We start from the raw sequence: 61,294 nt of genomic DNA on the forward strand, positions 1-61,294 counted from the left end.
GCCAACAACCCAGATTCAGACAGTCTTTGCAAGACAACCAACCCAGATCCAGAATGAAAAAATTTAATATTCCACCTCGAATTCACTAACTTCAGTTGTTTGGTCTCACGGGTTTGACAAATCAGAGAAAACTATGACAACAGTTTATATGAAATATAACACCAGAATTTGCATTAATGCTTGTTCAAAGCATCTTCTAGATACAACGCATCTCAATACACAGAGATTGGAGGGCTCTGCTCGTAAAAGTTAATTTACAGGGCATACCTTGGATATTTGGAGGTACTTGGCCTGGAAATCTCGCTATAGTATGTGCAGAAGTACGGTCTACTTGATTCTTCTCAGCTTCTTTAATGGTGAATTTAGAAAGATCATTGGAAACATCAGCTAAGCTCAGATTAGAATTGTCCGAGTACAAAACACATGGCCTGTATACAAACAGCTATTATTAGAGGTGGATACGAAGCAAATATAGAATATAGCAATTAAGTTACTTCCACAACTATACTCTGAGAAGATTTGTGAAGACCAGAACAAAATCACTTGTAAAGTTCATACCTGGGTAAAGACGATGAAAGTTGTCTTTCAGGTGGAGCAGCAGCTCCATTTCCGTAATGTTCCTCAAGATACGCAAATTGCCTCTTAAATTTGTCAACAGCACTGTTGAGGAACACGAGATGAAAGATTAGACAATCAGGAAAAATATAAAATACAATGACCCAGGATTCACACAAGAAGATTTGAGAAATTAGTGGAACTCCAAGAATCATAATATAACCAAAACATGCAAAGGAAAACCAAAAACTATGCAAAATAAATAAACCTAAAAAAAGAGAAAATTAAGATATAGGAGAGGCTGAGTTTTGGAGTTTGGGCACTCGTAATTTGAGGGGTTTATGTTGTTCCTATTCCCTTGAGTTTTTTTCCCCTTTTCGGGTAGTTTATTTCATGTTAGATTGTTCCTTTGTTAATTCAGAACTCTACTAACTTGGAGATAAGATTTGATCCTTTCCTTTGCAGGATGCTTCAGACTTATATACAAAGATTAATAGGTCAGGGTCCATCTCAACTCCCGCTACTTGTTTTTTTTCTCAAAAAAACTAGGAGAAGAACAACATGGGAAAGCTACTAATGAAATAGTGTTGATATTCTAGAAGTAAGAATGGCGGTGAGGACTACCTCGGGGACAAAAAACTACAATTTATGTGATCTTTTGACATATCCGCATATCCATTGAAGGAAATAAAAATAAGAAACCTTAGCGACTTGAGAAATCTATACTGTTACAGGAATTATTTAATTCCATTACAGGAGAAAGATTGCTAAAAAGAAGATTACAAAAGTAACAGAAATAAGGAAACTAATTTGCATCAACAGGTGTTTATCACCATTTAAATGATTTATTGACATGCCAAAAAGATGTGGAAAACTTCAGATCACATAAATTTGATGATATTGATAATCGTAATTCATAACCAATAACAGCAAACAACAGCTAAAAGTACAGAAGCAAAAAAAGCATATCTGAAACTAATTATCATACATTTCAGACACGATACCTTGGATACATGAAGCCAGTAGGTTCAGCTCCTTCTATGTATTCTTTCAACATCTTTGGGTGGTATTCCAGAATCTCTCTGTATATTAACTCTCTAACATCCTCTTTGGTAATTCTTCGCCTTTCAAATTCAAACTCCATTTTAGTAACTGGTTGAGCAGAAGGTTCTCTCTCAACTCTAGCCAAGTTCCGGAAGTATGGATCTGCTAGAGCCTGAAATATCACAACATTAACTTTTTACAAATTAGAATGAATAGAAATTTTAATGGATATAAACGGAAAGATTGGACCTCTTCTGCTGAAGGTCTATCCTTAGGATCAAAAGCGAGCATTCTTTCTAATAAACGAAGAGCAAGGGGGTCTGCATTTGGAAATTTGTGAATTAAAGGAATTGTCTTCTTCCTCCTCATGCTACTTAAGTATCTCCGAGCCTTTTCATTTCTTATCTGTCACGTGATATGGTTGAGTCTAATGGACAAACAGAGATGGAATATTGGAATCATGCTAGCAAAAAATAATGACAGAACACACCCTTGCAATGGTCTCGGAAGGTGGAGTTCCCAACAAATCAGTCATGAGGTCTAATTGATGGACCACATTTTTCCCAGGGAACAGAGGTTTTCCAGTCAAAAGTTCCGCAAAAATGCACCCAATACTCCAAAGGTCAATTGCAGGAGTATACTGTGAAATGTGACATGGAAAAATTAATCAAGAATCACATCCATTTTCATCATAAGAATTCAGTAAGATCAAATTTATCATAAATACTTGATACAAATTATATAGTGAAAGAGATATCTACCTTAGAGAAAAAAGATCCACACAATTCAGGTGCTCTATACCACCTTGTGGCAACATAATCCTATAAAACATCAAAAATAAAATTTTAAATTTATCTTTGTTCTTTAATGTTCACACCCAGCTTCACATTCATATAGAAGAAGATTGACACGGAAAAATCGAATAAAGGAGCATGTGGGGAAAAAGGAACAAAGATTGCATACTGTCCAAAATATTGCGGTAGGAGTATCATTGAAGGCCACTCTTGCAAGGCCAAAATCACAAATCTTAAGTTTGCAGTCTGCATTCGCCAAAATATTTTTCGGTTTCAAATCACGATGAAACACATTAGCTGCAAAAAAGAAAAAAAAAACACAGTGATTTATTAGACCATACAAATTCATATTGCCTTTCTCAAATTAGTTGCAAAAGAGAAATGGTATCCACGTTCTCCTGAGAGGACACATGGTGCAAATGATTAGAGATTAAAGTAATTATTTACCTGTATGTATATATTTCAAGCCTCGAAGGAGCTGATAGAGAAAGAATTGATAATGTTCCGGAGTCAAGTCATCATTGGCTTTAATAACCTGGTGGAGATCTGACTCCATCAGTTCAAAAACAACATATATGTCCTTGAATTCCCTTCTAGAAGGTGGAAGTAAAATATGCTTGATTTCCACAATATCTGGGTGACGAAGAAGCCTAAGAAGCTTAATCTCCCTAAGAATTCGCGTGGCATCAGAGACATGTTCAAAAATGTCATTTATCTTTTTGATCGCAACTTTTTCCCCAAGATGGGTGTCATACGCCGAGCAAACAACACCATAGCTACCTTTCCCAATAACTTCCTCGATTCTGTATCTGCTGCCTTCACCATATTCCGTGAAGAAATCTACATCTACAGATGTCTGCGAACAATGCAAGCTTTATTCACGCCTCAAAAGAAACAAGACCGAAAGGAAGTGGGAAAAACATAAGTCAGACGAAGAAAGATACTTGCCTCACCCACCATTTAAACAAATTTTAAACATCAATTCAGAGAGATTTTAGATGGGTGGGAAAAAATAAAATTAAATCGACCATTGGAAAACTCTGCTGCATCATTTGTCTGCTATGGTTTGTACTTAATACCATAAATTAATGTTTACATCCCAAATCAAAATTTTATATCCCTTCTTTTTTGTTTTGTTTTCCGCAAATTGCATAAATTTCGAACCTCGTGAGACAGATATCACATTTGACCAACAAGATTTCAAAAACAGACAAAACTTTATCTACCCAACCAGCGACCTCTCAATAGAAGCAAGGAAAACATTACTCTACTCAATTCTTCTCTGATAAACTTTTTCTTTAAAAGAAAACCAGACAACACAAAAAATATATATATTTAATCCCAATCAGACATCAAATTAATGAATATATATATATATATATATATATATAAGCATCCCTAGCTAGCAACCATTAATCTTACCTAAGCAAAAAAAGTAACATGCTATGACTGGAAATAGAAATCACACTCGCAGTAACTATTGTTTCCATGAATCTTACCTAAGCAAAGAAGTTAAAGAATCAAAATTAGACAACTAGAATCCAAGATACTAAGACAGCCCAATAAATCAGTAACTAAAACAAACAGAATAATCCACGCTGACTCCAGCTGTAGTTATTGAATCGCTTGCAAATTAAATTATATCCCAAATGTCAAGAAAATCCAAATCCAAATTTTATCACAAAAATGAAATCAAGATCGATAAATTTCCAGACATATGAGAAGCTAGGCTGAAAGAATTCCAACTCACATTCATAAATCAAGAACTTATTGAAATAAACCACCCACGCATAAACTCGTGGACCAGTTGAGTTACTTTGAGCAAGATGCTATCCAGCTGAAAGCCTAAAACCCAAAGATTATTACCTTTTTCCGATGATCAGGCTGCATCTTTTAGCCACAAAGCATCTAAGAAACAAATCAACACCAATCCTTCACAAAGACGCTATCTTTTTCAAATCGAAAAACAAAGAGACCTCGGATTGAAAGAAAAAACAAAGTAAAACCCAGATGATATTTCCAAGTTTAAACCTCAAACTCCACGAGAAAACAAGGATTGGCACAAGAAACTGCCAATAACTAAATTTTTTAAGTTAAAAATGGAATCTTTAGGTGGGTTCGCTGAGTTACCGACTTGTTTATTAATGGGGTAAAAGGATTTATGGAGCGGAAGTGTAAATGAGTATACGCAGCTGGATAACGGGAGTCTTCGCAATAGTTAGCAATGATCTGTACCGGAAAAAAATATAAATATTTTTGGAAAAAAATTGGGTGAGGAGAACATGGAAAGTTGGGAACTTGAGAGACAGAGAGAGAGGCCGAGAGATGTTGGCAAATTGGTGAGCATCGCTTCCTCTTTGGAAGAGACGGAACTCGGACAAATCATTAGCGATATAAAATAATACTAGTTACTATACACACGCAATGCGTCTACAAATTTTTATTATTATTATCGATAGACTAAAGTGTAATTTGAAAATTTATGGAATGACTAAATTGATATTTGAATTGTTGAAATAAAAAAATAAATATAAAGTGTGTGTTGAAATTAAAAAAAAAAACAAAATAACAAAAAGTAAAAGTGTAATATTAGTATCATATAAGGGATAAATTTGGAATAAAAAGTTGGTGTCCTCATAGGTAGTTACTATCATGTGCTTAACCTTAATATAATAGAATATATAATTAAAAATTTACATGACACCTGAAAAATAAATAATACTAATTCATGTTAGATTTAAACACAGTTTGAAATTAAATACATGATATTAATATATGAATAAATAATTTAATATAATAAAAAAATAGTTAAAATTGATAGTTAATATAGCAATAATAGTTTGGTTGATTTGATTGATAAAATTTGATATGAGATGATAAATTATCATTTTGTATTTTAATAATTCATAATATATTAATAATATTATTTATTAAGCGTAATATTGTAATTTAAATTCAATAATTTGATTGATATGATATAAATAATTAATAGATTGATAAATAACATGAGATATGATAAAATAAATTATGAAGAGATTAATTATGTTGCATAATTCTGAAAAAAAATTTAAAATTGACTTATTTTTTTTCAAAAAAAGTTGATAATTTCAATTTAGTTTGGTAAAAACTTTTAGATAATTAATAGACTAATCAAGTCAAAGAAAATTATTAAAAAAAATATTGATCGCATATTGTAGTAACTGTGATGATAGAAAACAAAAAGGATGATGGGAATATTAGGTAATTAGTCAATTTTTATTCAAATATTCATATAATGAAAAGATAACATAAATATGTTTTCAAAGAGTGAGTCTCTTGTGAGACGGTTTCACGAAATTATATATGTAATATGGGTCGACCTTATCCATGTATACGATGAAAATATTATTTTTGACATAAAAAATAATAATTTACATAAGTTGTATCAGGATAAAGATCCGACTCACAAATTTAGCCCGTGAGACCATTTCACAACATCTCTTGTAATTTTTTAAATTTGAATAAAAGAATAATCAAACTTTTTATGTTTTATGTCATGCCATAATAATTGTACTACTCAATGAGTACCTATTAGTTTGATAAAGATTTAGTGTTAGACAAATATAATGATTTAACAGTGTATTAAAATTTCAAGTGAAGTTCATGGTAAAAGAAATTAGATTTCATTTTAAAGTAAATACCTAAAGTCATGTCACAAATATGATTTATTGGTTTAAAATATACATCAGGAAACTATATTTGTATTATTAAGTACTAGTATTTAATCTGTGCGATGCACGGGATGATATTATTAAAATTTAATTATTATAAAAAATAAAAGATATTTAAATTGTAAAAAAATAATATAATTATAAAAAAATAAAAATAAGAAATTATTTTTTCGCTAATTTTGAAAAATTTCTTAAATATAAATGTATCTCGATTAATTGTATTACCCTAAGACAATAAAATGGTTCTTATCGTGTTTAAAATATTAATATCGACCACCAACCTAAATACATATTTAATTCTTTAATTTATGAGAATATATATATTATTATTTTTTAACATATGATAAATAAATATTTTTAAATCAAATTTAATAAAACTAATGAGAAATATTTTTTTCAAATCATATCATAAATTAAATTGATTGATATAATCAATGTAAAAGTTTTAATGTAGTTTATGTTTTTAATATAGTTTAATTTCATTTTGAATAAAAAATAATAAAAGATATATAATACATAAATTATATTTGAATTAATATAAAAATGAATTAAATTCAAATTTGAATTAAATGAATTGATATAATCAATGCAAACAATAAATGAAATTATCATTTATTGCAGTACACATATTTCAATATTCATGATATATCTTTCCTTTTTTAGAAATGACATTTTGGCGGGAAAACTACTATTTTTGGCAAAAACTCTGTTTATATATATATATATATATATATAAATTATTATAATTGCTTCATGAAAAAGTTTGATGCATGTAATTGTAAACAGTTGTCTCAATTTTTTAAATTACTAAATTGTTTTTTAGTAGTGTGGATTGAAGTGTAGGACAATATTATTAGAGTATATCTTTTGTGAGACGGTCTCACAAATCTTTATCTGTGAGACGGGTTAACTCTACCGGTATTCACAATAAAAAGTAATACTTTTAGCATAAAAAATAATATTTTTTAATGGATGACCCAAATAAGAGATATGTCTCATAAAATACGACCCGTGAGACCGTCTCACGTAAGTTTTTGACATATTATTATTGTTAAATATTTGTAACTTGTATTGTGGACAAGCAAATCACACTTTATCGGATAAGAAAAGAAGTAAACCATTAGTGATAACTACTATGTTTTGTCTCCAAATTGTTGATAAGAAGTTTTCCAATAAACTATATTTATATATTACTTTATAAATTATTTTTTATATTAGTATTTTTGTTCTTGAATGCTCAAATGCTATACTAGTTATACAAATAATAATTAATATATATGTCACTATAATTTATGTGTAGCCATTAGGGAAAAAAGGATAGATGAGATGGAAGTTATTAATATGTTAAGAGTAAATCTCTTGTGAGACGGTCTCACGAATATTTAACTGTGAGACGGGTTAACCCTATCGATATTTACAATAAAAAGTGATACTCTTAGCATAAAAAATAATAATTTTTAATTGATAACTAAATAAGATATCTGTCTCACAAAATACGACCCGTAAGACTGTCTCACACAAGTTTTTGTCATAGGTTAAATGCCATATTAATCCATCTTCACCACTTAATCTTGAAGTGCTCCTACGAATGATTCCATTTCATTATAATATGATATTCTATAATGAACTTCAAGTTTCAATTTTTTTTGAGGATGGATTTTATGTTACATCATTCATAGTAGCTAATTCTTATGCGGAATCGAGCGTTTATTGTTTTATCAAAAGTTACAGCTGGTGGTAACGGTGTAATTACAATCTAACATAAGTATAATATTCTAAAAAGTACAACAAAACAAGTATCACGTGTTAATCGCTTTCCAGCAAAGATAATTGTTGCTTCCTAACAATTTTGTTCATAATAATTACATTATTTGTAATTCATAGAAATCTAACACATGATCTTGATTCAATATCAGTTGAAAAATCAACTGATTGCGGCTGTCAATCTATCTCCACCGCTTAATCTTAAGATATTATATAACAAGCTTCAATTTGCAATTTTTTCAGGAATAGGTCTCTTGTGAGACGGTTTCACGAATCTTTGTCTATGAGACATGTCGACCTTACCGATATTCACAATAAAAAGTAATATTCTTAGCATAAAAAGTAATAATTTTTCATAGATAACACAAATAAGATATATGTCTCACAAAATACGACCCATGAAACCGTGTTATACACGTTTTTTCAGAATGTATCACACTATTCATAGCAATACAACATTTTCCTTTATAAGATTTTATGTGACAATTTGTTTATTGTTGGGGTCTAATAATTCTTCATTTCAGGAGATCGATCGATATGTGACACTTGAACTATTATATGAATCATAATCTATAATTTTTTATAAACGACAAGCTCTCAGTCTTACAATTGATATATGAATCAAGTTTATATATTTGATTCACGATGATTGCAAAGAGCAATCAAATATTTTTTGATAAAATGATAAATATTTAATCCTAGGTTTATAATAAGCTGCACAATAATACGTCAATATAAATGAAGTAGGTCCATATGCCTCGTGTACGTGTGTGCTGCTTAGTCCATGTGGTGTTCCTCAAAATGGCTGTCTCTTCTCCTTTGTCAATGGTTGATTGATCATCATTAATCTCGTGTTTCCTAACTATGTGCTAATTTGATTTACGCAGAATAATTTCATTATTATTTTTTAATAAAACTCACACTAATACATAATCTGTGATAGCTTTTAGATTGGATTTTATAAATAAATTTGAAGATTTCACCCACTAATTAAGTGATAAGAAAAAAATTTAATATTATCAAATTTTTGGATCACCTTTCAAACTAAAATTCTGCATCCCTTGTAATTAATTCATTAGTAATTCGGAAAAAAAACTTGTGTAAGACGGTCTCACGGTCGTATTTTGTGAGACGAATCTCTTATTTGGGTCATTCATGAAAAATTATTACTTTTTTATGCTAAGAGTATTAATTTTTATTGTGAATATCGGTAGGATTGACCTGTCTCACATATAAAGATTCGTGAGACCGTCTCACAAGAGACCTACTCAAGTAATGTCGGACATATTACTCTAATAAGAAATTTTTTACATATTACGTGAATATAAACTAAATATAATATTTTTTTTTTGTATTAAGTAATTTTGTATAGACAATTTTGAGATTATATTAAAATTTAGAATGTCAGATATGATTTTATAAGTTTTTTTAATAATTATTGAAGTAGGATTATTTAACTATTCTCAAAATTTATATATGGTGTTTTATGATAAGTTGTTAGATTTTGTGTGATGTGGTTACTTTATGATCATAACATAATACATCTAAAAAATTATAACATAATATAATACAAAATATATTAAAGTTTTATCTATCTATTGTTATATTATAAAACGGAAACCCTAAAAAAACAACATTGGTATGAACTCTCCAAAAATGAAACTGCAAACTTTATTTATTGTTAATTTAAAATTATTTATTTAAACGTATGCAGGAAAGAATAAGTTGTGAGGCTTATTATAATTATAATTCATTATGGGTAAATTGCTCATAAATCTCCAACCCCAAACTCAACTTTACCCAAACTTCCTACACATCAAAAACTTTCTTTGAACTCCCTAATACCTTAAAATGGACAAAAATATCCTTATTTCTATTTTAAGTTTAATTGATCCTCCGCGCTTTCAAAATGGTATGTATAGCAGGTATTTCTCCTCCTGCTGTGTTCATCTTTAGATCTACCACTTTGAGATTTACGAAAGATTTCGCAAGCTCTTGTAGATCCTCTAGACCAATCCTTTCTAAAGTTGTCATCAGATAAATTTCTTTTCTGAGACAGATTTAATTAGATTGATCATTTTCTCATGAACCACCAAGGGAAAGTGTGGGATCTCAGAATGTAAACATGAGAGAATCTCAATCTGATTTTCATACTGGTGGAAGATCACACCCTGCGGGAACTAGGACAAGGAGAAATCAAATTCCCTTGTACCAAACACCCTATGGGAAGATTGTTTTAGATCCGATACATCCTTACGGGGTTATGCTTAACCTTGATGTATTAGATTTCAAAAACAGGGAAGATCTCATAGATGACTGGACATCTGCTATGAGAATCGCAGCAGGAACACTTGATATCAACAAAGAAGGATTCATTAAACTTTTAGAAATGAGTCTAATGGGATCAGTAAAAATTGCTTGGGACATGACTTCATTAGAAATGAAAGAGTCAGTCCTGGCCGGAGAATCTCTAAGCGAGATAGCCGGAAAAATGGCTACCCTATTTAAAGCACAATTTATAGGGGTATATTATTTTAACAGTCAAGATACAGAGAAGAGGAAGAAATATACTCAAGCTCTGTATAGTCTTGAATTACACGATATATGTTTGGTAGATGAATATATTATGTTATTCACCAAATATCGATGGAATACAGGAGTCGAGGAAGATATAGCTATGCAGCTTTTCTTCGCAAAGAAGAGCCTCTTTCCTTAAAGGAAAATTGGCAGAATTGTGTCACATGGTAGCAGTTACAAAAGAATTACAAACGCTTAAGGGGTATAAACAAAAGAACTCCTTTGTGTTGTAAGGAAAATGATCTTCCAACAATTATTGGAAGTAAACCACAGAAGCATAAGAGGAAAAAGTTTTAGGACTCATCCTTATGCTAGAAGTGGAAGAAGTTCTTGGAAGCCAAGAACTGTATGGTCTAGACAGAAAGCCAGATCTTATAAATCTGGACAAAGAAGCGGACCATCAAGGAGTAGGATATCATCTCAAGCATCGAGTACATCTCGAAGCACAGGAAGAACACCTACAAAGAAAACTTTCAGAAGAGCTCATACTCGAACAAATGAAAGTTTTAAGGATTGTAATTGCTGGATCAAGATGTCATATTTCGACCAACTATCCAGAAAATGAAAAAAGAGGTATTAAACGCTTCGATCCTACCCCGGATATTGAAGAAGCAGTTTATTACCAAGATCTTATTCAAGTATACCGATTTGAGGACATTGCCTCAGATGAGAGTATATATGAAGAAGAAGAAGTTCTAAGTCAAGAAGGATCCGATGAAACTGAATCGGAATCTGACTGAGAACGAAGTGTTTCGACACGAAACACATGAAGATTTGTCTGGGTTTTTCAGTCAACAACAATCTCTCATAATATGGTTCAAATGATCATGAGAGAAAATCCTAGCCTACAGAGATATCAAGGATTCTCTGCAGGACAGGTAGAAAAGTTCTTAGGAAGTCTTGGCCTAAGAAACAGAAAGCATCATCTAATCTATAAAGTTTCTAGAAGGGAAATGGCAATCCCAATGGAACTTATAGGAAATAGAATGGAGATGCAGTTAATTCCTTCTGAAGAAATTAAAGAGGAATTACAAAAACTTAAGATAGAAGTAGCAAGTACTATGTCCTGGATTCATATTGGCGCAATCCAAATTATGATAAAGGCTACTTTCAAAGAAGGGATAGATTCACCTATTGATATTGCTATGTGCGATAAAAGAATGGGGAATCTACAAGATTCAGTACTGGGAACAATCTCAGGAAATCTCTGTGCAGGAAAGATTGTGGGAGTAATCTATCCAAGGATAGCCTATAACCTGGCAGTTCGAGATTTCAGCCGAGCCTTGACATTGCATCAGAATTTCAAGGAAAAAAGTTGATGAAAGAAGGTAATAGGCCATATTCTATTACCTATCAAATTTCATATGCTCTATCTAATACACATCATTCTGAATTGTTTATTAGAAATGAGTTTATTGAAATCCCTGAGATATTCGGAAAAGTTGCTCATGCAATTTATCCAGAAAGAGTCGAGTTTCCTTTAATACATGAAACATATATCCAGATCCAAGACAAACCGATTCTACAAAGGAATCAAAGTCTTAGATTGGAATCAAGAAGACTATCTTTTCAAGGAGATAGAATTACAAGTTACAGATGGGGAAAAACGCCTGTCATAGAAACCCAACAGGAGCCGAAAAGTTTTTCTACAATGGGAAAACTTAGATGCCCAGAAGGGTGGAAGGAAATAGAAATAGTATTTGATATTACAAAACAAAGGAATCATTTTCTTGTAATTCAATATGCTATTTGGAACAACCTGTGATAGGAACTTACCAAGGACTGATTAATATAGGAAAATTGGAAGTTCATATTCAAGGAATTCCAGGGAAAGAATCATATCGATTGATTCTTGGATTAGAGTTTCTCGAGGAACACAAACCTTGGAAACGACTAGAGTATGGAATGGATTTTATGGCAGATGATAAGATGTGGAAAATCCAATGACCACAAGTCCATTCTCCATATACATTCCAGTAGAATGTTGTATGAACAATATAAGGCAGAATACTTTGCTGCTTATATTGATTCAGGTGCTGGAATCTGTACAACAAAAAGAGGTATTTTTCCAAATAATTGGGAAGAAGAATTACCAAAGATTGCTGGAAGAGATTTTTCCAGAAGAATCTTAATCTTAAGTAAAGGGATTAAGATGACAGAAATCATGATTGGCGGTGCTGGACAAACACCTTGGTACAAGGTAAAGACACCACCAATTTATTTTCATGATACAGGAGCTGACATATTGTTGGGAAATAATTTCCTACAGATGTTCAAGTCCTATACTCAAGAAAATGAGACTAGAAGATTAGTGTTCACAACACCATGTGATCACAAAATCATAGTCCAGAGACTAAGAGAGGCAATTTACAGAAAATTGCCAATCCAGTTTCGCAGCAAGCGTGGTGATTCAGGACAACTTCTGAACCCAAAAATGAAGGATTCTAGATGGTTTGGAGAAACAATGCTCCAGTTAAGAGCAGATCAAGTACTCCAACCTAGAAGATATAGAATGCCTTAAGATAACTCTACAAACAAATGAAGTAGAGTTTGAATCTAAGGTATCATTGAAAGATGTCAAGAAAAGGATCAGAGAAAATTACAATGAAGATCCCTTGGCATGGTGGGACAGAAATCAACTTAAAGCTTGCCTTAAGATTAAGGAAGGCAAAGAATAGGAATTTGTCCGTTGTAAGCATATCCCAATGAATATCATTGATCAAAAGGATATGCAGATTATAATCAGGGAACATTTAGACCTTGGTTTAATCAAAGCAGGTATGTCACCATATAGTAGTCCAGGTTTCCTGGTAAGAAATCATGGTGAGATAAAAAGAGGTAAACCCAGATTAGTTATTAATTATCAAGAAATTAATAAAATTCTGGAGTTTGATGGATATTTTATACCAAGCAGAGAAAATCTAATTAGTTGCATACGCAATGCAAAGATATTCTCTAAATTTGATTGTAAGTCCGGATTTTATCAGATTCGGATGGAGGAAGGAAGCAAGAAATTCACAGCTTTCTCCACACCTCAAAGACACTATATTTGGGAAGTGTTACCAATGTGATTGGCTAATTCACACCAGATATTTCAAAGGAAAATGGATAATCTTTTTAAAGATTATTTTAAGTTTATGTTTGTTTACATTGACGATGTTTTAATAGCATCTAAAGATATGAATGAACATGTTAAGCATTTGGAGATTTTCTCTAATGTTTGCAAGAAAGAAGGACTGGTTTTATTTGAAAAGAAAGCAGTCATTGCTATAAGAAAGATTGAACTCCTCGGAATTGAAATCGATGAGTCAGGAATAATTCTGCAAGAACACATAGTGGAAAAGGTGCAGAATTTTCCAGAAAGTCTCAAAGACAAGAAACAACTTCAAAGTTTTTTAGGAGTTGTTAATTTTGCTGGGATGTTTATCAAAAACCTAGCAAAACACAGGAAGGTGTTCAGTCCATTATTGAAAAAAGATACAAGATTTATATGGACAAAAGAAGCACACAGAAGGACTTGTCCAGTTGAAGAAGATTTGTAAAGATCTTCCAAAAATGGCGATTCCTCAAGATGAAGATGATATGGTATTATACACAGATGCCAGTGATCATTGGTGGGCAGTAGTTCTTACTAAGCTCACACCAGATGGAGAACAACCATGCAGATATTGCAGTGGGTTATTCTCAGTGGGCTTTTGAAAAATAGCCATTATTTTTACTTGCAAAGAAATTTACTTTGAAAGTTGATAACACACAGGTAAAAGCTTTCTTAAGGAATATAATTGAGTTTAAACCCGAGAAGGCTAGATTATTAAGATGGCAAGCACTATGTCAGAATTATATTTTTGATATTGTGATAATAAAGTATCATGAAAATATTCTTGCAGATTTTTTAACAAGAGATGGACAGCATTGACATTGATGCTATTATCAAGATGCAGAGGCATTTGAGGGAACACCTTGAAATGCTTCAAACCGAGTTCAACAAGTTGGCCGTTAACGCAGAAGTTGCGGGAAGGCTACAACAAGCTGATAAGAGAATTGTCTCTGATCGAATTACAGGTTGTTTACAGGCATATACTCAGTTATGGTCTGTAATACAAAGGCCTATCCTCGAAGGCATTGAGAAACCATTGGTTTCCCAAATGGAGAGTTTTCGAGTACAGGACTCTATACCTGTAGCGGGGGATTCAAATACCCCTTGCACAAGTGTTAAGTCGGGATCATCACCAGATGAGTCGGCTGAAACAAAAATTGAGACTCCTGATCCTTATCTTGAGTCTTCAAGTCAACCCTTCACCTCGGGGATTGAAGAGGGAGAGATCAACCTTAGGCCTCGTATTGACAAAGGCAAATCTAAGGTTGGTACTAACGAAGCAACAATTTCTCCATTTCAGGTTTAACAGAATTGGGAGAAATTAAAGACAAGAATTGGCATTAATCCAGCTACCAACAGGGTTGATGTTTCAGGAAAATATCCCAGGGTATGGATGAAACCAAATTCATATCCAAAGGAGGTTAAAGCATGGTATGAATTCGGGGCTCTTGCCTCAGTTTATACTACATCACCTAACTTTCCGGAAATCTCAGGACTACCAAAGTGATCCAGGAAGCTGTTCACGAGACTTGGGCGAATAATGATTATTTGTCCAGAGGAGATGTTTTGGAGCTATACTTCTTCAGTGCAGCACCATAACCAGCAGGAAAAGGCTCCCATGAAGCCTTTCATTTCATTAAGTTAAGGAGGCCGGATACAAATATTCAAAAATTTATCAAGGACCCTCCGACAGAAGAAACACCCCTGGTTGCTTCAATTACTGAAGATGACATTTCTACCAGAAGAGCTTGGGGTCTATAGGTCTGTCTCACTGAGATTGACAAAGTCAAGTTCCCGTTCAAATTTTATAATCATTCGGTGAATGGATCATTCCTGTTAAACACTATGACAGGAAAAACCACAAGTTTTGCAGAAGATTTATTCGAGAAAAAGAGAAATCTTTTGTGGAACAGCAAGCTGCCGGCCAGTAAAGAAACTCGTCGAAAATTCTGTAACATGGCACATATAGGGAGATGGTCTGAAAACATCTGCCTTGAATGCCAAAACCAGAAAGAACCTGAATTCGATAAAGGATTCAAACCGAGATCTGATCGGAAACACTTTACCGACACAAGCACAAGTGGGGATGTACCACCTTCACGTTTTCCTCGAGGACAACGAAAACCAAAGATTCCTCGACAAAATTAAAGGTGCACATGTGATCAAGCCCACTAGCAAAAAGAAAACCCACCATGTGAGTGAAAGGACAAGGACCACAAATAATAAGTGAAAAATGAAAAGGATCATTGAATACCTAATTTAAAAAGGGAATCCAATGAATAAAAGCAAGATAACTGGTCCCGAAATTTTCATTTATAAATAATGATAGATTGGAACCAGTAAATCACACCAAGAAAACCTAAAGAAAATGTATTTTACATATCTGAAGGTTTTAAAAAGAAGACTCAAACATGAAAGGAAGGGGCTAAAAGCCCTCATATCATTAGCTCAAACGTTCCAAGAAGAAGGGAATGAAATTACAGCTGATCTTTTTCAAAGGCATTCCTACTGGCAGTGCGGTGAAATAAAAGAATGGGAAAAGTTGATGTCTAGATTAATAATCTAGAAAAAGACAGTTCAAGAAGGGACCACTCAACCACTACAGGGTCCCAAGGCAAGCTGTAAAGGCTTATGAAGATTTGAAGTTCGAATTTCAAATCCGAAGGAGCCGTTTATAAAGAAGGATGCAGAAGGAAGATGAAGGCATCGATCAACCTCTTCATTTTTCTTCAAATCATTTGTAATAATTTTCTTTCAAGTGTATGTGTGTAGTGAGTTCAGCTACTGTGAGTAGCTAAACAAGTTTATCCTCCTCTACAGGAGGTTACTATGTATTAATAAAATGTTGGTATTTGAATAAAGAGATCTTTGCTCTTAGCCCCTCTCATGTATTATTTTCAAAATTTTATCTTTTATTGTACACCCTAAGGTAGAAAACGAATTAGGGTTGTGCCAAGTGCTGCTGAAGGAATCTACGTCGGTAACCATCGGTTGCGATCGTGTGGTTGGGCTGTGAGGAGCAGTCTGTAAAATACGGTGGATATAACCCGGTGGTACTCCGGTCAAAGAGGTAAAAGATTTAATTTATTTTACGGAAGCATGATGGGCCATTATTTACAAAAGAAAAACCAATTATTCAAAATATAGATATAAGGGTAAATTTGGAAATTTAAAAGAAATGGGGAGTTGAAACAAAGTTTTAGTGGGGTAGGGAGTAAAGAGAAAGTTAAGAATGGATATAGGGATTTTTTGACAAATTCTCATTCATTATCAACCAATATTGATTTACTTTAAATCTACGGCGAAAAATAGTTTAAAATACTCAAAAATAAACCTCATAGTCTGAAAAAATTTCATCATGACTTTCTCGTAAATATGACATACCAATTTTTTTAAATTACATGTAAAAGAAAATTGACTCATTGACAACACTGCTATATTAATAAGCAATCACATACAAGTACCGACCAGATACAAATCAAAAATTCACAGGCAGTCATTCGAATAAACTCGGCAAGGCTCACAACAACATAAACTAAATCCAAAATCACCACAACAACTCCAACTAATCATACAAATACACAGGACATCTCTTCCGTAAATAGATTCTGACATAAAACTGACAAGACTCCAATATAATAAAAAATGGATTCACCGGGAAACTTCAACTCTGACAACCGAGTAATCATATCTCAATCACGCGCTCAACTGGTAGACCTTTCGTCTGATGCTGCAAACTACTCGTGTGACCTACCATGATACTCAATGACAACCACAATAGCCCTCAATATAAAATACTGAGGTTATGATTCGTTGATGAAACAATTAAACAACAATAACGATAATCATAAATCATACATAAATTTATAATAAAATAAAATATTCAATGCATAGACAAAGCTCAATAACAACAAAATAATATGAGCCAATAAATTGTATGATAATAATATGAATAATGCTCGAGCAACAATTTATAGTGGGAGCTACATCATTACATAGCTAAACCGTCATGCCAAGTATGCGAGGTATGTCGTGTTATGTCTAATAAACACCCACGACTTGGCTTCCATACAGTTGATAATAATACAACATGAAGACACAATAACGAACAACGTATGATATCAATATTTCAAGTGAATATCACACAAAAAAAGTATCAAGAAATAGACAATCATAATTTCGGTATCATGAATAACTCGACTTGAAAGGCGCCGGCTAATTCCGAAATAAATATGTGTGCCATGAATACAAAATAACATAACAACAATTAACAATAATGATAGCGCTCACGTGTATGTCATAATATCATGCCCAAAACTAAATGTCATAATATATCAAATAATTGAACATATAAATCAACAAGACATTTAATTCACATAATTCATATAACTCACATAAATCACATAAACAACTTAAATACGAGTAAAATATAATTTATAATTTACCTTCGTATTGTGACGATCATGAGCCATTAGGTTGAATCAACATGAGCCTTAACGCATACTCATGCACAACTAATGGTCATTGGTTGTTAGGATGGTCCAGCATGAGCCGTAGAGTAGCCCAACTGGTACCAACACTTAAAAAATCTAGGTACTTAAGCCTGGAGATCCTAAGTTCAAGTGTTAGGGAAGACGAAAGAAACCACTTTCCAATGGTGAAATATTATATGAGTGACGGTGCATGAGTTACGAATCATGCTGGACCATCCTAACGACCCATTACCAGTAGTGGTGCATGAGTATGAGCTCAGGCTGGATTCTTAAAGTGTTGGTACCACCGTACCAATTCCACAATTTTCCAACAAAAACTATAATAACCCATCTTTCAAATAATGCGATTTATTCAACTAATTATCGCTCAGATCAATTCCAACAACATCGAAAATCAACATACTAACATTAAAACCCAATATAATTGCACAACCCAATTTGATACCAATTTCTAACTCGTCGAATTATACCACGAATCTTTCCAACGATCGAACCTACAATATAAACGTAATATGTGTGTATCGGTCGCTAGTTAAAATAAATAATAGAGTTTGTGCTTGGGAGGGAGTCGTGGTGATTGTCTTTTCTCCAATAATTTTTTTAAAAAAATTTTCCTGTAATTTTGTAAACAAAAAATATGTAAGGACCGTGTATCGTATTATCGTAAATCCTGTGTGATTATCGATAATTTATGAAATTGTCATGTGATTATGTATTTGATGTATATCATGATAATGGAATTGAGAAAATGAATAGTGAATATGAATTGACGTTGTAAGAGCTCGAGTGGAGAAGCCGGACGCCAATATAGTACAAAAAATTTATATTTGTACAGAACGTGTGGCGCCCGGGCGGTAGAAAATGACCGCCCGAGCGCGAGAGCGGTGAGGATAAGAATAACTTTTTCCTCTTTTCTTCTTCATTTTCTAGCCGATAGTTTCGAGAGAAATACGAGAGAATTCGAATTCCTTCGTCCGAATCGACTTCGAAACGCTGTCCAAACGCGAAACCAATTATATATTCGGAATCGTCGCGTCGAGGGCTTCTGACTGAGGTAAATTCTTCTAGTTTCAGCAACTCTAAATATGAAAGTGCTGGAATAACATGTATTTGAAGTCGAGATTCCTATATGTGGTAGAATAACCGACAAGAAACTCATATTCGAAGTCGGAATTGAATTATGTTAGGATTTTGATTTGATATGAATTTTTGAAGTTTCAAAAGATATTTGAAACTCATATTATTGATTTTGGATCATGTTATTGATTGAAATGAATATGTTATTGATGTAGATAAATTATTATATTGATATCTTCAGGCTACATCAACTGGAAACGAAGAATTGAGGTATGTTGCGACCGAGTAACATACGACAGGTATCTGTATTATATGATATATGTTGGATTGGTTTGATTGATTGGAATGAGAATATATGTCTATATTCCTTATTTGTTGAGTTTATATGGCATACATGACATTGTGATTTGAATATCGATGTATAAAATAAATATTTTGTTAACACACATCGTTTGATGCATACATCGATACATGACATGCACGTTGAGCTATGATCCTTGGATACCCTGATATGATTTGATTGGATTCTGGGGTTTGTGAGCACAATGCTAAGTTTGATATTACATGACCCTTAAAATATAGACATTTGTGACCCCAACGATTGATTGAGATTTAGGATTTGATGGCGCTTTGTCGACCCTATCATACGAGTATCCCTTATTGAGGCCGGTGTGCCAGCTCGAGCATTGATTTGATAGCGATTCGTTTGATTCTGACATGTGCTCAGTGGATGGGCATTTGACCTGATACCTCCACGACATACATGCATTGCATACCATATATAATTGTTTAGATATCTGTGGTATATATGATGGTTGTTCCATACGGAGCTTTGCTCACCCCCAAGGGGGTGCTGTTGTTGTCTTTGTGTGTGGACAATGGCAGGTACTCCAGGATATCAGGAGACCGGAGAGGGTACTTCTGGAGGGAGCCACAGTTTGGGCTGAGGTTTTATGTTTTGTTCCCAGTATATATATATGTATCTATATACCGGGGCATGTCCCGAGGATTTGAGGTGTTTGTATATAATTGGTTTTGATTATGTGTGGGCGAGTTTTATGATATGAAATAAAATACTATTTTTAGTATTCAAATCATAGAAGAGATATTTTGGGCTCATTGTAAAGAAAATTTAAACTCGTTTTCCGCTGTAATTAATTAACCATAATCAGATTGTGTTGTAATAACGATTAAGAGCTAAGGGCCCCACAAAATATATATGGATTTGGACATTTGGTGAATTCCCAATGTGAAAACTTGGTATTTCATCAAAACTATTTGGCTCAATACTGAGAAACAATCCTAATTACATCGTTTCAAAGAACATGGTTCTTAACAATATAATGAGAAAAACAAACCCTTTAAACAATGTATTATGAAACTTATGGTAATTTTTTAGTAAGAAGAATGTTATATAATTAAGTCTCGAACTTAGACATCATCTCAAATTTAAAATATTGATATCTGATGAATTATAAGCCGTCGACTGATATTTATTTTAATATCAAAAAAATTAGGCAACAAAAACAATATATAAAATAAAGGTCCCGTACAAATTTTGAGTGGCCATAAAATCATATAATTGAAGGGCCACCGCAAAGTGACCAAAAGAGTGGACACGATTTGCCATTTGCATGTGCTTCTTGGACACACTTTTTAGCATCGAAGCTATTCGATATTTGTGGAAGTTGTGGAGTTCATAAAACTAGTTTATATTTCATTTTTAAAGTAAAAATAATTAAGTACCATTATCCTTCCGATGCGTAATTGACCAAGAGCAACTAAAATTATTATTCATTAAATATAACATATTTGTGTGTGTGTGTGTGTGTGGTGTTTTTACAAACATTTTAAGGATATACCAAATTTCAGAAAAATCATGGAATATTTCAGAGGCCTAGTCTTAATATGTATATATAGTTATATATTATAGGAATTTTAGTCATTCGGCTAAATTATTACACATGGATTTTTATGAGTTTTAAATAATCTAACATTTGAGTTTATTCTATATCTACGTGATTATCTTAATTTATATATTTACTCAATTAATTATACACTTTGTATGTATTTGTGTTGATATAACTATAAGTTATATTTACATAAATATTTTGAATGAACTAAAAATATATAAATATTAAATAATAAACAAATTAATCGATGTTTATTAGAGGAAAAATTGTATAGGTAGATTATTTGAATGAATAATATTGTCATATATATTTTTAATTTTTTGACTTAATATTCAGTGAATTTATTTAAAAAGATTGATAGTATTTATGATATTTATCATGTATCTTGATATGTTTAATAATGTTTTTTTCCCCAAATAAAAGTGCTACTTGTAACGTCCCGAAAATTCGAAGGTTCACGTGAACTACGTGCATGTAAGTTATCAAATTCATTATGTATTTTAATTAATTTATTTTAATTGCATGTATTGAATTTGGTAGGTATGTTTACATGTTTAAAATTTGATTTTCAACTAGAATGCATAAAACTGTATTTTAAAGATTATTCGAGATGCGATCGATGAACGGAGACAGAGGCCATATTAGGGAAAAATATTTTATTTAATAATTATTTTTTATTGTTTAATGTGTGGTGGGTGTATTTTAAATGAAATTTTTGAAAATGGGGTATTTTGAGATGATTTTATACGCCGAGTCGTATTTTTAAACAGTATTCGATTTTCGACAAAAATATGAACTTTTCGATAACTCGACTATTATTTCACCTCCTTTCCAAAACAAAATATTTTAATATCTTCTATTGGGCTTAATGAGCATAATATATCATGTTAATGGACTTAAGCTTGCACACTTGTTTTATATCAAACTTTAAAACCCTCAAATCCTACCCTCACACCCCAAAACTCACGCGCCCTCACCCTAAACACTACAAGGATTCTCTCATCAGCCTAGTTGCACACACCATACGTGAACATTGAGGAGGAAGCCTCGGTTTTTTAAGGAAATTCATCCTAGGCTTCCGTTCGTCGTCGTTCTTCGCATATCAACTTAATTGTCGTGTGTAAACTACGCAAAAGTCACGTCTTAACTTTCTTTTAAACATCTTTCACACTATATTATGTATATTTGATTAAATTTGCATGAAAAATATGTTGCACGAGTTTTATTTTCGTTTTTATGGGCATACATGCATATAACTCATGTTTTGATGATATAAAACTCTTCCTAATGATGCACAAAGGGGCTGCCGTGGTAGGGGAACTTTAAGGAATGTTTTTCAACATGTTTTAGGGGCCATAGATGAAGGTTTAAGGGTTGGACAATAGGGTGATGCATGTAGAACGAAAATTGTCACGCCCTAGGACGGGGGTTGGTTGACACCGGCGTTGCTCTCAAATTTACATTCGAAAACAACAAGCCTCAGAAGTACAAAATTCAGAAATCAGTCTTTTATTCATAATACTGAATATTCAATGTCTGATACAACTCAATTAATAATGTTTTACAGCGGAAATGTAAAACCAGAATTACAATATCTAAACAGATGCAGCGGAATTTAAAATATAAATCAGAACTGAGAACAACAATCTTCATCACCAGCCCCAAAATTGAATCTGCTCTTCTTCTTCTAACTTTTCTTTCTCGTTCTTATCTGAGATGGGTTTGGTGGGTGAGTGATATGATTGTCACTCAGTAAGCAGGGGCGGGAATAACTCCCAGTTTTTGAAATCATTTTCAACAGAAACAGTAATACAATAATATACAGAAACTCATCTTTTCATAACAGAAATTAGAATTCAGAAATCACCGGTTTCAGAATAGAAATCAGAATTAGTAAGCACTGAGCACGTTAGTGAATTTCATGGCTAAACTGATATCAGTCCCCTATATGTTCTCTCCTCTAAGGGGTGATGCCAGAATCAGAATCAAAATTCAGAAATGTTCAGAATATATATTCCTACCATTAGTTCACTTGGGAGTTTCAGCGCTTCAAAATCATATATCAGAAATACACATACAGAAATTGTACTTTAAAACAGAATTAACAAACTGATTTCAAGATATTTATATATAAGCCCACTTACCGTGATTTGCTATAAAGTTTCGGTTGAAGTCTACTTGAATTTGGCTGATCTCGCTACTGGATTTTACTGCTTGATAAAGGCACTATCTCTTAACTCGAAATTTAAGTGATAATCTCAAAGCTTGTGTAACCCATTTCAGAGACTTGAGGGTGTTATTTATAGGCCAAAATCTGACTGTTAGCCTCCCTATTAATGACCATAATCTGTCATTAACAGCCTTTATTCCATGTTAATGCTTCAGTTACAAGTCTAAGCTGAATCAGTAACTGTCTGCTGGAATTCGCTCTTCTGCTGCTGGATTCTGTCTGCTGGATTCTAATATGCTGGAAAGATGCCAGCTTCTGAAATAATAGCTTCTGCTGGAAATCCGTCTGCTGGAAAATATCATCTTCTGAATTATTGACTGTTGCTAGAATGGTTAGCTGCTGGGAATTCGGTTCTCACATCCCTCCCTCCTTATGAGAAGTTTCGTCCTCGAAACTTGGCTATACATGATCTTCAAAGAGATAAGGGTATTGTTCTCGCATCTTTTCTTCCAACTCCCAGGTAGCTTCTCTTTCGGTGTGGTTGGACCATTGTACTTTGACATATGGAATAGTTCGTTGCCTTAGTACTTGGTCTTTGAAATCCACAATTCGAATCGGAATTTCTTCATACTTCAGCTCTTCATTCAGATTGCTCTCAACCAGAAGTGGTCCAGCTTCCAGAATGTGACTCGGATCAGAAATATATCTCCTCAGCTGCGAGACGTGGAATACATTATGAATTCTTGACATGTCGGGTGGGAGTGCTAATCTATAAGCAAGTGTTCCCACTTTCTCAAGAATTTCAAATGGTCCGACGTATCTGGGATTCAGTTTCCCAGCCTTATTGAATCGGATTACACCCTTCATGGGTGACACTTTCACATATGTCTTCTCTCCAATTTCGAATTCCACGGGTCTTCTTTTCAAGTCAGCCCAACTTTTCTGTCGATCTTGTGCAGCTTTTAATCTTTCTTTGATCAAAGCAACTTTATCCACTGTTTCTTGGATCAGTTCGGGTCCCATGATGGCTTTTTCCCCGACTTCATCCCAATATAGTGGTGATCGACATTTTCGTCCATACAAAGCTTCTTATGGTGCCATTCCAATGCTGCTGTGGTAACTATTATTGTACGCGAACTCAATTAAGGGCAGATGTTCGCTCCAATTACCACTGAAATCTAGAGCACATGCTCTCAGCATATCTTCTAGAGTTTGAATTGTCCTCTCTGTTTGGCCATCGGTCTGAGGGTGATATGCCGTACTAAGAGTAACCTTAGTCCCCATAGCTTGTTGAAAGCTCTTCCAAAATCGAGATGTAAATCTAGGGTCTCTGTCTGATAGTATGCTAGCTGGTACTCCATGTAATCGCACGATCTCATTCATGTACAAGGTGGATAGCTTGTCCAAATTATAATTCATGCGGATAAGTAAGAAGTGCGCAGATTTTGTGAGTTTATCTACGATTACCCATATTCCGTCATGACCTTGTCTCGTCTTTGGTAAACCCACTACGAAATCCATAGAAATATGCTCCCATTTCCATTCTGGAATTTCCAGAGGTTGCAGAACTCCTCCAGGTCTTTGGTGCTCTGCTTGACTTGCTGGCACACGTGACACTTGGAAACAAATATTGCCACGTCTTTCTTCATTCCACTCAACCAAAAATTTTTCTTCAAATCTCTGTACATCTTGGTACTGCTAGGATGGACTGAAAATTTCGACTTATGTGCCTCTGACATTACTTCTTGTCGAAGGTTACCGATGTCTGGTAGGCACAATCGTCCTTTCATCCACAAGATTCCTTTGTTATCCGTCTCAAAATCTGGTGATTTCCTTTCTTTAACTTGCTCTTTTAGTTTCACCAACGCAGGATCTCTATCCTGACTTATCTTGATGGTCTCTCGAAGACATGGTTGTGCTGAAAGTGATGTCAGGATCACCTTACTCATATTCTTTCGACTTAAAGCATCTGCTACCTTGTTGGCTTTGCCTGGATGGTAGCTTATTGTCAAGTCGTAATCCTTCATGAGTTCGATCCATCGTCTTTGTCTCATATTTAGTTCTTTTTGTGTGAACAAATATTTGAGACTTTGGTGATCGGTGAAAATCTCACACTTGGCTCCATAAAGATAATGTCTCCAAATATTTAGTGCAAATACCACTGCAGCTAGTTCGAGGTCATGCGTTGGGTAATTTTGTTCATACGGCTTCAACTGTCTTGATGCGTATGCAATCACCCTTCCCTCTTGCATGAGTACACATCCTAAACCTTCTTTAGATGCATCACTGTAGATTGTGAAGTCTTTGCCTTCAGTTGGCAATACCAACACTGGCGTGGATGTAAGCTTCTTCTTCAAAGTCTCGAAGCTTTGCTCACATTTTTCACTCCATTGAAATTTAGAGTTCTTCTGTGTGAGCTTGGTGAGGAGTATGGCTATTGAAGATAATCCTTCAATAAATTTTCGGTAATAGCCTGCTAGTCCCAAAAAGCTTCGAATTTCTGTAACATTCTTTAGTCTAGGCCAATCTGAGATTGCCTCTACTTTCTTAGGGTCCACAGATACTCCTGCTGCTGATATTATGTGTCCCAAGAATGTGACGCTCTCTAGCCAAAATTCGCATTTCTTGAACTTGGCGTATAGCTCTTTTTCTCTCAGCGTCTGGAGGGTGAGACGAAGATGTTCCTTGTGGTCTTCTTCACTTGACGAATATACTAGAATATCGTCGATGAATACCACAACAAACTTGTCAAGAAATGGCTTGAACACTCTGTTCATGAGATCCATGAATACTGCCGGAGCGTTTGTTAACCCGAACAGCATCACAGTGAACTCATAGTGTCCATATCTTGTTCTGAAGGCTGTCTTCGGAATATCGTCTGATTTGACCTTGAGTTGGTGATAGCCTTACCTTACGTCGAGCTTGGAAAAGACCGTAGCTCCCTTGAGTTGGTCAAACAAGTCATCTATCCTTGGAAGCGGATACTTATTCTTGATTGTGATCTTATTCAGTTCTATGTAATCGATACACAATCTCATGCTTCCGTCCTTCTTCTATACGAACAGGTCAGGAGCTTCCAACGGAGATGCGTTTGGTCGAATTTGCTTCTTATCCAACAATTCTTGAAGTTGTTCTTTGAGTTCTTTCAACTCTGCTGGAGCCATACGGTATGGTGCTTTTGAGATTGGTGTAGCCCTAGGAATCAAGTTCAGGGATTGTGCCAGGGAGTTCTTCGGGAAAGACGTCCGGAAATTCCTGAATAACTGGAATATCCTCTATCTTTAGAGTAACATTTTTATTTACCTCGCTGATCGATCATTGCTAGTTAGACTTTCTAGGTCTGAGAAGTAGAAAGGAAGGATTTATGTTCCTTATCTTTACCACAAAGTACGATTTCTTCTTGGATTATGGTTTGGCATTCTTACTTCGACAATCTACCATTACATGATTCTTGTCCAACCAATTAATTCCCAAAGTATACTGTATAAGATCGACACTGAATATATGCGTATCCATACTTATTTTATTCTATCTTAAAATTAACACGATTACTAACTCAAATCTTGAAACCAATATAAAATCTTAGAATATAACTCCTTATCAGCCGATTGCTTCAAGTCCCAATAATTATAACTTATTTAAAATTTCTTTCAACCTTGAACGGAAGAAACTAAATCCTCAGACAATTCTTCTTTTACTAAATCTTTCCTTAATCAAGACTATGAGTCTAGCATGTTTTAACAAGTTTCATTGGAGGTCCTTTACTTAGCATCCCAAATTTAATGTACATATCATTAATTATTGACACAAAAATTTTTTTCTACATCTGAATTTCAAAGCTTATATAATCCTTATCTCATATTTTCATAAATAATATATTATCCACGAGTCAAACAATTCATCTTAAGTCAGAAGCTTATCTTCGATAGGTAAATTCCAAAAAATGTAAGTCAACTTATATCAGATAGGTACATTCCCAATATGATTCAACTTATCTTGGTACATTTCCAAAGAATGTTACACTTCTTTCTTTTCGTATGATAATACCAATCTAGTCTACCTTATCATCTCTCCATTATCACTGTTCTTTTTCCACTACATCTATAGGTACTTCTTCTTCTCTAAGCTCTTAATGTAGCTACTCTGATCAGTCATAATCTTCATATAAAACAGGAGAGTGAATGTTCAGAATTGATCTCAAGAGTACAGGTTGAGTTATAGACAATTACTGGAATGAACAAAATCAGTACTGTCTATGCATTCAATGAAAGAAAATAGCTCAAAATTTTTCTGTCTCAGAATTCCGTGAAAAATTTACCAAAAATTCTTCACATCAAGAACATGAATGGTACCAAGTTTGGTGTAAAAATGCTAAGCCGTTTGGAAATGAAAATTTCTCAAAGTTTCGAAAATTTGGAAAATTTTACGGAAATGATGATATCACTATCTTAACGAAGGATTTTGGGGTTCGTCGGCGGTGCTAAAACGAAAATTGTCACGCCCCGGGACAGGGGTTGGTTGACACCGGCGTTGCTCTCAAATTTACATTCGAAAACAACAAGCCTCAGAAATACAAAATTCAGAAACCAGTCTTTTATTCATAATACTGAATATTCAATGTCTGATATAACTCAATTAATAATGTTTTACAGCGGAAATGTAAAACCAGAATTACAATATCTAAACAGATGCAGCAGAATTTAAAATATAAATCAGAACTGAGAACAACAATCTTCATCACCAGCCCCAAAATTGAATCTGCTCTTCTTCTTCTAACTTTTCTTTCTCGTTCTTATCTGAGATGGGTTTGGTGGGTGAGTGATATGATTGTCACTCAGTAAGCAGGGGCGGGAATAACTCCCAGTTTTAGAAATCATTTTCAACAGAAACAATAATACAATAATATACAGAAACTCATCTTTTCAGAACAGAAATTAGAATTCAGAAATCACCGGTTTCAGAACAGAAATCAGAATTAGTAAGCACTGAGCACGTTAGTGACTTTCATGGCTAAACTGATATCAGTCCCCTATATGTTCTCTCCTCTAAGGGGTGAGGCCAGAATCAGAATCAGAATTCAGAAATGTTCAGAATATATATTCCTACCATTAGTTCACTTGGGAGTTTCAGCGCTTCAAAATCATATATCAGAAATACACATACAGAAATTGTACTTTAAAACAGAATTATCAAACTGATTTCAAGATATTTATATATAAGCCAACTTACCGTGATTTGCTATAAAGTTTCGGTTGAAGTCTACTGGAATTTGGCTGCTCTCGCTACTGGATTTTACTGCTTGATAAAGGCACTCTCTCTTAACTCGAAATTTAAGTGATAATCTCAAAGCTTGTGTAACCCATTTCACAGACTTGAGGGTGTTATTTATAGGCCAAAATCTGACTGTTAGCCTCCCTATTAATGACCATAATCTGCCATTAACAGCCTTTATTCCATGTTAATGTTTCAGTTATAAGTCTAAGCTGAATCAGTAACTGTATGCTGGAATTCGCTATTCTGCTGCTGGATTCTGTCTGCTGGATTCTAATATGCTGGAAAGATACCAGCTTATGAAATAATAGCTTCTGCTGGAAATCCGTCTGCTGGAAAATATCATCTTCTGAATTATTGACTGTTGCTAGAATGGTTAGCTGCTGGGAATTCGGTTCTCACAAAAATAGACTCCTTAAGGGCAAAGACTCTTTGACTAGAAGTCTTCGAGGGTCACAGCTACTAGCTTCGGTTAGGGAGGGTCCAGTATACTTAAGTGGGCTGCATTATGTTCCTAATATGGTGGCACTGAGGGTGGCTCGAAGAGCAAGGTCGATGTGCATGCACTTGGAGAGTTTGGGGTGGAAACAGGTGCATGCGTTTGAACGGGATAGAGGGGCTATGGGTTTAGGCTTCTCAAGCTCGGTCCAGTAGAGTCCATAGGGGTCTATTAGAGTCCTAGGGTGGTCAAGTTACTTTAGGGGCTGGTCGAGTTACTTTAGGCCTAGGAGCGAAGGGATGCATGGCAAGTTAGACTAGGGTTTTCGAAAATAAAGGGCAGAAATTCAGTAGGCTTGCAGGGCAATTCCAAGGGCGTTAGGTGGATTGATTTGGGTTGAATATGTTTTATTTAGGTGTTAATAATCTTTGGTTCAAGTTTGGTTAAGTTTCGAGTCAATACGAGTCAAAATCGGGATGTATGTCTAAGCTTTAAAAACGTTTTAGAAAATTAGTCGAGGTGTAACGTCCCAAAAATCTGAAGGTAAAAGTGAACCACATGCATGCTAGTTATTAAATTTTTTTGGTATTTTATTAAATTCCTTTAAAGCATTAAATGCATGTTTATTTCATTAATTTGTGTTTTAATTCATGATTTATTTAAAGTTTCATGCATTAGGATTTTAAGTTACATTTCGCGCTCAAACGAGAAACGATGACCGGGGATATTCAGGAAAAATATTTTTATTGAATAATTATTTTTAATTATTTAATATGAGGTGTTCTTAAGTATGATTTTTAAAAATGGGCTTTGGTTCGGTATTTTTACCCGACGGGTTATATTTTTAGCCGGTACACAAATTTTATCGATTCGCGATATTTTTTGAGGTTTAAGGCAATATTTAAAAAAACGTACCTAAGCGAAATATTTTTCGAGAATGTGTTTGTGCTTGATGTGCTTATTTTTTAGCTTAGTGTGCTCAAAACTCTTTCTAAACTTTTTAAATAATAATTAAGGCCTATTATCTTATTATTACCTACTTAATTATTTCCCTAAGCTTGCCTTAACCCTAAATCATTCAACCAGTCGACAACCCCCCCTCCACTCAGCATTTTCTCTTTGTTTCAGCAGCCACCTCCAAGCAATCCATCGGCCCAGCATCTTTCTTTCAAGAAAATTCCTCGGGTGCTTCCTCGACGCATGTTTCTCCGACGTTCTTGCGTAGAATTCTTCAAGGCACACCAGTATCTTTATTTTTGCATCATTTACGCTATTATACGATGTTACATGTGTGTTTGCATAAGAAAAAAGTTTAAATCTTTTGTTGTATCGGTTATACATTGTTTATCATGAAATATGCATGTTCTTGCTTGCAACTCACGATTTTCATGGCTGTTATGCAAGGGGCTGTCATGGCTGCGTGTTTTTAGGCTGGTAACGTTATGAACTAAGGTATAAAGGAGATGGAGTTGGCTAAGTGTCGAGCACATTGAGGGATGATCGATGTTTAGCGCATATTGGCTCGGGTGGGCGAGATCGAAGGTTGTGGGTTGCATGGTCGTGCATGTCTAGTTTCCAGCCAAGGAGCTGAACTCTTGGGTCCGTGACAAGGCTATAAGGGGGCCAATAATGGCTGGTCGTCTTCTAGGAGTCGGCCGAAGGGGGTTCGATCGAGGGAGGGTTCAAGCTTTTGCGGCGCGGCTCCTAGGTTTAGAGCACGGGGCTGATGTCTTGGGCAGTAGGTCAGCTAGGCTGGTTTTCTGAAAATATTTTCTACAGATGATTTGTAGCACTCTGTGTTATCTTCAATTCGATAGCAAATTCGTAATTTTATGATAAGAAACGAGGGAGATATGATATTTATCGTAAAACCGCGCAAGCTGTGAAATTTCTGTGTCACAAAATCCGTCACCCTCGATTATTTTGAATTCTGCAACTTATAGGTTGGTTTTCTGAAAATATATCCAATAGATTATTTGTATCACTCTGGGTTAACTTCGATTTGCTAACAAATTCGTAGTTTTTTGATAAGAAACGATGAATATATGATTTTTATCTAAAAACCGCGCAAGCTGTGAAATTTCTGTGTCACAAAACCCGTCACCCTCGGTTTTTTTGAATTCTTCAACTTATAGATTGGTTTTAAGGAAATGTGTTCAACGTATGATTTGTAGCACTCTGCGTTACCTTTGATTCAATAGTAAATTCGTTAATTTTCTGGTAAGAAATGAGAGATATATGATTTTTATCGTAACATCGCTCAAGCTGAAAAATTTGTGTGCTTACGCTGGAGATTTCCAGCAACCTTGGGCTTGTTTTGTGGGTAATAAGTGGTTTGGAATGGGTGATTTATAGGCTTGTCATATAGGTTTAAGTCACGGTTAAAGTTGGGAAAAATTAGGTTAAGTTTCGGGTTGATTCGGGTTAAAATCGAGACCCCGGTCCAAGTTTTAAAACGAATCGATTAAGTTTTGAAACGGGCTCGATTTTATGTCTAAGAAATATTTATAAATATTTTTTGGGATGTTTTAAGGAGTTTGGTAAGCTTCAGGTCGGAAGTTAAAGGTCCAGGGGTAAAACGGTCATTTTGGGTTTCCAGGGTCAAAATAGTCATTTTGCACCCGAAGTGAGATTTTAGTCCTGGCAGCGCCCCGAGCACAAATTCATCATGTTTTAAATATTTATGCATCATGATCACGATTTTTATGAATTTATGAAATGTACGTTGCATGCTTGGTTTTATGGAAAAATTTGCAATGTGCACGATTTTGATAAGTGATGAAAATGACGATGTTTTGAATTATAGGAATTATTTTTGGCTATCGAAGTATATGTAAATGCTTAAGACATATATGTAAATGATGATGATGAGGCTTATGTGCAGTGGATGGGTAATCCTGTCACTGATGTCCGACAGCTGCCGGGTATCACGGTTCTATGTATGATGGATCCATTGTAAATGATGATGATGTATGATAGTCACCTCTAATGAACTGAATTCTAAAGGAAATGATAAATGATGAATGATGAATGATGATGAGCTGTTTTGACATGTCACGATTTCATATGATACGTTTATATTACGCTTTTAAAGTTCATGAAATGTATGTTGAGTATGCTATTTTTCACTATTGTGATCTTCAAAAGTTTTGACATGTCACGATTTCATATGATACGTTTACATTCGAATAAGCATGATGAGAGAACTAACATTTTTCCAGAGGATTAAAAGTTAGACAGTTAGAGTATGAAATTTTCATAAACCAGATGAAATGCACTAAAGAGCTGTTGAAAATATTTTGGCATGGAAACATGCACTGCTACCTCAACTCCAATGAGTTCTTGATCTAAGCTCAATAAAAATGAAGGAATTTCAGTAGAGGTAACCATATATTGAGGTATAGTTGGGTTCTTTGTTGTATCCTACCGCTTGTAGACCAGACATAATGTTTGTAGTATGCATTTGTGCTAGATTTCAATTTGATCCCAAGCAATCTCATTATATAGCTGCTACGCGTAAATTGAAATATTTAAAGGGTACTCATAATTTTGATTTATGGTATCCAAAAGACTCTACATTTAATCTTATGGGTTATTCAGATGTAGATTATGCATGTTGCTGGTTGGATAGAAAAAGTACTGATGGATTCTATCATTTTCTTAGCGATAGGCTGATCTCCTGGTTTAGTAAAAAGTAGACTTCCATTGTCACTTCTATTGCAGAAGCCGAATACTTAGCTGCTGGAAGACGTTGTTATCAAATTCTTTGGATTCAGCAACAATTGAAAGATTATGGGATAAATGCTCCTGAGTCACCTATCTTCTATGATAATACGATTGAATAGTCATAACTTACAATCAAGTGCTGCACTCCAGAACCAAATATATTGAAATCAGACACCACTTCATCGGAGATCATGTGCAGAAGAAAGACATTCGTTTAGAATATGTATTTACTGATCAACAGAAGCAAACATGTTTACCAAACCATTACCCGATGCTAAGTTTTTTTTATATTCGTTATTTGTTTGGCCTCTTTGATTTATCTTAAGCATCAGTTCAGGGAGAATATTATTTAATATGATGAAGATTATATAAAATATCAGTATATCGAATTAAAAATTTAAATTGATAAGTCAGTGTCTCTACTGATTTAGCGTTGCTACTGGATTTGTTCCATCAGCTCTCTCTTTTTGTAGACTTTATCATGTATTATCTCAAATTCATGATCCCTTCTGTTTTACTTATAACGGTCGTTTGGACAGCCTATTATTTTTATATTCAAACAGATTATATATTATTAGTCGCTTGGACGGACTACCTTTTCAAAATTTTAAAAATCAACCGCAAACATGCTGACATGTATCTTCATGTTTCAAATCATGGTTGTACATATTTTTCTAAATTGTCGTTGCTTAAATATACATTGTTCAAGATACATATTTGGTAGCCATGTTCAGAACCTTGGAGACATATGGTCTTCGTACCTTTTTGGAATGACATGTAGTCATCTATAAGGCACCATTGTTAGACTTCTACGTGAATGCCTCTGTGACGGAGGATGTAACTTTTTATTGATAATGATCTGCTCAGATCCACTTTCTGTCTTCCTACTTCTGGTATTAGTGACTTATGTGCCATCTCCAAAGAAGATATGATTGCTGCTCTTAAGTTTTTTTCTACTTCAAGAGAATAATTATTTACATCTTGCTTCTAAAAACTTCTTAAGATGGAATTTCAAGTATTGGCTTACATGTCGCCAAATCTATTTTGGTAAAATCAGGGACCTTTGACAGACTGACCAAGGAAAAAGAACATGCGGTGTCTGCTATTACTTCTGGATCCAAATTAAATTGGGCATTTGTACTCTTTAAATAATTATCTGACATGGTCCAGAAGAATAATATTGGCTTTGCTGTGCAGATCAACAAAATCATTTTAAGGCTGATGTTTTTTGGTTTCACTTATGATAAAGATGGTACAACAACTATCATGATTGATGCTAATAACGTGGTTTTCCTTCGACCCAAACCCTCTGTCCCTGAATTTATTGAATGCCAAAAAGGAAAAAGGGACCGAGCAAGAGGATGCTCAAAAACAAACAAGGACCAAGAGAAAACAAATCACTGTGGTTAGCGTCTGACCAAACTATCTTTGAGGAATCCTCTGCTCCTACTCAACCTCCAACAAAGCCAACCCCAACAAATATGCGATCCAAACCATCTATCTGCATCACAAAATCTGCAGCCATATCCGATTTATCCTCCACTCCTACTGATGTTTTTGTAAATACTATATCTCAAGCTTCCAAAGCACCTCTACCCAAATCCACCCATACTATTGCTCTAGCACTAAGACAACCAATAGCTGGAAGCTTCAGCCGTGTTCTTATCACTCCAAGACCAGGAGTGGTAATTCGGGATTCGCTTCCAGAGTCCACTTACTCTGGACTTAAGCAATCAGTTTCAACAAACAAAGGCAAAGTCAAAGTAAAAATGCCTGTGGCTTCTGAAGAACCAGTTTCTGAAGGCCCCAAATCCTCCGTTCAGATAGCAATTGACCTTCACATGGAGGAAATTGAAAGAATTGTTGCAGAGGATATTAAATACTTTGATGACTGGGTCCGCATTGGCACAATTCAGCATCTATCAGCTTTCAAAACCAAGTATGTTAGAGCTCTAAAAAAATGAAAGAATGATATTTGTTTCTGCCAAAACAAATATGTCATTGAAGCAATAAACAGAAAAAATTATATCCTTCTGCAATTCAAAATTCAGAAGCTGCAAGAGACGCTGACCGTTCTAAGCTCCAATTATGATTATCAAGCTCTCACCGTATTTTATGATCATGCATTGATGAATCGGCTTTCTTCTGATCTAAAGAATTTAGAAATGTCAGTACCAGTAATTAAGAATAATTTAATAGAAGATGTTGTTGAAATTCCAGAACCCTTCAGGGTTAAGCCAGTAGAGGAAAAGACCAACATCCCTCCGAGGAATGAAGTCTCCAGTACTCCTTCACATTCTCCAGCTCAGGTCCAAGTTGCTACTATTCAACACTCTTCTTCACTGGTTTCTATCAAGGATTTATGAGCAATATAGGAAATGATTAATTATATTGTTCAAAAAGCTGCTACAAAAGTCACTCTTGTTGTTCCTTCATCAGCTGTCGATGATCTGATAGCTACCATTGCTCCACCTACTATCTCACTCACTACTACAATTGTTGATTCCAATGTTGATGCTGCTATTGCTCCCCTTTTTCTCTAGCCCGAATATCCGCACTTGCTGATCGTAAAATTTTCTCCTCTGAACATCAACAAGAAATGATGGAAGTACTGTCTACTGCTATTATTCTAGTAGCCACGAAACTAGGACCTATTATTGCTCCATCTGCTGCTCTGGTACTCATTTATGAAAATCAAGATGGCACATCAAGTGAACAAACTAACTGTGTTGCTCGTCTTATCGAACTTATAGAGCCTAAACAAAAAAATTCTCCTACATCTACTTATCAAATTGCGTTAGAAATTGAAATGAAAGAAGTTAATAACAGCTGCAACAAGATTATTGATGTGGTCAAACACATATCGGCTAGTGCTCAAACTGTCTTTAATTTCTTCAAAGAACTTCTGACTAAAGAAGTCTTATCTGTCCGCGAAAGGTGATCGAAATTTCCATTCAGATTTCTGGCCTTAAATCAAGTTTTGTCAAGACCCATGCATACGTCATTTTAGCTCAAACTGGAGTCATATCTTATGCATCTGCTAAAACTGATTCCGCTAAAGAACTGGACTCCAAGGTTGAAGCTTTAGATGCAAACTGAATGATCAATCCCAATCTCTTCAGACCTTGGATAAAAAAAGTTTGTGGCATCATTTGAATTCATTCACTGGTTTAAGGCATGTGCTGCCAAAAAAATGAAAGTAGATGGAAGAAGAAGAGAAAAAGCAGAACCAGAACATAATCTAGTTGCAGTGAAGACGAAATAATCAATGATGGAGTAGACTGCAAAATTATCATTCTCTCATTATTTTTTTAACCTTTGCGTTGATATTTTCTACAATTATTTCATTTATCAATTATACTATGTGATGTTCTCTTAATGCTTATTTATGCTCTCACCTTGTTGTCTAGCCCTCTGGGTTTTCGCGTCACCACAAAAGAGGAAATTGTTATGAATATTTTTAATTTTGATTATATGCTACGTAAGAAAAACAAGAAACAATATTCGTATTAAGGAAAATGGGAACCATAGTTTTTTGTCAGAACACACCTTAAGAAGGAATACTAGTAGACCGAACTGAGAATGAAGTAATACAAACCAGAAGCAGTAGTCAGAATGTTAGTCTCTTACGATAATCTGTCAGACTACACTAATGACATACGTTTTGTTTGTACTATCTATCAGATATCCCTATTTTTTATAGTCGTTCTGTACAATAATACTATTTATTTAAAGTCATTAAATGAACCATAGAGGTCATTAACTGTTCACTACAATTTTGGGTAAAAAAACAAATAACAAGTCTATTATTGGATTCAAATATTCTTAATGGAAAAAAGAGTCGTTCTCATTCGAACGTTGAAGATGATCTACAAGAAGGCTTCATGATGTGTTCACAAACTTACTTTCTATGAAATTGCGAAATCACTCGCATCTTCCAGCTTATCATATTGAAACTCTACAAAACCAGCATACATTATAAAGTTCTATCAGATTCAGAAGATCACATGCTTACACACTCTTTCATTGTATTTATCCACTGAAAAGTGTGAAGTGTTTGTAATATGTGAAAAACGTCTTTCTCATAATCAAAATTCATTAAGTTTGGAAGTTACAATACTAAGATTTACCGTAGGCAAGGTAAGAACCATTGGCTATAAATTAAATAAGCCCTTTGCATATTAGTAACATTCACTACTTTAGCATAATTTCCAAAACTTCATCCGAAGTAGCAAATCAATCATTCGCCACAACTAATGTAAGACAAAATAATCATAAGATACAAGATCAAGCCATGCAAAAGTATGGCGTAGGGAAAATATATGTACTCACTAATTTACCTTAATTTCCAACGACAAAAATACTATAAATGTTACCTATATTTGAGGATACAAGCAATAGAAATTAGAAACACATTAAATACTAAATATTACTCTATACACATGTATATATTCGTGTATTTTACTATCCGTACACGTATATAATCTGCTAAATCCGTTTATATATGTATATAAATTAAAAACAATACTTACAAAATTGGCTTTATTATTACCATTTCGCGGATTAAGTTCAATTAAGCATGAAGCACGAGGGAAAAGTTTCAATTGAAAAAAAAACTCGAAAAAAGCGGTCAACCATTTATTCATGAAAAAACGCAACAAAACGTAAATTTTTATGAAAAAATATCATTTATTTTTTAAAAAAATTAAATTTATTTTAAATAATAAAGATTTAATAATATAATAATTCAAAAAAATTCATCAAATTGTTTGATAATTTCTTTCTCAATTGATAAGATAATCAATTTATTCAATCTTTTCTTCTGATATGATTTATCGGGAAAAAAATTCGATCAGCTTTTGTTGGGGATCGATGTAGAGTTTAGGGGGGGTGAATAAACTATTCTCCTTTGATGATAGTTTATGCAAAGAGTGCTAAAATCCTGTTAGAGATTGTAGATGTTTTGTTCAATAGTACGTCCAGCAGATCACAATTGAAAGTGCGGAAACAATCTGATGGAGTAAGGTGAGAAACAGTAATAGCAGTAGGTAGTGACACAGTAGTTGTTTCTGGAAGTTCGAAGATAAACTCTTCTACGTCTCCCCTTCTTCTGTTTCTAGAAGGTATTATTAAAAGACTTTGGTTTTGTAGTACACACCCACTTCAGCATGACTTATCTATTGCCTACTGAAACTCTTAGCAACTCAATACAATAGTTCAATATAGCAATGTTCTGGAAAAGACTCTTTTCCAGTTTACAAACTCTTCAACAACAATATTATAAAGTTTTGCTTGAAGAGATGAAGAAACAGCAGTACAAAGTGATCTCCAAAGATCAGATGTAAAATATGATGCGTGTACTGCTTTTCTGCAAGTTTGAGCTTTTGAAGATAATGAAAATTTCACGGTAGCTCAATGTATTGTTGGATGGATAAGAATGATCAGTGTTGTTATCTAAATGGTTTTGATCCATATATATAGATGACTTGAGTCCAACGTCTATAATCATAGATTGTCTCATGTCCTCTGATAAAATCAGCTTTATTACTGAAATAGGTTCCTGCATAAGAGCTACAAAACAATCAGTTCTTTTTTATACTAAAATCGGTAAAGCGTATTAAATGACTTAGTATAGCATTTAATGGTGCAATAAATGCTTGGTATTAGATAAGATAACGGTAACAATTAAGATTGAAACAATCGAGTAGAAAGGCGTTAAGTGCTGATATAGTAGAACTAAGTTCTGCTAAGCCGTTGAGTATTAACTAAAATACTGCTTCTGATAAAGCAACTCAAAAACTACTGTTTTGCATAATCTTCTGGTTGATATTATTCCTACTGGTTTTATTACTTATCACCACAATAAAGTTAAGTCTAACAGCTTTAACTTTGAGAAACTTCATTTTGCAATTACAAATATAATCAGGATAATCAATAAGATTTTTAAAACAATGTGAACATTTGAGAAATATCTATTTATTTTTTTTAAGTAATTCAAATTGCGGATTTTGATTATCTTAGTAACAAAAACGTCAAGAATATCATCTCCGAAAATAATGGTCATCATTAATATAAGAAAACCTCTAGTCTCCAAATGAGAGCAGAATTGATGACTCTGACACAATTTATGATTTTGAGACTTTTGTGTATTATAATTGAAATTTTATGCATTTGTTTTTAAAATTTTCATGTCTACTTATTATTTAATCTATTAATAACTTAATATAATAAAAAAACATATGAAAAATTTGCAAAATAATATTAATCAATTATTTATTTTAAAAAATAATATCTTCAAATATGAAATAAATAGTTGATCAAGATTAAAAAATAAAAATTTTTATTTGTGTGAGATGGTCTCACAGATCGTATTTTGTGAGACGGATCTCTTATTTAGATCACCCATAAAAAAATATTGTTTTTTATGTTAAGAATATTACTATTATGAATATCGATAGAGTTGACATGTCTCATAGATAAAAATTCGTAAAACGTTCGAAAAGAGAAGTATCCCAAAAACTAATCATTTTTTTATTTTCATCCCTTTTCAAAGCCTTGATTCGTTGATCACCACTGATATCTTCTTCCATGGTGTTATAAATAATCTGTAGATTTTGGAATAATAATATTGGAATGAGAATCGATTTGGATTCACCGTCATCATCCTTGGATTTAATAAAAAAAAACCACCGCCATTCATCAAACGTCGCTCTCTGAACTTGAAACTTGGAACTTTATTGGCCATGCAGAAGGATACGAACAAAATTAAAAAATCCGGGACGAAATCTCGAGTTTTTTAACACAAAAAGGAGGCGGAAGGGGAAATTTATCGAGGGCAGTTGGGAACAATTCCCAAAACCTGTCACTTTAATTACGGGTTGTGTAGGGTTTCGTTTTTCTCCACTTCTCCGCACGAGAGGAAGGGATAGATAAGAATATTGCTTAATCACTTTTCTTTATCTGAAAGAAAAGATGGGTTCTTTGAGAAACGATGAAACGGGGAGGGAATGGCGCGAGCAGAAAGAAATCGAGGAAGAAGAAGAACCTATTTTGATGAAGCGGTCCCAAAGGTTCTGCATGTTCCCTGTTAAATATCCCCAGCTATGGGAGATGTACAAGAAAGCAGAGGCCAGTTTCTGGACTGGTAATCGATATTTAGTGCACACGTGGTTAAAAGATAGTTTACTTAAATGTGTGAAGTTATTAGTGCAACTCTCTCTCTGGCTATGTGGAATGGTGCCATTTTTCACTTACAAGGTTCTCTGGTCTTGAAAGTGTTTGCTTTATTGTTTATTTGGAGACCATGTTTGTTTCATGTTACTTTCGCTGTGTATTTTTCTGACCACGCGCTTATGAAATGACGTGAATGGTTATAACAGAGTGAGACAGATTCGCGTTTGTATTTTGTGTGCACAAGATATGGACTAATTGTTCAGTTCACGAATTTCATCTGATAATATGGTTCAAGTTTGGAGGTTTAGTCTTATTCTCCATATTTTTGAATTGCGTATCCAGTTTATGAAACGTCTTTGTTTATCTTGTTGAACTTTAGACTTTTAGTCTTATTCACAAATTTTCCCACTTATTGTCTATTAGGTATATTACGCCGTCCCTTGCGCGAAAACATACTGTCTTGTATGCAAAAGCAGATCTAGCGGGGACGAAGGAATCCCTTAAGCAAAGCATTTATAATTTTTCTCCCATGAAAATACTCATGCTTGTCGTGTTTCTTTCTATCTGTGTTAGTTTATAAACTATTTGGAAAAGTTATTGGAAAAGGAACTGGAGATGCTTATTGTGTCTGAAATTTTGACACTAAGGGGAGGTAGAAGGAGGCTACATTCTTGTATTTCAACCTGGAGGGAATTTGTGATCATCTCTCATGTCTTTATTTTTTGTTTGAAAAATGAAATTGGATGGATATTGTTTTTAGATTGCTGTTAGCTTTTTATTGGACATGCTTGTATTAGTGTTGGGTGATGGCGTATTACCTATTTACATGTTCTGTCTGTTGCTTACTGAGATGATCTGGCGGCCTTGCTATTTTTTTACTATGACAATAGCATATGTATTGGTCACTATACCTTGTGTTTCATTGCTCAAGATTTCGTTCCAACCAATGGACATAATTTAACTACTTTCTTTACTACATTTTACCGATCACATGCCTAATGTTCTGCCATTCACTTCTGGAATAAGACGTATATTTTATACCCTGCATTCTCACGCTGGAAAGTTGTGTTGACTTTTTTTAACCGCGGTTCAGCTGAGGAGGTTGACCTCTCACAGGATGTGCAACAATGGGAAACTTTGTCTGAATCTGAAAAACACTTCATTAGTCATGTGCTGGCATTCTTTGCCACTGCAGATGGGATTGTTTTGGAAAATTTAGCTGCCAGATTTATAACAGATGTTCAAATTCCTGAGGTGACATTTAAAATTTTACCTGCTTTTATCCATTTAGTATTGATACTCAGCTACTAAATCAGTATGGAACATGTTTTTTTTTTCTGCTCACGGAACTAACTTTAGAGCAAGCTGATGGATTCAAAATGTCGTTTTTCTCGATGTTTCTTTATTTCTATTGTACATGAACTTTTGTTCACTCGGCAAGAAACGATTCTTGATGTTTACAATGAACCTATACTCTATATGACAATTGATTATCTGACTTCTGAATCATGCTTAAGTTAATCCTTGTCATGTGTGGAATCTGTGGATTTACGGAACACCAGGAGACAAATAATATCTTAAGATTAGAATGACAAATAATATCTTAAGAGTTAAAAAGATTAGAATGCAAACGTTAACTCCTTTCAATTTTAAATGGCAACATCAACATCTTCCAAATGCTTATCAAACTAGAACTTCCGTGTCGTGTTGGCTAATTGCATTGTAATTTTGTTTAGCATTAACGACTTTGGTTGGTGATATGAGACATTGATGTTAATTCTTGAAAAACCTGCTCTTTTTAGAGAGAATCTTCTCATATTTAATTTTGTTTATGGTATTGAAGGCTTATTACCGAATAGTTTTTAGTGTCAGAGTGTTATTGATTGCTGGTATATCACTCGTTTTAACTTAATTTTGCTGAAAAGCATATGTTGAACCTTCTAATTTTTTTCTTCGTGTCCATAGGCTCGGGCATTTTATGGTTTTCAAACTGCTATGGAAAATATACATTCTGGTAGAGTTCTGCAAGTGATACTCATGACCATTATACCAGTTTTCCATTTTTGAGGTTCCTGATTGTCATTTTTTAAACATCTTGTATAGAGATGTACAGCTTGCTTCTCGAAACTTTCATCAAGGACTCGAAGGAAAAGAATAGATTATTTAATGCAATCGAAAACATTTCTTGTGTGACACAAAAGGCTCAGTGGGCTTTGAATTGGATTAAAAGGTAATGTGCTATATGATATACACTCAGTTTTTTCCGTTAGTGTAATTATTAATGGCAACTGCTGCCCAATGTATTAGTTTCTTGATAATTAATGGAACTTAATTGACATAACGAATTAGCCCTTGGGAACTTTAAATTTCCGTCTTAACTGGAATAAGTGTAGATCAGATGTAATATATGCTATAAATTCCATATGCAGTTCAAGGTCATTTGCTGAGAGACTTGTTGCTTTTGCTTGCGTAGAAGGGATTTTCTTCTCGGGGAGGTATACTTCTACAATATTCTGTACCCATCCTGATTTGCTTATATAAAGGTACCTCTTTTGATCTCAAAAAATTTAACATTTTTCTTTATTCTCAGCTTCTGTGCGATTTTTTGGCTTAAGAAGAGGGGATTGATGCCAGGTTTGACATTCTCAAATGAGCTTATTTCTAGAGATGAGGGTCTCCATTGCGACTTTGCTTGCCTCCTATACAGGTTATTTAAACTTTTTTGCTTCCAAAATTAATTTTTGGCATTGAAAATCAGGTTCTGTGGAAATATTCCAGATTTTGAAAACTCTTCCTTTCCTTGGCTGCCGCTCAAGTTATTTTGTTATTGCTTTCCTTGGCATTTTTTTAGGTGTGAGTGTGTTAAGTTCCCTTTGTTTCAATCTTACAGTTTGCTCCAGAAGCAATTGAATTGGCAAAAAGTTCATCTCATTGTCCATGAAGCTGTTGAAATTGAGATGCAATTTGTTTGTGAAGCCCTCCCGTGTGCATTAATTGGCATGAACTCAACGTTGATGAGCCAGTATATAAAGTTTGTCGCTGATAGACTTCTGGTATCTTTCCTTCTCCCACACACAAACAAATGCATGTTTTCACACTCCAGGCTCACTGGCCCACCCAAATGAGACAGGATTCACTTGCAATTACTTCACATTCTTTCTCGTTTTGCTAAAATAGCTAGATGCTGGATGAATCCATCATGTAGGTTTATAGCCAAGCCATTTTGAATTCCTCCACCCAAACCAATATGGACCTGGTTTCACATGTGTGCTAGTGCTCTGTCACCCGCAATGTTAAAAAAGACATTTGTCGTATTGTTTCTGTTCTTGGAAATGTATAAATGTTATTTTATTTCTCAGGTTTCTTTGGGGTACGAAAGGAAGTATAATGTGGAAAACCCCTTTGATTGGATGGAGTTCATATCCTTGCAGTAAGTACTAGAAATTTTAAATTATTCAAACAACGGGTAACACCATCAAGTATTTTTCCTAGCATGTAATACCATTGATTTCTAAACTTGAAGCCGATGCCCTTTATTATCAGGGTTTTTTCTGCATTATGTCTTTTACACCTTTTTTGGTGTTCAATGAAAACTGATGATATGCATTGCTAAACAATTGTTTCGGATTGCGCAGTTTCATTTATGTTTTATCGCCATGTTCGATATGACAAATCACGAAAGCTTGTGTATTGATATGACGTATCTTCGTACATCACAAGCTTGCTTTCTTTTCTCTTTGTTTTTTTATGTTTTCCCCAAGCATACTCTATCGAGAATGTGCATATTAAGATTAATCTATGTTAAATGCACCTCTCACCTCTCTTTCAAACCCACGAACTCATGTCTTGAACGGGATAGGCCAGGCAGTACCATCCATTGAGTGACATTGCTCAGTCCCTCATTTGTTTATGCCCTGACTATCGAAACAATTATGTTGCGTCACCTATTGATTGCTTTTTAAATTGCCTCTAGTGAGTTACTGGTCGGTCTTAATAAATGCAGAGGAAAAGCCAACTTCTTCGAGAGAAGGGTGGGAGATTATCAGAAGGCTTCTGTTATGTCAAGCTTGCGTGAAGATGGCTCCAAGAATTTCGAGTTCAAAATGGATGAAGACTTCTAGTATCCACTTCTCTCTCCGTTAGTATCAACTTGCAGCTGAATCTGACATCAAACATTATATGCATTGGTTTTCGAAATGGTTCGGATGGCATATAGATGGAGTATTTTGAATATATATATAGAGATACGACTTTTTGGCCGCTCTAGGATCGATTTAGTCTCTCTTGAATGAATATGCAATTATCATCGTTTAAGTTTTAGCTCTTTATGATGTTCTAAAGCACCCTTTCTTCAAAATTGGATCCGTTCCCTGGCAACCAAACATGCTCTTTCTTCTTGTAACATATGGTACCGTTTTAAGCTTCTTGTACTATGAATTGGTTAAATGTCCATGAATCTACCTACAAATAGCAGAATACAAGGAGGACCGGTTAACTATATTCTTGGATTACTGTCTATTTAGTGAATGAAGCATTTCATTTGTCCATCGAGTAATAAAACAAATAGAGGTATGGGATCTTGTTGTACTTGCTCTATTTACATACATGCAATAATTCTAATAAATTTTTTTTAATGGGAATTACTGATGGAGACTAAAGGTTTGGCTTCTTCCCCAGGGTTGGTCTTACTTCAAAAACTCTGGTGAAAGATATGATCATATGCTCAATATTTTATTAAAACGTCAAAACAAGAAAAAGTTACAAACACAAAAGAAAAGAAGATTGAGCAAAAATTAAAAGATTACATGTTCCAGTTTAAGATGTCAGTCATGTGAAAAATATTGCAGCAAAAATATCAGATTCTTTCTCAAAGAAACAACATGATAATGGAACATACAATCATTCCACGTTATTTCCAAAAGCAACTTTCAAAGTTCTATATATATATATATATATATATATTTCTTTGTATTTTAATAGAAAGAGATTGTTAAAATATATTTACAAAAGAGAGATTTCTCCATGGTATTGTGTGAACGTGACAATGGTCTCAATCAAACCAAAGTAGAAAAACCCTACCCGACCAACCCTAGTCTTAGACTTGTGTGTCCACTTTGTAGTTAAAAAGAGAATATTGTGATGCAGGAGATTTAGTTGGTCACATCTTGAATTGCAGATAACATCCCCATTATTGTAATTGTCAAAGCTTGTAAAACAGCAAACAACACACACACACACACACACATATATATATATATTTTATTTCTTCAAGTCCTGTGGCAGAAACAACTCTTGTCCCAATTGTATTCTTGTAATAGTGTGTATATATAATATAATTTAAATGACAAGATTATGAGTCAAAAAAAAATTATCTAAGAGCTAATTAACCGTCGATCGATTATCTGAGAGTAGCGAGGTATCACACACGGTTATCTGGTACGATTGTTCATATCTGATATCGCGCACAAATCAAAATATAGTTTCATGAATTGTGGATGGTTGTAATTCTTGATACAACAATTACTTGTGCCCTATTTAGAATTGGAACTAGGTCAAGATGACATGCCCGGTTTCATGAGATATTAAAAGTTTAAAATAAAACAACTGTCGCCCATGTAATATAGAGAAAATATGAACTTCGAATTGTTATATAATTTTATAAAATATGAATTATATGGTATAGGAGTGAATTAATATGCTCCAAGCTACAAGATAGTTGGATTGAAGACTTGTCGGGGCTCAAATTATCCCGACCTTAGATTTTGACCTTACAGTAGCTGGATATTTGCAAATGCCAGCCACAATCTTCGAGGTCCACTTTTGATCAAAATATATAGTTGATAAAGATCTTATCTTTGAAGCTTTTGCCTTGCTTTGCTTTTAGGATAAGATATGATCAGGCTACGTTAACTTTTCCGTGCCACACTTTTGCTTGACAATGGAACACAATTTCTAGTGAAAATGAAGTTATAGTTTGACTAAAATTAAATCGGAATTACACAACACACATCATTATTGGTGTAGTTGGATATTTTCTTTCCCAATAAGAGATATTTTTAGAGCAGGTTCTCAGCGATCCAATATGTGGTTTGAATTTTATTGACTCTTATGTAAAATTAATCTTTATTTTAATAATATTTTATAGTTTTATCCAATTATGACATTTACTTTATATGTATACGAATGCAAGCTGCATAGATACAGTTTTTGAATATACAATAGGTATCATGAGGTTTGTCTCTCAACGAAAGATCATGAAACTCATTAGAAAGTGTACTGCATATTCCAAACTGGTTCCTAGTCGATTTAGCCGCATAAATAAGGATAAACATAGTTCGAGTTTGAGACTAACATCTGCGATGTAAACGATATGTTTCATTGGTAAAGGCATGAAGATGTCCATTCATACATATGAGTGATCATTTGATGATGCACTGAACAACCCTCCCTCGTACTTTTAAAGTGGTTATAATTTATCGAGTGGAATAGTTCGCGGTTAAGATTGTATACCATTAGTCCTTTGACCCGGGGCAACGTCGAGGCTCTACGTACTAACATGAACTTTGATCCATTTACCGATTCCATTGAGGTCATCATGTGACGAGATTGTGTGTAGTTTCGAAGTACGTAGGAGTCAATGCATTGTAGCAGGGGATTCACCGCTCACCCACGGGTGAAGATATCTTATGTGATATGATAAGTTGATAGTACAAAGAATCTCTGGTCAGAGTAAGACATCTACATTTTGGAAAACGGGTTTCCTCAGTTGCGCATAACATGTCACTATTTTTACTCAAAGATACATCACATCGTCATCGAATTCATTTGCAACTCTTGACATACCAATGGTTGCAGATTCGATTGGGATATATGAGTTGAAGAAACCGTACTGTACGCTAACCACAACTTAAGATTTTTGCAGGCACTATCATTGATACCCGGGGGATCATGGAGCAATGCTACTAGACGCTCTTACTATGATTCGATAAGTGCAATCAGATTTTGAGTTCTGACGTTCTTCATCAAGGGGCTGATGAAAGGAGTGAGGCTAATTAGGGTAAGACTGAAGATGAACAAATGTTGTTCTGAATCACATGAAGATGTGAACACATGGCTAGCTATATCTCTGAATTATTGAGGGTCACATAAGTATTTGATTCTTTGTTATCGTTAAGATAGTCAAATTCAAGGAGTTAAATTTGACGACTGTAGTTTAATAGAGATAAAATACAATGCTTATAAAAGAGTTTATAAGTTGATTTCATGTAATGGAAGTTGTGAAATTTAGCTTAATTGCTACTTAAGTGAATATAGTGGAACTGTCTGTTTTAATGATTACAGCCTGTTTTAGTGAAGGAGTTCACAAAACTGGTAGCTACAAAAAATTATCAGTAGAAAATTTCGTCATTCGAAATTGTTCATTATATTAACGATATTTGTACCCTCGACTCATCGGTGTTTTCTGATCGTCGATCAGAGTTATAATGAGTTCACAATTATTTATTTAGTAAATTTAGAATATAGTAATTATATGCTTTAAATTATTTTTAAATATATATAATATAATATATTATATTATCAAAAATTATAATTATTTAATTATGCTTGATATTTTTTCATGCTAATCCTTGAATTGTGAAAAACAATATCATGAAAAATTGAGAGTCCTGATTAGATCAAATTTCATTTAGATTTTTAGTGCGATCTATACAAGAAATTCAGTTTTTGATCGTGGACCTAATTTAGGATATTGAAGAATGTGGTTGATTCCAGTAGATCAATTGTAGGTATTCACAAGAAGGATCATCTCCAGTAATCGTATTCTAGTTTGGTGTCTTTTAAGAACGATGAACACCAAACCTGTACATATATGAATGGTTAAAATCATACGATACCTATGAATGGTTTAAATCATACGACGCCCAAGAAGTTTTGATTGTCAAAACATAAAAAATTTTAAACTTTCGTTGCGTCTTGGATACGAAAAAACGATACTCCAGCAAAGACATCATGAGTTCTATCTACATGAAACAAAAATCATCACCCCTACTATAATAATAATAATAATAATAATAATAATAAAAGATTTGTGATCGCAAAGGAGAACTGAAAATGTATGTCTCAATCGATAAAACAACATAAAATTTGGACATACGAGTTAAAAATCGTTCTAATTATTCCCTAAATGCCTTTCTGGATATTCCTCAACGTCTCGGCTATTCACGGCTGCTTCCGGAAGAAATCGAAATTTTTTTGGGAATCCTACAAAATCCGTTCGTTCTTTTTTCTCTGACAGATGGTCAGAACTTCATCTGGGTCCAAATCCTTCTAAGACATCCATTAGAGATCAGAAATTGTTGAAAAAACAACAAGATCCTTCTTACACCATACAACCACCCAAATTGGCATATTCATGAGTTAGAAAGGCAGTTGTATGTATCTATCTATGTATGTATATATGTATACTGATAATGTTAAAACTCAATTTAAGAGCACCATGGAATATTTCAAAAAAAACTCCGCCATTACTTGGTCAAGACTCAATTTACTAAACAAAGTAGAAAAATTTCTTTCGAAAAATATAATTTCGTTGCATATATGTATTGATACCCTCATAAGGATCTGGGTCATGGATAACCTGGGATATTAATTAGATAGCTCAGATCAGAGCCAATATGCCGGATACTCTCTTCACTAGCCGGGCATTTCTTCTCCTCCTGGGTAATCAATAGCACGGGCCCTCATACAAGCACTCGGGTACCTTACCACCCGGGCTACCTCGAGAATTGCACCACACTCGAGTGTATTGATATGGCTAATCTTATCTGTCAGAACAACGTGTCTTTGGCGTAACAAACAAGTCATCAGAAGCTATAGTATGGGCAACCGACTTGACATATTTAGTAGGTAGGCACTGAAAACAAGGTATCTACCACATCTTCTCCTATAAATAGCAGGTATACATCTCATTTAAGGATTCTGAAATCTTTGAACTCTAAAGCACTCACATATATTCTCACATATATTGCTTATGTTCATCTTCAACCTGCTGACTTAAGCATCGGATTGGCTACGCCGGACACTTCCTCCGGCGCCCATTCACGAGTTACTTTCTTGTTTGCAGGTGTTGTCGAAGCCATTATCTTCACTCAAATTCTAAACACTAAATTATTGATTTGATCCGGTGGGACCCTTTACCCGGCTCATCCATTTTACTAAGATCACATCATGTATGTACGTATATATCTCCAATCCTTATCGATTATGTTAATTTTATTATTATCATTTCCTAATTTTTGTTTTGTACTACTGATTGTAATCAAGATTAGGCGTGGCCACTCAAAGATTAACCCCGACAACTGACTTCAGAAATGGTCGAGGCTCTTGCTAAATGCTCAATATTCAGGGTCCCAAAAGACAAGACGCTATATATTCCTATCTTCAAGCATAGAAAAAAAACACCATGTCCAAAAAATTGTTATGAAAAAAACCCGAAATAACTCGGTTGGCGATGATCTTGCCACGATCCAAGGGGTACGAGCAAGGTCAGTCCACACCATTCAAATGTACAAGATTTTTCTAAATTAAATTCCCAATGTAAATTTTTAGAAATAAAATCATAAATTTCGTACTTCGTACTAAATATTTATCCGTTTCATCTAAATTTTTTCCTAATCGGTAGATGAACAAACAGGTGTGTAATGTAGATTTAGATAGGATAAGTAGCTCTATCTGCACGTGATGTTTCTGTACTGTGAGGGTACAAACTGTCCCCATAACGAGTGTTCAAAAGTCCATGTGGAACCAATTTAAGATTGAATAATTCGATTCTTCGGACATTTTCTTCTCTATAAATAAGATTTTTCTGAGGTTGAATCTTAGCAGAGATTAAGAATATATATATACACATATATATATTGTCTCCTGAGGTTAAATCTTAGTAGAGATATATTAAGAAAATTGTATAATTCAGAAGATCGAGATGGGGAAGATGCTTGGAAAATGGAAAAGAATGGCGAAACAGATGAGAGGAAGGCTTTATATTCTGAGAATTTGCATTACTTTGCTTCTTTGTTGGGATGATAAGTATTATTAAAATACCACAAGTATAACTTTGATTTTTTTTTTTGTTTTTGTTTTTTGTATAATATCAAGGCATTTTTCATTTAAGGTCTCCGTGCACACGTCAGTATTTTTCGAGTCGAACGTTCGCTTTCTCGTCGCTAGAGCGTTTTCTCAGAGTCAGGACCTTGGCCCTCTACAAGAGGGTGATTACATATATTGAGAACGATCCTATATTTTTAACCACCCATACAAGTAGTGATATATGGTAAATTAGTTTAATATTGACTCTATTCAAGATCGAGCTTTATAAACCATAAATGATTTCTAGCATGGCCAAGATATATTGAAATTCTGTTAATGCAAGGTAATTATGAGTATATATTCCCAACTAATCATCGTAAATTGCATTAAACATTTTACGAAAAAAGGACATTTTCCAAGGCACATCAGTAAGACGGGTCGAACGATGTACATGAACTAGACGGGTCGAGGCTTTATTAGGCCAGTTTCACGAGCATCTCGCCAATCCAGCGCGAGGACCAACCGAGAGCCGTCCCCTACGCGTGGGTTGGCGTCTGGAACAATAATGAGTACACATTACGATCTTCCTGTCCCCAACGGGGCAACACAATTGCTTTTGTGCATGATCTTTACATTTCCAAATTGGTTGAGCTTTCCCAGGTTAGCCCTTGGTTACTTTCCAACAAATCGCACTGTTTTAGATTAAGTTTGTTGTGTGTGTGTGTATATATATACAATATATCATAAACGTAAAAACAAACAAACAAATGATTAAAAAAAGCATTGCAAATCTTTGTCACAATGGTAAAGTGCTGATACTCACTGAAAATTAGGGTCCGATTCCAGCAAGTGTCACTAATCCAGACACAGGTTTCGAATTTGTCCTAAGCTTGAAATCACGAACATGACCGTTAGAAAGGGGTCAGGAGGGTGTCCTGACGTAGCCCTCCAACGCTCAAGTCAGAGACTGAGGATATAAGTGGGGAATAGCTAAGATGCTGAAAAATAATATCTTGAATCAATCAATTGAATGCTCAAATCTGGTATTTATAGGAGAATATATGGACATGTCATGAGCCTTCTACCTTGGCTAGGGATGTGCCGAAACCCATAATCCGGTGTGTGCTCAATTTGGACGGATTTATCCCTGGTGTATCAAGTGCTATGCCACTATTTTGAACAATTTTTTCTATCGAAACATTGCAAATTGTTGGCACAACGATCCCGTCATTTTGGGAACTGGATTGTAGATGGCCGTAGAACAAGGTTGGGCCGTTGTCCAAAGAAAATGTATATCCCCAGTTCAGTACCTGTATGTGGGCTGGGTTTGGCACATCGAAATCGACATATGTAAAATTAAGAAGGGAAATGAACCAGGGTCTTTCGTCAACTATCCGGAGCTCGATTTTATAAAACTAATTTAAGCTCGTTAGTTAGCTTCGTTAAAATAAACAAATTAAGTTCAAACTTTATAATATTCGACTCATTAGTTCGAGAATATATTCGTTAGGATGCTCGTGAATCAACTATTAGATAAAAAAAAATAGTTTTGATATTTGATTTATATATTTTTATTTTTAAGAAAAATCTATTAAGTTTGTTTATTAGAATAAAATTACAAAATTTAATAAGAATAGTTTGTAATGAATTGAGTGAATATTTAAATTTATGATTTATATTTATTAAGTTCATTTATAATTTGATAAAAGTTCGAATTAACTCGTAAATCATGAATATATTAGTTAAATAAAACTCGAGCTCAATTCAATTATAAATAAATCAAACTTAAAATGTATCAAAAGTTCAAAACTCGATTACATCAGTCCCTGATTTTGATATCCCTAAACAGTGACGAGGTTTGCTGATCTGACCTAAGATTGGAGTGAATTATATTATAAAATAATATAAATATTTTGAAAATTACATAAAAACACAGAGTGAAATAATGATCCAAAAAATAATTTGCGTGGGCAGGTAGAAATGGATCATTTGAGTTGCAATGGACAGCTTTGAATCCTTGGTATGAATACCTTATCAGCTTCTTCGCAATCGACGTCGTCTACAACTTCTTGGTTTTCAGGAATTGTTGGCGGCCGCTCCGCCTCTTCCAAGATGCCCATCAACTCTTCGATCGCCTCCTCCGGCGACAGCTTCGGCGGTGCTTGTGTGCCCGTTAACAAGAAGCGTCAGTTTCATGGGGTGATGTTCAAGTACGGGCCAAAATCAATCCAGGTAATGTTTGATTCTTTCTATTTGTTTTTGTTGCTTTACACCTTATGAGCTGAATTGAGAAATGGGTTGCCGCCGGAGTTCGATTTTCGAATTATTAGTTTCTTTGGAGCTCAAGATTTCGTACGTAATGTTGCTTCATTTGTGACGGATGGTGATCTTAGTGCCGATGCTGAGAATTGAGTTGTGAATGCGATGAATGTTCCGTGGACAAAGTTTGAGTTTCTATGATTTCAATTGCTTATTTATGTAGTTATTCGTGACCTTAGTTTTGATGTGAAGAAATGTGCATCGAGTTTCAATTGTCGGAAAGGATATGAAGGTGAGCTGAAAAGTGAGAAAGGCGTATTTAGTGAAGGATCAATGTCTGTGATGCTACCTGGAAACTGGCTGTCCAGATATTCATCAAAATCTTTAATTAATGCCAGCTAGTCTCTGTTCAGCTACTACATAAGTATGCTGATCTAATTAGAAGTCACAGGCGCCACAGTGCTTGTAGCCAAGACGCTTTACAGTAAGTTCACATAGAATCTCTATGGTGGTTGAGCTGAAGCACTACCTGTGGTTGCCTAGCTGAAGCATTCTCTGCTGAGGCCAAGCGGGGAACTCTTTGAGGTCACCGGCCTGGGTTGGCCAAGTTGGGATCTCTATGTGGTGACCAAGTTCGGGACTATGGTTCGAGCTGGGAACTCTCAGGGTGGTCGAACTGGAATGTCTGACCTGGAAGGACTCCATGGTGTAGGAGCTGGAAATGGCTGAGTTGGGGATTATATGTGGTGGCCGAGCTTGTATGTCCAAGTTGATACCTCTTTGTGGTGATCAAACTGGGATGTTCAAGCTGGAAGGTCGTTGTTAGGGCTGAACTAAGATGACTGAGCTGGGGGCTCTTTGCATGATGACCTGGAGGCTCTGGGATGGTTCTCCAAAATATATCAATGAGACCTATGAATAAATGAGACAAATTAATGGCAAGAAATCTATGCCAAGAGTAACACTTGAACCATGATATAGAACCTCAATTTGTTACTTATAGATTAAACAATAACTTAAGCCACACAATAAGTATGGATCAAGAACCTTGTGTCAAGTTGAAGATGCTACACCTCACGCATGCAACTACACGAGGATTATGAGTTAAGTTTCGAATGCCACAAGGATTACACATTAAAAGGTTCTTTTGTTCAAGAAAAAAACGAGGGAATAACTCTCGAATATATTATCAAAACTCAATATATAAATGAGTTACACAAATTTTGTTTAAATGTTAAATATTGGAATAAACCCTGTCTATAATTGCAGAATGGACTTAAAATAAGACTTAATTGAACTCATGACATATATTAACTAATTAAGTACAAAAATAATTTAAAAATAAACAAAAATGAGGTTTCGAACTAATAGAAATAGTGCCCTGATTGAACTAAATAAATTTGGTCAATAAGTAATTGTAAAATTGATTTTGAAATATTTGGCCCAATGGTTCGATAAGTTGCTTGATAGACTTTATTCATCTTGATTCTTCATCTTTAAATTGGCCCACATTGTAAGATTTTTCCATTTCATTCATCTTCAATTAGCCCATTTAAGCCTTCTTCCTTATCATGGCTCCTTAATTGCATGCTTAAATCAATCCTAGCTTGGCTTTTTTTGAGGTTTTGATCTTGGTTCATGATTAGATTGAGGCCACTTCAGTATCTGAAATATAGACTTAGCTCAAGAATATTGGGCTGGTATTCATCACGGAAAATTCATAGCCCCAGCGTCGATTTTCTTGTTCGTGATATTCGTGCTGATGATCTGAAATTTGTTTTGGATTTTCATTCTTGAGATGCTTATTGTTTTTTTCTGTTTACGTTGAAGGTGTTTCCAGGGCGGGGAATTAAAATAAATGTATCCTTTTCGAGAATGAATTTGAATTATATGAAAACTGCTTTTTGATTATAGTTTACTTTGTAGACATTTTCTCATATATATCTCCTTTCTTCCGATGTTTGGTCTTTTCATGGTGTTGTATTTCTATTGGTACAGGTTGCATTTAAGACTGGAGATTACAAACAGCAAGTTATTTTCATTGGTGGGCTGACAGATGGTTTTTTGGCTACGGAGTATGACACAAGACTAGTTTTATACGATTATATGCACTTCATGGAACATATGGTTTTGATAAGTTTCAACTGGTTGTGATGAGGGATCTTCCATATTATTTGTTGGTTTGAAGGGTATATCTTTTTATTTTTGGAATAAGCAGTCACTGGGGTGTGGAACAAAGTTTTGATCACAACATCGAAGAAACTGTAGAGTAAGAAAATCTAAGCCCATGCTATGGGGAAACTTCTACCACCAATTGAGTAGATCAAGCAAATAATGGTTGTTTCTCATCGTGAGACAAACTACCTTAGCTTTTATGTGAGCATAATCATAATATGCATATCTAAGTAGTTTACTTTTTTTTCGAGACCAGGTCATTTTAAATGGCTTGCTACATCACATTCTTTACCATTGGAAATAAGGGATGCCATTAAGGTTTGTGATGAATTAAGTAATTAGATTCATTTCCGCATTTATGAAAGCAACTAGCAGAATTGCTTTGATCCATAATTTTTATAGTGATTAGAAATAGATTATTGACTTTGTGTAATTCATATTATTGAGTAGGAAGTGTATTATCTTTTATCATGTGACTCAATAGTACTCACTCACACATCTTATAAATATATGTGGATGAATTATAATTGTCATGTTTAATGCTTTATATTGTCTTTTTTCCCAAATGCATGCCCGACTAGGTCACATCTATTTTATATTATTTCATCCAAAAGTTGATGATTCTGAATCTTTCAGATATTTGGAACCTTTGGCAATAGCTTTGGAGAAAGAACATTGGTCATTGGTTCAATTTCTACTTTCATCTTCATATAGTGGATATGGTACCTCAAGCTTGAAACAAGTAATTTAATCTTAGTCCAGCTTCTTCTTTTTTTTTTTCTTTTTTTTGATGGAGTAAATTAGAGCTCTCCTTCTCATGTTCTTTTATTGATGATAAAAAGTTTTATTCCCCGTCAGGAAATCTAATCATTATCTTAGTTGACAGCTCTGTGAAAATATCTTGGTGAATTTGACTTCAAGCATCTCACTTCAATATTGGATCATATTTTAGTTCCGCGGTATGCAATTTCTATTATTCTTTTTCAAAAAAAAAAAAAAAGTCAAGTGAGGATTTCATTTTGGTAAGCAGCACTATTATTCAACTTTGACCTCAATGGTCATGCATTTGAGTCACCTTGAAGGGGAACTGGAAAGCCGATCCTATTTCATTGCGTAAGAAAACAAAAGAGTTAAATTTTCATGTATGGTACTTCTTGGACTTTTTCTATCAACTCCTTTATTCAAATACACTGGAAAGTGACAATAGGTTGTCTTTGCGAGCTTCTGAATTCTTTATTATTAAGTCTCTTGGCTAATCCTGCTTTTTTCATCTTTTGTGAGAGGTTCTGATCTAATTGTCACTCGTGTATCTTTGTTTACGCACACACACACTGGAGGTCTTTCCCAAACACCCCGCACCATCCGTCCAGTTAGATGGTTTTTTCTAAAACTGTAATCATACTTGATATAGCACAGTTCCTATTGTTTGCCTTCCTCTTTTTTGTTTGAGTGCAACGTGGCCTGAGCAAAAACTCATTTTTTGTTACTGAAGAATAAGAAAATTACTGAGAATGAAATGACTTATATGCAGCCCAAGCAAGTAAACTCCTAACCGTATAAAATCACAAAACTCGAAGGAACAAAAACGTAATAAATGCCGAGTAATGATTTATTAACTTCTCTTTTTACTAAAGTTTTAATGGATGCTTATGTTGATTGAAGGATGCCGTGGAGCTTGATCAATTGATTAGCTACTTGATTAACAAAGAAGATTCTGAAGGTGTGGTGCTACTTGGACACAGTACTGGCTGTCAGGTATTTCCTTTGAAGAAAACAAGCATCTGACGGTCAAAGAATTCTAAGTAGCCCTCAAGAATCTACATTTATGGCCTTCACTTGGGCAAAATATATCTAAAGGTCATTGTATTATGTGTGCAGGATATTGTTTATTATTTGCGTACCAATGCAGCCTGTTCAAGAGCAGTTCGGGCAGCTATTTTGCAGGTAATTTTTCCATTTAAATTTGTTGAAAATGACCGTGTTCTATTAGAGTTCCAGGAATTAAATGAATATTTTGATTTTATTTGTTTGATATGTGTTGACTGTTATAAAAATGCTTATAATGCTACATAATACAGCACCTGCTTGTCTTTGCATTTTTTCCTAATATCTTTTCGTGTTGATTGGCTTTCCAGGCTCCAGTCAGCGACCGGGAATATAAAGCTACACTGCCAGAAACGGCTTCAATGATTGATTTGGCGTCAAAGATGCTAAGTGATGGACGTGGATTAGAATTGATGCCCCAAGAAGCCAATCCTGATTCTCCAATCACTGCCTATAGGTGAGAGTGATTTGCTCCATTAGTTCCTTGGATCTACGGGTGGATACAGGTATTCGGAAGAAAGAAGGGGTGAAGGGGCGGGGCTTAATTGATTTTGGGGGTCCAAACTAGCGGTGCTAAAATAATTACATAATTTTTTTAAAAAAAACATTGTCCTTTCTGCTGGTTCCACCCCTATCATCTTCTGCAAGTGATTTGAATCAACATGGTGTGCTTGCGTATGGTTGCCATCTGATCATTTTCTAGCCATATCCAGATATCATTCACTCTGTGCATACAACGGTGATGATGACATGTTCAGCTCCGACTTCAGCGAAGACCAATTGAAACAGAAACTCGGGCACATGTCTAACACCCCAACTCTGGTAAGTCCTTCATGTGTTACTTTTAACCCATGTTTTCTCCTGCATTGTGATTTATGTCACATATTGAAACAAACAATATATGTTAGCATGAGCAGAGCCAAGATTCTTCTTTCAGAGGCGAAACTAACATGATAAAATCAAAAGTTGGGAAAATACAATGTTACCCAAACAAGTGTTGAGAAGAATTGAAAAGAGAGCGGGTGGCAGACCACCACTCTTGCTGGTTCTTCTCTTTCCCAACTTTAAATAGCTCCCTTAATACCCAAAGCATGTCATCATTATGAAGCTTCTGTATTTTCAAAATAAAAGTACTGTCTACTCTTGGATATGCATTTCAATGTCCAATACCGTGATGTCAACGCAGTTCTATTCTCCAAACTTGATTTGCAGTTAAGCTAACTTTGACAACTTCCAATAACGGAATATACCTTGTAAAATCCTTTGTTTGATCTATCAATTTAAAGTTGTAAATTCAACTCCTTGAATTTTTGAATTTGACTATCTCAACATAAACACAGTTTGAGGATACAGCTAGCTACGAGTTCACAACTTCATTTGATTCAAAATAACATTATTTCTTATTGCTTGTCTGAAATAGCGTGATGTAAAGGCATTTGATATTGTCTGTCATGAAGTGATTTAGGGTCTACGTTAATTTTCTCACTCTTACAATGTGAAAGTTTTCCAAGAACATTTGACATTGTCAGTCGTGGAGTGATTTAGTGTCTCCATTAATTTTCTTACTTCTACGATGTCAAAGATTCCCAAGAACATCAAGAGAAATTCTCTTGTAACCTTATATCCCTGCAGATCATGTTTTCCATGGGCGACGAAAATGTTCCGGATTATGTGGACAAGAAAGCTTTGGTTGATAGGCAAGAATACAAACTTATCGAATCACCCTTTTTTTCCGAATTTTTACATTTTTCACACCTGATTTGCAAAATTCAACTGATGGACATCTCATTCTGTGCTATGAACTGAACCAGATTGTGTAGAGCCATGGGTGGTGCAGAAAAGGTCGAAATCGAACATGGTAACCACTCTCTATCCAATCGAATCGAGGAAGCTGTCCAAGCCATTATGGAGTTCATCAGGCGGGATGGACCCAAGGGATGGGAGGATCCATGGAGTTAAACACAGTGCTCTCGTTGTCTTTGATTCTTGATTCGATTTCTTGGTGTTTTAATTTCTTATTTCTGAAAGTTTTATGATTGGCAATTCATTCCCATTTCATAATCTATTTCTTATTATTATTATCATTTTTTTTCTGTTTCGTTTTGTAGCTAGCAGTGGTAGGATTGGTTATATCATCAAATTTACTCATTCTGGAGCAGAAATATACCAAAGTGTGATTTCATATTCATATGCGGTGTGGTGTATTATCATCTCCTCATTTTTTCACCCTGTTCACATAATTTGTGGTTTATTACTGTATTAAGTTTTTATTTATTTATTGTAAATTGAAGAGCATGCTAAAAAAATGTAAGCACGTAAGAGTAATTAATTTAATTATATATCAAATGTGTGATGTTAAAATTAAAAGGCAAAAAGTTGTGTGAGGCGGTCTCACGGGTTGTATTGTGTGAGACGTATTTTTTATTTGGGTCATCTATGAAAAAGTATTACTTTTTATGCTAAGAGTATTACTTTTTATTGTGAATATCTGTAGGGTTGATCTGTCTCATAGATAAAGATTCGTTAGACCGTCTCACAAGAGATCTATTAAAATTAAAATTAGTGTGCCACTGCGTAAGGAAAAAATGGTTGATTTTATTTTCTTTCTGAGTTATACCTGATGCATGTTTGAATGTCTGCATATTATTGTTATGCACTGTTTGATTCTTTTAACAAGATGATAAATGATGTATAATACAAAAATAATAAATCAATATATATGAATATTAATAACATAATAATTTATAAATATAATATTTTTTTAGAATTCGAGTCAAACGTTTGGATGAAATAAATGTGTAATCAACTAATTAGTGATGTATTACAATTTGCACCAAATGATGTCTCATAGTATGGGCAAAAAGCGTGTTTTATCACATAAATTTCGCAAGAATTTGTAATCATCATAAAAATTTTAAGGTGTTTTTATCTTTGCGATTTTGATTCTTAATGTTATCGATATTCAGCCTCAGTCCATAATTTTATTTTTTTGGTGATTTTAATCATTTGTCCCGTGCCCCCGGTGCTGGTACGACTCAATTTTGATTATATAGACATGAACCGCATATCAATTTTGACGATATAGGAATGAACCAAAATTGTTGAGAATAAATGCAGATAACCAAAAATACAATCTCCCCAATTTTTAAATATATCATTCTTGTATGAAATTGATTTTTTGAACCAGATTTGTTTCTCTTTAAAAGAAAGTTAAGCTCACACTCCTCTCATGTAATATTTCAATTTCAAAATCCTTTCCAAACAAACGGACAAGGTGTCAAAATAGAATCCGAATCGCCCACCTGATCTGATTCGACCTAAAAATCAGGTTTGAGGGGTTTTCGGTGTTCAAGTCAGACTGGATTGGATCCAATATATTACCCGAGAAATTAATCAGGTTCAGGTTGAGTTCAAGATTTTTTATATTTTTTAAAAATATATATAATTAATAAATATTTTCTATATTTTTAGATATTGTATGTTTTAAAAAATATATATTTTTATATCATAAATTTTCGTCATTTATTATTATTTCGTATATTTTTTAAAAATAATTATTTATTTGATTTAGTAAATATATTTTTAATTTTACACAATTCATATATATAGGAATGTAAACGAACCAAACCGTTTGTGAGCTATTCGAAGCTCGATTCGATAAAAGCTCGTTTGAGCTCGTTTAATGAGGCTCGTTAAGATAAACAAACCAAATTCAAGCTTTACAGTATTCGGATCGTTAGCTCGTGAACATGTTCGTTGGTAAGTTCATGAGTAATCTTTTAGATGAAAAAATAATAGTTTTGATATTTGATTTATTGATTTTGCATATTATTTATGAAATATATAGAAAAATCTATTAAATTTATTTATTATAATAAATGTACAAATTTTAATACGAATAATATATTTTTCTTTAAATATATAATTTACTTTTTAATTAATTTAATGAAAATTTAAATGTATAATTCATATTTATTAAGCTTGTTTAGGCTCGATAAAGGCTTGAATAAGCTCGTGAGCCATGCATATATTCATTAAATAAAGCTCGAGCTCGGCTCGATTATAAACGAACCAAGCTCAAACATTCAAGAGTTCGGCTCGGCTCGACTCGATTACACCCCTACATATATGAAATATTTTGTTATTATGTGTTTAATTTAAATATTATTATTTTTGAATTTTTATTTATTTTTTTAAAATAATCAAAATCGGATGAGTCGAATTAGTCAGCTTGGGGTTGGGGTTGGGGTTGGGTTTGGGCATTTTTTGTTGGTTCAGGTTCAAGTTGAGCAATTTTTTAATATTATTATGTGTCAACTGTCACGTTCCGAGCCCGGACCCGCATCTGCGTGACTTCAAAATGGGTCACTATAGCAACTACTTCGTATTCGTCCTCGTTTTTCGAAAATGATTAACCCAAGTTGCTATAGAAGTCCATTATAAACTCATTTTAAATCTTTAATTTTTAAGATGTGGGACAATGGTGTTACAATCACCCCTCCTTCAGAACACGACATACTCATCGCGGTCTGACCCCTTGATCCACCAGCGCCGAAAATCTAAAGGTGACTCTTACAGGTTCAAGAAGTGGCTCCCGTCATGTAGCACTTTGCCCACAGGTTCAAGAGATGGCTCTCATGCACGTAGCACTTTGCCCCGCATAGCACTTATTTTCCGGTGTTCCTTGATGTGGCCGGTTCTGATACCATTCTGTCACGTCCCCGAGCTCGGGCCCATGCCTGCGTGACTGCACAATGAACCCATATAGCAACTACTTCGTAGTCTTAGACGATTAGTCTCGTTTCACATTATACCTACTTTTTTTTAATTAATTTGTTGTCCGATAATAATCATGATTATTCTCTTGCAAAAGTGCAACTACACATTAAAGCTGTCTTAACCGTAAAAGTAGCTCTAACCTGGTACATTGCTAACTGTCAACTTGTTCTGTTTCACTTGCTTTACATAAATTTATATCATAAAATTTTAGAATATTTTTCTTAAAACTCATATAAATCTTTTTTTATATATGTTTTTGTGGAGTTGTTAAGTTCTCCATTAAATATTTTTGAAATATATACGTTTAAAAAAATATTTTGAAATATAAAATATAGTAGATTTATCAAATAATCAAACTAAAGTATATT

At 34.4% G+C, this 61,294-nt stretch overlaps 3 protein-coding genes across 3 annotated transcripts in view; 2 read left to right on the plus strand and 1 right to left on the minus strand.

The window, feature by feature from the left end:
* LOC142543401 (mitogen-activated protein kinase 15-like) overlaps nucleotides 1-4,765 on the minus strand; it is a 5,969-nt gene extending 1,204 nt beyond the window's left edge. Inside the window, 9 exon segments of the mRNA XM_075650644.1 lie at nucleotides 268-428; nucleotides 559-660; nucleotides 1,560-1,771; nucleotides 1,849-2,004; nucleotides 2,090-2,239; nucleotides 2,361-2,420; nucleotides 2,563-2,690; nucleotides 2,841-3,249; nucleotides 4,260-4,765. Of these exon segments, the coding sequence (XP_075506759.1) occupies nucleotides 268-428; nucleotides 559-660; nucleotides 1,560-1,771; nucleotides 1,849-2,004; nucleotides 2,090-2,239; nucleotides 2,361-2,420; nucleotides 2,563-2,690; nucleotides 2,841-3,249; nucleotides 4,260-4,301 (1,420 nt within the window). The 5' untranslated portion in view covers nucleotides 4,302-4,765.
* A 34,550-nt stretch (nucleotides 4,766-39,315) lies between these two features.
* Nucleotides 39,316-44,390, plus strand: LOC142543402 (ribonucleoside-diphosphate reductase small chain A). Its single transcript, XM_075650646.1, has 9 exons — nucleotides 39,316-39,774; nucleotides 40,897-41,057; nucleotides 41,769-41,817; nucleotides 41,907-42,033; nucleotides 42,233-42,298; nucleotides 42,394-42,510; nucleotides 42,694-42,856; nucleotides 43,163-43,233; nucleotides 43,807-44,390. The coding sequence occupies exons 1-9, from the start codon at nucleotides 39,603-39,605 to the stop codon at nucleotides 43,922-43,924; spliced, it is 1,044 nt and encodes a 347-aa protein (XP_075506761.1). The 5' UTR covers nucleotides 39,316-39,602; the 3' UTR covers nucleotides 43,925-44,390.
* A 7,431-nt stretch (nucleotides 44,391-51,821) lies between these two features.
* On the plus strand, nucleotides 51,822-58,335 carry LOC142543403 (UPF0613 protein PB24D3.06c). The gene is made up of 9 exons (XM_075650647.1): nucleotides 51,822-52,121; nucleotides 54,147-54,223; nucleotides 54,960-55,065; nucleotides 55,986-56,078; nucleotides 56,202-56,267; nucleotides 56,459-56,604; nucleotides 56,861-56,969; nucleotides 57,780-57,844; nucleotides 57,959-58,335. Exons 1-9 carry the CDS (start codon nucleotides 51,912-51,914, stop codon nucleotides 58,104-58,106), a joined length of 1,020 nt encoding a protein of 339 aa, XP_075506762.1. The 5' UTR covers nucleotides 51,822-51,911; the 3' UTR covers nucleotides 58,107-58,335.
* Nucleotides 58,336-61,294: the final 2,959 nt, after the last annotated feature.

Source organism: Primulina tabacum, chromosome 4, assembly GCF_025594145.1.
Source record: "Primulina tabacum isolate GXHZ01 chromosome 4, ASM2559414v2, whole genome shotgun sequence".
Lineage (NCBI taxonomy): Eukaryota > Viridiplantae > Streptophyta > Magnoliopsida > Lamiales > Gesneriaceae > Primulina > Primulina tabacum.

What these genes read in the sequence shown, in the direction of transcription:
- LOC142543403 (XM_075650647.1), top strand. Translation starts at nt 51,912, where the DNA reads ATGAATACCTTATCAGCTTCTTCGCAATCGACGTCGTCTACAACTTCT. An exon ending in TCTCCAATCACTGCCTATAG is followed by an intron (nt 56,605 to 56,860) that starts GTGAGAGTGATT and finishes AGCCATATCCAG; the next exon opens with ATATCATTCACTCTGTGCAT. An exon ending in AAGAAAGCTTTGGTTGATAG is followed by an intron (nt 57,845 to 57,958) that starts GCAAGAATACAA and finishes GAACTGAACCAG; the next exon opens with ATTGTGTAGAGCCATGGGTG.
- LOC142543402 (XM_075650646.1), top strand. Translation starts at nt 39,603, where the DNA reads ATGGGTTCTTTGAGAAACGATGAAACGGGGAGGGAATGGCGCGAGCAG. An exon ending in AGAGGCCAGTTTCTGGACTG is followed by an intron (nt 39,775 to 40,896) that starts GTAATCGATATT and finishes ACCGCGGTTCAG; the next exon opens with CTGAGGAGGTTGACCTCTCA. An exon ending in TTTGCTTGCCTCCTATACAG is followed by an intron (nt 42,511 to 42,693) that starts GTTATTTAAACT and finishes TCAATCTTACAG; the next exon opens with TTTGCTCCAGAAGCAATTGA.